At 48.0% G+C, this 72,089-nt stretch overlaps 3 protein-coding genes across 3 annotated transcripts; 2 read left to right on the top strand and 1 right to left on the bottom strand.

Moving 5' to 3' along the window:
• The first annotated feature begins 13,301 nt into the window (after nucleotides 1-13,301).
• Nucleotides 13,302-29,279, top strand: LOC123067576 (aspartate--tRNA ligase 2, cytoplasmic-like). The gene is made up of 4 exons (XM_044490317.1): nucleotides 13,302-13,841; nucleotides 13,909-14,019; nucleotides 14,162-14,275; nucleotides 28,956-29,279. Exons 1-4 carry the CDS (start codon nucleotides 13,302-13,304, stop codon nucleotides 29,277-29,279), a joined length of 1,089 nt encoding a protein of 362 aa, XP_044346252.1.
• Nucleotides 29,280-49,175: 19,896 nt separating this feature from the next.
• Nucleotides 49,176-50,584, top strand: LOC123067574 (transcription factor RAX2-like). The gene is made up of 4 exons (XM_044490316.1): nucleotides 49,176-49,311; nucleotides 49,774-49,903; nucleotides 50,015-50,486; nucleotides 50,558-50,584. Exons 1-4 carry the CDS (start codon nucleotides 49,176-49,178, stop codon nucleotides 50,582-50,584), a joined length of 765 nt encoding a protein of 254 aa, XP_044346251.1.
• Nucleotides 50,585-57,805: 7,221 nt separating this feature from the next.
• On the bottom strand, nucleotides 57,806-62,007 carry LOC123067573 (probable LRR receptor-like serine/threonine-protein kinase At4g29180). The gene is made up of 12 exons (XM_044490315.1): nucleotides 61,905-62,007; nucleotides 60,745-61,800; nucleotides 60,447-60,585; nucleotides 60,277-60,348; nucleotides 60,098-60,169; nucleotides 59,922-60,002; nucleotides 59,509-59,672; nucleotides 59,157-59,404; nucleotides 58,825-58,951; nucleotides 58,692-58,754; nucleotides 58,388-58,580; nucleotides 57,806-58,304 (listed from the first exon to the last, which is right to left on the bottom strand). Exons 1-12 carry the CDS (start codon nucleotides 62,005-62,007, stop codon nucleotides 57,866-57,868), a joined length of 2,757 nt encoding a protein of 918 aa, XP_044346250.1. The 3' UTR covers nucleotides 57,806-57,865.
• Nucleotides 62,008-72,089: the final 10,082 nt, after the last annotated feature.

Below are 72,089 nucleotides of genomic sequence, written 5' to 3'. Positions count from 1 at the left end.
CTAACCGACATGCTAGACTACGACTCCGAAGACATCGACGGTATGGACGAGGATGCCGGAGAAGAGCAAGAACCAGCGCCTAACGGGCACTAGAAAGCCACCCTAGCTCACAACGTATACATGGTGGACACACCAAAAGGAAGCGACAATGAGGAAAATGGGACGTGGCGAAGGACAACTCCCCCAACAAACAAACAAAGCGGCGATGCAAGCGCCGCCCGAAGACCGGCATCGACAAAAACGGCACCCATATGGACCCGACCCTAGAGCAGGGCGAAGCAGTGGATGACGCACACGTCAACAAGCAGCCAGCCGGACATGAACTGGACAAGCAACCCATCCCCGGCGAAGATGATCTCACATCACCAGAGCATATGAATCTTCATAAAAGGCTCGTCGCCACTGCAAGAAGTTTGAAGAAGCAAAAGCGGAAGCTCAAAACAGCGGAGGACGCACTCAGAATGAGATGGAGCAAAGTACTCAACACTGCAGATAAATATGGCACTAGTCACCAGACAAAGAGCTACCCGAAGCGCAAGCTGTTGCCCGAATTTGACGAGGAGGCCATAGAGCCCCCGCAGTCAAAAAAGAAAGAAGCCGCCTGGCCGGATAGACGACCAGATGACAAGCCAAGAGCAACAAGGGGCGCGGCACACTAGCTGGCACACGATCAGCATAAAGATCCTCAGAAAAATGATAACCCGGCCAGGTCTATCTATGGGCCCAAAAAGAAGACTCCAGGAAGTAACACAACCAGCCGAGCATTTGAAGACAACGGCACACCCAAATACAGGGGCACCGCACACCCACTATGTTTTACCGACGAGGTACTGGATCATGGATTTCCAGCGGGATTCAAACCCGTAAACATAGAGGCATACAACGGAACAACAGACCCCGGAGTCTGTATTGAGGATTATATCCTACACATACATATGGCAAGAGGAGACGATCTCCATGCCATAAAATACCTACCCCTCAAGCTCAAAGGGCCGACTCGGCATTGGCTTAAAAGCCTCCCAAAAAATACGATTGGAAGTTGGGAAGAGCTTGAGGATGCGTTTCGAGCAAATTTTTAGGGGACTTATGTCCGGCCTCCAGATGCAGACGATCTAAGTCATGTAACTCAACAGCCCGGAGAATCAGCACGCAAATTCTGGAACAGGTTCCTCACTAAAAAGAACCAAATAGTCGACTGTCCGGACGCTGAAGCCTTAGCAGCCTTTAAACACAACGTCCGAGACGAATGGCTCGCCAGACACCTCGGCCAGGAAAAACCAAGAACAATGGCCGCACTAACAAGCCTCATGACACGCTTTTGCGCAGGGGAAGACAGCTGGCTGGCTAGATGTAGCACCAACGACCCGAGTACATCCGAAAACAGGGATGGAAATGGGAAATCACGACGCAGAAAAGATCAGCGCCGGAATAAGGAAAATGGCCCAAATAGTACAGCGGTCAACGCCGGATTCAAAAGCTCTCGGCCGAACAACAAAACACTGCCCCTCAAGGACAACAGTGACGAGCTATCCAACCTAAACAAGATTCTGGACAGACTGTGCCAAATACATGGTACCTCCGGGAAGCCTGCAAACCATACCCACAGAGATTGTTGGGTCTTCAAGCAGTCCGGCCGACTTAACGCCGAACACAAGGGGCTCGACACACCAAGTGAAAGTGACGAAACCCAAAAGCAGCGCCCCGGAAACCAAAAGACTTTCCCACTAGAAGTCAAAACAGTGAACTCACTTCATGTGATAACACGCAGCGCGGCACCTGCTATACCAGGACACCGTCCGCAGACTGGGGATAGAACCCACCAAAATTTGCTATAGCAGCACTTCCTTCAAAGGAGTGACGCCAGGCCTTTTAAGCCAATTTTACAGGCTCTGTACCACTAGAGGTCGTGTTTGGTTCATCCAACAACCTCCATCGCAAAAAGCTCACTCTCCATCGCCCCATTTAACTGTAGCCCTCAAGCACTACTGGGACGCGAAGCTTTCGCCTGCTTTAATGCAATACAACATTACGCGTCTCTTACGCTTAGAAATGCCCGGTCCACGTGGCATAATCTCATAACTCCGAGTGTCCCTCGACCACAGAGAATGTGCGACTGCTTCGACAACCACACATTAATCAGACCTTGCAGGTCAAAGTCCCCCAAAAACAGGTCATTTAGACCTCGGACATGGTTAGACGAGTCCGGCGTAACTTAACAAGGGGCTTCCCAGCCGCATACCCCTTTTTTTAGGGGGCCGCGCGCATAAATGATGAAAGCCAATAAAGCTCAACTTTCTTCATCTTCCAAATTATACTTTATTTTAATACAATTTTTGCACGATATTTCTTAGAAACTAAGTCCTTCTCTTTTACAGATGAAGCACGTGCTACACCCGTCCAGGATACAGCACAACGGAGACACAGGCGCAGACGTGCAGTAGGGACCCGTTGCAAGGATTCTTTTCAGATTAAGACCCTGCGTAAACCTTTCTTACTGTCTCTTGTTGATACACATCCCTCGGTTTCCTACCAGAGCCGAGGAGGAGGCTGGTGTTTTGGCATCGGCCGCGTCAGAAGTTCCGGCCTGTACCTGGACACTAGGGGCTTAGGGCTTTGTTCTGCCCGATATCATAAAGACCGAACACCTCAGGGAGTGTTCGGCGTCTCGAGTTAGGCCTTATATGCATCAGCTCCGAATCATGTCTTTGGTCAAATGTTCGGTTTGCTCGGCTCCTGTGTTTTGCTGCCTTACGTTCCGTATCATCGGCTAACGCGGCACCAGGAGAACTACTGTGATTGTGCCCCGGTTCGGCCGGGAGAGCACCTCAGTAGAGAAAGCCGAAAACTGACTGTCATGATATAGCGAGAGACTGGTCAACCACTCGATCGACCATTGGAATGTTTAGAATTCCTCCGCTTTGACGAAGGAACGCTTCCCGGTCAGGCACATACGCGCCCCGAGTTCAGAGAAGCGCGGTGCCATCCGGGGCTATATAGTAGCCCCACATTCGAGCTCCTATGGCTAAGTGAAAGTGATAAAGCATTATAGTCTGGTTGCCTAGTTTTCTACGCTATCACGTCCTTTAAAGGACCAAGACGTTGGATTAAGTGTGAAAAAGCGATTATCTTTTTGCAAACACCCACGCACCATGTGCGTGGGGGCTGAAGCCAAAGACTGCCATCTTTCAGATTATACATATATATACGGCCGCACAGGAGATAGTTCAATACTTGAACACACAAGTATAAAAAGTCATTGCATTATAAACATGATCTTAGAAATCATACATGTCATTCAAACATAACATCTTTCGAGCACTGCGACTCTATTATACGAGCGCCCTGCGGGACTTCCTCAAAGTAATGCTCGGTGGGGAATCGGCTTTTGTCCGAACCCCGGGATGCAACAGCGGTGGCATCCATCTCCGCCCAGTATGTTTTACCACGGGCGAGAGCCATCCGTGCACCTTCTATGCATGCCGACCGCTTCATCGCCTTAATATGTGGCACTGCCCCAAAGAATTGCTGCAACAAGCCAAAATAACTCTTTGGCTTGGGCCTTTTCGGCCACAGATGAGCGACCACATCCATCATGGCTAGTCCGGACAATCTATTCAGCTCAGCCTACTCAACCAGCCGATCACTCAACGGAAGTGGACGCTCCAGACTATGGAATTGAGACCAGAAAAGCTCTTCCATTTCATGATCCTCCTGGCTTCGAAAGTGCACGACTGCGTCCGCCGCACTCGCCGCCAAGTCCAGATAAGGATCCTCCGCACCGTACAATCGGCCCAGCTGAGCATACTTCGGATCCGTGAACTTCCTACGCAGCATAAAGGGCTTTCCAGCCACAATGTCTCTGACCTGATGCAGTTCCTCCTTCATAGTCCGCATCGCACTACGGGCATCCTTGGCTTCGGCACCGGCCTTCTTCAGGTCCTCTTGCTCCACTCGGCGTTCTCCTTCAAGAACCTCCAGGAGGTCGGTAGCAACATTTAATTTCATGGCCATTCCGGTCATCTCCTCCCTGCTTCGGCAGTGAGCAGCCTTCTCGGCTTCTAGCTCTTCCGCTGCCTTCAAGGCAGCTGCCTCGCTTTTTCTGGCTCGCTCCTTGGCCCGAGCAAGTTCTGCTCGAAGGTCTTCCACAGCAGCAACACCATCTGCATCAAGCATACAACTTGTAAGGAATGGGCATCAGCTCCCTTACTAAGCGACCGCGGAGCAACCACATACCTTGTAACTCATCAAGTCGTTTATTGACCAGCGAGATGTCCGCATCTGCAGCGTCGAGTTGCTTCTTCAGCTCGGTGAATCCATCAGTCCGGTTGGCCACCGAACGTTCCTCCACCTGCATAGGAAAGGCGACAGTTAATAACTGAGATTATGATCCTACGCACGCTGTCGTTTTCGACAGCATACCAAGTCTCAGGGGCTACTATCTATACAGGGCGCACTTCATGTGCAAAACTGTCAACAATTATTTCATTTTTTGCGTACCTCAAATCCCGTCAGTAAACTTCCGACAGCCTCATACAACCCGCTTTCGGCGGACGAGATCCTCTCAATCACATTACCCATTAATCTGTAGTGATCTTCTGAGATGGACGCCCTCTTAAGCAAATCCTGCAGCTCCACTGGCCGTACTCCAATGGGTGCTGAACTCTCCGGCCCCGCCGGACTCGGGGAGACCCTCCGCGACGACACCTCAGGGTCGTCTGCCCCGCGCGATGGGGCGGCAGATGGAGGCGTTTCGCTCTCCATCATTTCCGGACGAAGGTCTCCCGAAGATGAGCTGTGCTGAGATGGGCTGAGATCCGAACTACAAGGTGAAGACTTCGGTTATCCTTAGAAATTAAACAGGGATGTCCACTATTACAAAATTCCCCCTTTTACTTACGGCTCGCTAGAGGGATGATTCCTCTGAGGAGACAGTTCGGCTGGGGCTCTGCCCGGCCCGGGACCTTCCGATACAGATTTCTTTCCCCGTTTTGGGGCCTTGGCCCCCGGGTCTTTGGAAGCGGTCCTCTTCTCCCCCTGGAAGGAGGAACTCTCGATTCCTCCCTTACTAAAAGCCTTCGTGGTAGAGGTGGTATATCCCCTGTGCCCTTCCTCGCCCTCCTCCGAAGGTGCAACCTCTAACATTTTGATTAACATGGGATCCTGCGTGGTCTCAGGGAGGGGGGCCGGACACCGTATCAGTTTTGCTTGCGCTATCCACTCCTGTCCAAGGGATAGCTGGTTAAAAGGCAAACCCACAGTAAATAAATGGACAACGTGTCCGGACACGGGGCTACTTACTTGAGTATCCGGGCGATTGCAGCTTAGGCCAACATCCTCGGTCAATTCCGGACGCATCTCTTGCGATCCGAAGAATAGTTTGTACATCTCCACGGGTGTTAAACCCATGAAGTGTTGAAGAGCTCGTGGCCCCTCTGGATTAAATTCCCACAGGCGGAGGGGGCGACGTTTGCAGGGCAGTAGGCGCCGGATCAACATAACCTGTACCACTGCGACCAGATCGATCTCCCTTTCTTGGAGGCCTCGAATCCGGTCCTGCAACAGGGGTACGTCTTTGGACGGCCCCCAGTCACGCCCCTTGTTGACCCATGACGTCAGCTGCTGTGGAGGGCCCGAGCGAAAGACGGGCGGTGGCCTCTGCCTGCTGCCCCTGGGAGCGGTGATATAGAACCACTCCTGTTGCGACAAGCCGAACTCCTCCGAAAAAGAGCCCTTGGGCCATGGAGCTTCGGCCCTCTTGCTTATAACCGCCCCGCCGCACTCTGCCTGACGCCCCTCAATCATCTTCGGCTCCATGTTGAAGTGTTGGAAATATGCCCTAGAGGCAATAATAAAAGTATTATTATTATATTTCCTTGTTCATGATAATTGTCTTTTATTCATGCTATAACTGTATTATCCGGAAATCGTAATACACGTGTGAATACATAGACCACAATATGTCCCTAGTGAGCCTCTAGTTGACTAGCTCGTTGTGATCAACAGATAGTCATGGTTTCCTGGCTATGGACATTGGATGTCGTTGATAACGGGATCACATCATTAGGAGAATGATGTGATGGACAAGACCCAATCCTAAGACTAGCACAAAAGATCGTGTAGTTCATTTGCTAGAGCTTTGCCAATGTCAAGTATCTCTTCCTTCGACCATGAGAGCGTGTAACTCCTGGATACCGTAGGAGTGCTTTGGGTGTATCAAACGTCACAACGTAACTGGGTGACTATAAAGGTGCACTACAGGTATCTCCGAAAATATCTATTGTTTTATGCGGATCGAGACTGGGATTTGTCACTCCGTGTAAACGGAGAGGTATCTCTGGGCCCACTCGGTAGGACATCATCATATGCGCGATGTGACCAAGGAGTTGATCACGGGATGATGTGTTACGGAACGAGTAAAGTGACTTGCCGGTAACGAGATTGAACAAGGTATTGGATACCGACGATCGAATCTCGGGCAAGTAACATACCGATAGACAAAGGGAATTGAATACGGATTGATTAAGTCCTTGACATCGTGGTTCATCCGATGAGATCATCGTGGAACATGTGGGAGCCATCATGGGTATCCAGATCCCGCTGTTGGTTATTGACCGGAGAACGTCTCGGTCATGTCTACATGTCTCCCGAACCCGTAGGGTCTACACACTTAAGGTTCGATGACGCTAGGGTTATAAAGGAAGTTTGTATGTGGTTACCGAATGTTGTTCGGAGTCCCGGATGAGATCCCGGACATCACGAGGAGTTCCGGAATGGTCCGGAGGTAAAGATTTATATATGGGAAGTCCTATTTTGGCCACCGGAAAATGTTCGGGATTTTTCGGTATTGTACCGGGAAGGTTCTAGAAGGTTCCGGAGTGGGGCCCACCTGCATGGGGGGACCCACATGAACGTGGGTAGTGGGGGAAAGGCCCCACACCCCTGGTCAAGGCGCACCAAGATCCCCCCTTAGAAGGAGTAAGATCATATCCCGAAGGGATAAGATCAAGATCCCTAAAAAGGGGGGATAACAATCGGTGGGGAAGGAAATGATGGGATTTCTTTCCTCCCACCTTGGCCAACGCCCCAATGGACTTGGAGGGCAAGAAACCAGCCCCTCCACCTCTATATATAGTGGGGAGACGCATGGGAGCTACACACGAAGTTCTGGCGCAGCCCTACCTCTCTCCCTACTCCTCCTCTCCCATGGTGCTTGGCGAAGCCCTGCTGAATTGCCACGCTCCTCCACCACCACCACGCCGTTGTGCTGCTGTTGGATGGAGTCTTCCTCAACCTCTCCCTCTCTCCTTGCTGGATCAAGGCGTGGGAGACGTCATTGGGCTGTACGTGTGTTGAACGCGGAGGTGCCGTGCGTTCGGCACTTGATCATCGGTGATTTGAATCACGACGAGTACGACTCCATCAACCCCGTTCACTTGAACGCTTCCGCTTAGCGATCTACAAGGGTATGTAGATGCACTCTCCTTCTACTCGTAGCTGGTTTCTCCATAGATAGATCTTGGTGACGCGTAGGAAAATTTTGAATTTCTGCTACGTTCCCCAACATGAAGGTTTTGAGCCACAAGCCAAAGTGAGGGGTAGTGCAGAAGAAGGCTTCACAGAAGACAATGAATGATGAGATATGGAGGATGGACTCCGGAGCAAGTCGTGGAATTCCAGCCCATAGTAAAACATGAGCCCCCTCACGAAAGGATCCGTCAGGAAGCCTAAACCCCGACGGAGGTGAGACACGAACATGACGCTCTCGCCAGGCTCGGGAGTTGGGATAACTTGCCCTCGGGCAGGCAGCCTATGTGAAATCTCGTAGGTTAAGTACCTGGCGTCTCTCATTTTTAGCACGTCCTCTTCCGTGACGGAGGAGGGCATCCACCGGCCTCGTAGGTCAGGACCGGACATTGTCGAAGATCGAAGGTACCCGAATTTGGGGCCCTGGGTGTTGGAACTCGAGGAGAGGGGGGCGGATTCGATAGAGGATTGAATAAAAAGAACGGGCCTTGGTCTCATTATAAAGAGGAAGAATACCAAGAGCCGTCCCCGTGACCGTTTGGAACCCGCCTTCGGTGGAGGGGGCGTGGCAACGAGCGCGGTTGGGTTACCCACGTCCGTATTGGGAATCCCGGAATAAGGGGAACACGATCTCTGCTTTGACAAGACGTGCCAAGGAAACCGCTTCGCTAAACGCGCTAAGGTGGAACAATAAAAACAATTTAAGTAAAGGCTTGGAAGTGGTGTGACGTCACGCTGCAGAATACGTCAGCAGATTGATCTTGTGTAATATTATTCTCTCTACGGTGGTACGTGGAATTTATTTTTGCAGAGCCGGACACTATCCCGGTGTTCACGATCTTCTATAAATTATTCGGAGGAGGAACCCGCCTTGCAATGCCGAAGATAATATGTGCGCCGGACTCGTCGTCATTGAAGCCTGGTTCAGGGGCTACTGAGGGAGTTCCGGACTAGGGGGTGTCCGGATAGCCGAACTATCATCATTGGCCGGACTCCAAGACTATGAAGATACAATATTGAAGACTTCGTCCCGTGTCCGGATGGGACTTTCCTTGGCATGGAAGGCAAGCTTGGCGATACGGATATGTAGATTTCCTACCTTTGTAACCAACTCTGTGTAACCCTAGCCCTCTCCGGTGTCTATATAAACCGGATGGCCTTAGTCCATAGGATGAACAACGATCATACCATAGGCTAGCTTCTAGGGTTTAGCCTCCTTGATCTCGTGGTAGATCCACTCTTGTAACACACATCATCAATATTAATCAAGCAGGACGTAGGGTTTTACCTCCATCAAGAGGGCCCGAACCTGGGTAAAACATCGTGTCCCTCGTCTCCTGTTACCATCCGCCTAGACGCACAGTTCGGGACCCCCTACCCGAGATCCGCCGGTTTTGACACCGACAACCCCCTTTTATAGGTGAGGAAAAATCCAACCGTTATCCTCACAGCCCGCACAGAGCGGTACTACCGCTCCAAGGAGCGGTACTACTGCTAGGGCGGTAGTAGCCCTTTGAAAAACAACAACAAGGAGGCAAAAGGCCAGTATAACCGCTAGAGCGGTACTACGCTCACCCTCACAGTACTACCGCTAGGGATAGCGGTACTACCGCAAAGGGTAGCGGTACTACTGCTTGCGAGCGGTACTAAAAAAATACATCCGGTCCTACCACCGCAGGACTTGGGACGAGTTTTTGGTACGGAGCAGTACTACCGCTATAGGAGCCGTGGTAATACCGCTCTGGAGCGATAGTAAAAAATTACATCCGCTGCAATTCGCGGTAGTATCGCTGCAGCCGTTTCAGAACACCAAAACTGCCACAACTTCTGCAAACGAACTTCGAATTCAACGAAACCAAGTTTCTTGGAAAGCTAGCAACAAGGCCTAACACAATATTGATAGAAACAACAATAAGAAGAAAATTAGAAAAGTCCCAAAAGAAAATGGTGAGAACCCTTCCTCGAATAGGACCGGTAAAACCTCTAACACCGAAAACGCAATAGAAGAAGCATGTGAACTCCATTTTCGATGAACTCGAGCTTGTCAAGAAGATGACCACAAGATCTAAAACCTCAAAAGAAAATACAAATAAGAATCAAGAAAGATGATGCAAGGATGCAATGGTTTGAGCTCTCGACGAACGATACGATCAAGCTACTCACTTGAGAGCCCCCCTTGATAGTACGCCTATCGATCCTAAAACCCGATCTCCAAACTATTACCATGAGACCGGTAAAATATAAAACCTATCAAGGGAAAACCTTTGCCTTGCACGAAGTCCACTTGAGCTAGATGATGATGATGATCTTGACTCCCTCAAGTTGGACCACCTTTCTTGATTGTGCTCACTCGACGAAGACTAGTTGATTGCCCCCACATACTCCACTATGGGTGAGCCACTCTTTGGCACATCTTCAAAAGTCGATTGACACAAAAATGGATGACAGGCCAAGCACTTGATCTCTTCGTGATGCTCCACTTGAACTTGCACACGACAATCTTGATGACGATCACCACTTGATGTCATCCTCTCCATGGGTTGAGTGATATCTTCCTCTTGACGCAAGCCCATGAACACGTACCTAACCCCACATAGAACTCTCACATAGACCATGGGTTAGTACACAAATCACAATGGACAATGCTTACCATACCATGGGATCACTTGATCCCTCCCGGTACATCTTATACGCTTTTTGAGTTGATCAACTTGATTCACTCTTGACTTAGTCTTGATCAACCTTGATCTTTCAAACTCTCTTCATTTGGATGATGTCTTGAAGGTAAACATGAATGATCACACAATCTTATTCTTCAAGACATGCTTGCAATAAGCTCAACACTCACATAACCAATCTTTGGATAATTCCTTAAAAGCACCTTAGTCAACTCGTAAACTCCTTGAAACCAACACATGGACTTCAAGAAGAGCCTATGGACAAATCCTTCAAATATAACTCAATGCAACCATTAGTCCATAGAGACTGTCATCAATTACCAAAACCACGCATGGGGGCACCGCATGTCCTTTCACAATCCCCGAAGTTGTGTTCTGGGGTTCGTCAGGTATGTCCCTCGCACTTGGAGACTCAAAAACACCAGTTCAGCACAAAAGACTCCATAGATGGTGATACTCGGCATCTGATCCCGCAGAATAGGGCAATCCCCTGAGTCATGTGTAGACTTAAGACATGTATCACAAAGCTCGGTCACACACTCAGCAATAAAATGACCTCTCTCTCCACAACGGTAACACAACATCTTCTCCTTTTTACGCGCCCACTTGGAGGCTCTATCCACGCCAGTCTTGTCAACAACCCCGACAACCCCCGTCACTAAGGGCTCTGTCAGTGGCATGTCAGCGGAAGCTAGGGCTGTCACCACTTCCATAGCCTGCCCGGATAGCTCCATCTCCTGACCGGAAGCATCGACCTCCGAGGATGCCGTCGGTTCCACCACAGCAGACGGAGGAGGCTGGCGGTAACGGTTCCTACCACCACGACCACCGCGACCCCCCATGAAGATATCGGTAGCCACCTCAAGACGCCCCCTCGACAAAACCTCCCGGAGGGCCGTAGAAAGGTCGTTTAGCTGACCCATCACTCTGCCATGCGTAGCCATGCCCGCCACCGTAGACGATGAGCCACGATGTTGTCCGTCCCCATAAGCATTGTATCCATCATCACCCCACTTTCCTCGAGGTGGACCATTACCGCCGCGATAAGCCGGCGCCCGGGCTGCATCCGCACCTCCCTCGCCCTCCACATGTTGCGCTGACTGCGCTGGCACAACACACTTCTGAGTCGGCCGAGTGATGTAATGCGACAGAGGCGCGACATGTGGCTGCTGACCCGGCACCGAAGCCTGCATGCGAGGTACACCCATGGCAGCAGTAGGCGCCGGCGGTCTTGGCGGAGTAGCACCGTGCCCCACAGCAGCAGGCAACGTAGCAGCCGGCGCCGGTGGCCTAAGTCCCAGACCGCCGCGCCCAGCGGCCGGCACCACCCCCGCAGCCGGCGGAGGTCGCGGCCCTTGGGGAGTGCCACGTCCAGTGGCCAACGCGGGTCTCGGCCCCGGCGGCGCGCCACGACCTGCCGACAGCACAGGCCTCTGCCCCAGTGGTCTTCCGCCACCGCGGCCAGCCGACGCCACCCCGACGCCCACCGGAATCTTCGGACCAGACGCAGCAGCACCACCACGTCCCGTCATCGGAGGAGGGATTCGAAGGGCCCGCCCTGGACCATACTTGGCAAACTCCGAAGCTCCCCCGCGGCGTCGAACCCTAGGATGCAGCGACGGTGGCAGCTCAAGGCAATACACAATACGATCGGTCGATCGCATGCACGGGCCATTGGCATCGGCATACATAGAGGCCGGGTAAGCCTGGGCTTCATACCCAGCTAACCCCGGCCCAGTTTGATTTGCCAGATTATGGGCCTCATACCCATCATCAATCCGGCCCAGAGCCACACCGCTCCATTCGAGCCCACCCGAGCCCAACAGAGAATTCAAACGATGAATCCTAGCGGTAGGATCTCGGCCGATCCACCGGCCATCGGCGCCGCCGCCGCCGCCGCCACCGCTGACTTCAATTTTTTGTTCCTCTGGACTAATTTCCATGCCCCGGCCTCGAAATAATTAGACAAAGAAGGTTTAGGAAGACATACCTTTGGAAGAGGTCCTCGCCATGGCCGGATCGCCGTCGCCGACGTACGATGATGCACAACCCGGCGGATCACCTCAACGGCGTGGTCCTCAAGTCCCTGTCGGGCAGGATCATCCAGGGGAATCACCAAGTCGATGAGCCTCGCCACATCCTGCTCAGAGTAACCCACTCTAAACGCCTCGCAGATTGCATCGGACAGCGTCGGCGAATTCGTCGGTGACTCATCGCTGTCAGAGTCCTCGTCCTCGTCTTCCGCATCGCCGACATCATCGCATAACGCCCAGAAGCGGCCTCCTACCCGCCGATCACCGGTGGAAGAGGTCACCCCCGTCGTCGCCTGCGGTGTCGCCCATGTCGTCCGCGTCACTGGTGGAAAGGAAACAATTGGGCACCTACAATATAATTTCCTTATGCAGAATCCTAACACGAACAAGTGGAATAGCTGAGAGCTCCACCATTTTTAAGCACTGAACCATTAAACCAAACATAGTAAGTATTCTATATATTTACATGGCTGTACCAGTTCAGTGCATGTTGCCTTAATGTTCAACTAAGTAAATACAAGACCACATATTAACAAGTACAGTAGCAAATAGAAGGTAAACAATAGCAAGATATAACGACTTTATCTCATGGCCAAAAGATGCTTAAGTAAAAAATTCTGACATCTATAAACAACTATACTTGCTCATTGATAAATGCAAGTGGATTTGTATGAAACCCAATGGTGATCCATAATGCTCAATAACCATACTTGTTCAGTTCTTAATACAAGTCAGTCTAGTGAAGTGCTTGCTAAGTGCTAAAGTACCCAATGTTGTTTTTGTACACCCGAGATTAGATGCTCTCTATTTCTCAGAATGAAGATTCAAAGAACAAGACTATCTCTCCCTAATAATAAAGCACGGATTGACTCTCCGGGTTCACCGTCATGGCTTTTTTTGCATAAAGGTCCCTGTGGTCTTTACAAATTAAACCCGGCGTCCCTGTTTTATCTGGAAAAACGTTTTGTCTTTAAAAAAACCCTGTTTAGCACGCCTAAGCCTCAGCCCGCCGCTGTCGCCCACGCAAAGTTGCTCCTCCGCTCGCTTCCTCCCCGCCGGCGACGACATGATGTCTTCCGAGCCCGAGAAAGCGCCGCCCGCCCCCGAAGCGGGCGTCCCCGCAGCCACCATCAGCAATAAGCAACGGAAGAGGGACGTCAGGAAGGCCGAGAAGGCGGCCAAGTACGCGCAGGCGCAGCAGAAGCCCGCCGCCAAGGACCCCTCGCCGGAGCATGAGAAGAAGAAGCAGCAGTCCACCGCTGAGGACGATCCCTCGGCAGCCAACTACGGCGACATCCTCCCCGGAGAGATCCTCCCCGCGGCAGTCCTCGATGAACCATGGATGGAGATCGGCCGCCTCGACAAGGCCGCCGTCGGCCGCTCCGTGATGGTCCGCGCGACGGTGCAGGCGGTCTACCGTGGGTCCAAGACCAAGAATGTGGCCTTCCTGGAGCGGCGGCAAGGGAGGAGCACCGTGCAAAGCGTGTTCGCCAGCAGCGCCCAGATGGAACTCTTCGCCTTGTCCCTCCCCAAGGAGTCGATCGTCGTCGTGGAGGGTGCCGTCGCCCTCCTCGGCAAGCCCCTCAGATACACCACAATGCGAGAGGTTTCTTTCTGCCGTAGCTGATCTATGTCTGTCTGTTATTTTCTGATCCCCATTTGATGGCTGGCAGATGGAGATTCGGGTGAGGAAGCTCTACTACATCAACAGGGTCGACCCAAGGCTACCGATCAGCGTGGAGGATGTCGGCTGGAGTGTGGAGGAGTTTGCAAAAGCTGAAGCAGTATGTCAACCGCCTGTACAATCTGCATTTGCTTGCCTCCTCTTTGAATGCATGAAGGAGGAGGACACAGTTTTGTTGTTGCTCCAATTCTCTAATGATGATGATATCTGGGTTCAGCTAATGGGATCTTGTTGTTTTGCAGAAGGGGGTGCCACTTCCCTGCGTTGGTCAGGACACACACTTAGACTATCGAGTTGTTGACCCGGGAACACCGGTAGGTCAAGCAATTTTCCGTATACAACATCAAGTTGAAAACGTCGGTATTTGTTCTTGCTTTTAGGACTCCTGCTATCAGTGATATATTCATGAATTGAGTTTGGAGAACTAAACATACCATGTTATGTAGTAATATGTTGTGTAGCTTAGATAAGATATTCTACTTCGACATTGAATTAAACGCATCTGATCTGGTGACCCCTTTGAGTCGTTGGGCCAAAGCGTGGCATTGGCTGGGCTGCTGTGTGGGGATTTCAGTGATGAGGTCTGCTTCGGTACACCCTCCCTTAACGTATAAGGGCATTCTGGGCATACGGTGCTTAACGTATCCCGCGCCATATGCGGCGTGCCCATACGGGTAGAGCCGAGCGCATGGCTCGAGCCGATACGGCCGGCTCGCATGTACCCTCTCCCCGTCGCGCGAAAAAATAATACCCACGACCTGCATTGATCACGCGGCCCAATCCAACGTCGCCCCGCCCCGCCGATCGCCGCCCTTACCCGCCGATCACCGCATTTTCCCGCCGATCTAGCCGTGATCACGCTGCCAATTCCAACATCTACCCGTCCGGCCGATCGCCGCCTTTCCCCACCGATCGCCGACCATTCTCCCCGTCTTCACCCGGGATCTGGCCGGCGCGGACGTTGTTGGAGTCGCCCGCCGTACGTGATGTCGCCTCCGTGCAGGTCTTCGTGGTGACCTGGCCTACGTGGAAGCCGTCGCCGCCCGCAACTCCGTGATCAGCCTCTCCGGGAACGTCCTCGCCGTCCGCAGCCACGCCAGGCCGGTCGAAGTGCACGAGCATGCCATGTAAGCCGTCTAGTTTGTTAAAAAAATTGTATCTATAAATAAAAATCACTTGTTAAATAAGAAGTTCTCATCTGTATGATCGTAGTATATTTATTTTGATTTAAAATTGATAGATCATTTTTTATTATAATATTGCAGTGTTGGTTGTGAGATCATTCAATGGATAAAGAAACTGGATTTATGGATCTGTTTTTGGACACGAGTGAGTGGGATGGTAGCGATAGTGTTGATCGTACTAATGGTGATGATAGTAAAAATGATGATGACAGCAGCGACAATGAATCCTGGTCGTCGTACGATAATTTACCTGAGGAGGATTTTCAAAAGAATGAGGAGGGTGCTTGTAGTGAGAACGTAAGTAACATGTACATTCTTTTCATCGGATGAAGAACCATATGGTACTTACATGTGTATATGATTTTTTTATGTGCAGGAGGATATTGACGTCCAGAACGAGGCAAATCATGGTGTTGAATCTTTCGCGGATAACATAAGCCAGGTTCGGTCCAAAATTTAAGATGTCATTGAATAATAAAAACTTGTTAATGACAACTTACACTTGCTTATGTGGAATATTATAGGCTAACTTTGATGGTTCGTGGCAGCTTTTATGGATGATCACAACCATTTGTTGGCTAGACCAGATGAGGTGGTATTTCTGCGGTCCCATTGAGTGATGGGAGATCACCAGATAGCTGAGATCTTGGCAATGGAAGGAGCTGGGATCAGAAAGCATATCATCGTCGACAACTTCATTAGAAGGTATGGCTCGTATGATAAGTGTGGGTTTACGAGACGAGACGTGTACAACCTATGTTGCCGAGAAAAAATGAAGTTGATTGCGAAGGGTGATGCTAACACAACAATCGGTATTATGAGGAGCAGAAAGGAGAAGGATCCAGACTTTTTCTTTGAGTATGTGCTCGATAAGGAGGGCCGTCTGAAGAGCATGTTCTGGTGCGATGCACAGTCGCGGCGGGACTATCAGTTGTATGGAGATGTGACTGTGTTCGACAACACGTATAAGATGAAAAGATATGGTATGCCGTTCATCTCCTTTGTTGGTGTAAATAACCACCGTTGCACCACAATTTTTGGTTGTGCCATTATGTCCGACGAGACCGAAGCGACGTATGTGTGGCTGCTCTAGACATTCCTGAAGGCCAATTGTCAGAAAAAGCCAAGGTCAATCATCACAGATGGAGATGCTGCAATGATACGAGCTATTCGGTTGGTTTTGGTTGATGTGTTGCACCGTCTCTGCTCATGGCACGTGGAAAAAACATGTAGAAGCACCTTAATTACAAATCGCTAAATGAGTTCAGGTCACTCTTGTACTACTCCACCTCTCCAGCTAACTTTGAGGCGAGATGGCACGCTTTCGTCCGTAAATGGAAGACTGATAAAACAGAAGAGTGGCTGAATAGGATGTACAAGAAGAGGAGTCTGTGGGCAGCATCATATCTGTCAGATGGTTTTTTTCTGGGTATGCGCAATAATCAGAGGAGTGAAAGCCTTAACTCTTGTCTTAACCTTCACCTGGACGGCAGTATGACTATTGTTGACCTAGTTGTGCATTATGAGAATTGCATAGTTCGACTACGTGAGAACGAGGCGCATGATGACTGTGTTTCAAATCAGTCTTTGCCACCATCAGTCACAGAATATAAGGATATTGAGAAGCATGCTGCCGAAGTATTCACTCATTCCAATTTTTATATTCTTCAACAAGATCTGAAGAAGATGGGAGAGATTGAGATTTTTGAGATGCTAGTGGGAGTTGACTGCCACACCTTCATCGTGACATGGAGAAAAAACCGTAAATTTCAGTTCAACGTGAATTATCGAGCTGAAAACTCTGAGAATACGATAGACTGCAGTTGTGGACGAATGCTTCGGAAAGGATTGCCTTGCAAACACATTCTGTATGTGTTGGTTCATCTGAAAATATCTAAAATACCTAAGTGTTGCATCCTTAAGAGGATGTCGAAAGTTGCAATAGGTGGATTGCCTGCACAGCGGAAGAGTGACATGTTTGGCTGGGGTTGGACAGGGGAAGAGCAACATGCTCGCTATAGTCAACTCAGTATAACAGGAGCTGAAGCTTTTCATGTTGCTTCAAATGAACCATTCGTCTTTGATGAGTTGATGCAGTGTCTGCATAATATAATAGCAAAGAAAAAGGTCCCTGAAAATTATGTTGTTGGTAGTAGAAGAAATGTGCATGAGGAGCCACGTCAGCCGGAACAACATGTTGATGTCATAGGTGATCCCGTGAAAGTTTCCACGAAGGGCGCCCCTAAGTAGAGCATGACAGGGCGGGCAAAGAAAGATCCAAATGTTACAAAAAATGGAAGACCAAAATCATTTTCTGAGAAAAAACCCTGTCCTCTTTGTGGCATTTGTAAGAAAGAGGGGCATAGACGGCAAACGTGCCCTGAGAATGAAAAGTAAGTTTTACATTATTTTAATTATTTTTTGTTTCTCTCTTTACAATTGTCTGATGAGTTGTTTACAATTTATTATGTAGGAACCGGGCATAAAGATTAAGTATTCATAATCAATTGAAGGCACTGGCAATTTTAGTTTATTTGTTTAAGGATAAGAGACATGGCACTTTGAGTTTATTCTTTAAGCCAACTTGTTCGATGGAAGGCACGGGCACTTTCAGTTTATTAGTTTTTTGCATAAGAGACATGGCATTATGAGTTAATCTTTATGCCACCTTGTTCGATGTTATGAGACATGCCTCCGATTTTTATTATTATGTGTGAAACATGAATTTGTCAACTGATTAACATTTGTAAAATTTAATGTAAATGTAAAAACTATTTGAAAAAAGGCCACGCCGTGGACGGGCGGGCACACGGCGTCATGTACTACAACGCCTTCCTGAGAGGCGTTTCGGCCACCGAGCGGGGAGGCCACGGCGTACAACAGGGCGGGTGCACGTTGTCATATATTCCTGTAGTGAGCTTGTGAGAAGGCGACGACGCGGGTATATAAACCGGTCGGCACGTCTCTCCGCGGGCAAGGTGGGACAAAACCTAGTCGGCACAACGCGCCAGCGTCCCCATCCGCACACGAAGAGGATCGGCCCACGCGCCCGACGCACGTCATTTATGACCCGACAGATCGCCATATTCCCCCTCGGGATCGTTGCCCGCTGGGTGGGGCGGGACGAGACGTGTGCCACCGGGCGCGCGGCTGTCGGTCGGTCGGCTGCTAGGCCAGCAGACCCGCGCGTGGCGCCCCGCGAATCGCGTCAGCCCGCACTAGCTGGACTGCGCGGGTCCGCCACTGTCTCGGCTGTCGGCGACCGCACGGGCTGGGCTGGAATATTAGTCGGATCCAGCGCCGCTGCTGCCACCAGAATCGACGTGGGAATTTGTGCAGGTTTTGTCCACATCACGCCAAGTAAGGACGGCGGGGATAGTTTTTATTAAATAAATGACCGCCGCGAGTTGAAACAACAAAAATACATATAGCATCGCAGCCGCAAAGTGATACATTTTAGGACATCAATAATATTACTTGCCCACACGCATTTAAATGTTTAGTCTCACACGAAAGCGATAAATAAAACGTGAAAAAATGTCGAAATCTGTCTGAGTGCCATGTCGCATTACAATCGATCAAAGTATCCAACAAAGGTAGGGAAACCTTCTACGGGACTAAAACCCTACCAATGCTAATACCTATTCCTTCTCCATGATTTTAACAATCTTCATCTTGACCTTCTCTAATTTGTTCACCTCTGAAAAAATGATTTCCGTGACAATACGTGTCCTTGACTCATTAATCTCTTCCTGGTCAAATTCATGTGTCCAGCGATTTCCGTCCCAGTATTTTATGCACCACATCACAAAAAGTCCACAAGACACTCTGCAATAAACATGTGTGATCATCTTACGATATAGCATGCACTTGCTTGTACTCGTTTAACTTACCCATCTTTTTGTCTCAGCATTTTATACTCATTAATTGATCACAATGAGACGTCTGAAATTTTTTTGATTCAAGAGTTGAGTTGGCCTCCGTAATATCCTTAAATATTTCAGCTCCCTGAAACAAAATAACAAAACCAGAATTTAATGTATGCCTCAATATTTTTATGAATACGAGTGTGGAAAATATAGCGTACCAGGGTGGCAATCATATTGCAAATTCTTTGGCTAATTGCACCTTTAGAATTTGAGTCAAGAACTTGAAACTCCTCTTTGACGGTGTGCATCACTATGGTTATCCAATGATTATCATTAACGTGCATAGGAAAATATGCCTACATAGTAACCAAATGTCGTTATTTAAATTAAATAGCAATGACTAATAAAAACAAATAAATGTGAAAGCAATACCTTGTCCCGTCTAAAATACTCATCCATTACTCTTGCGATGACTTTTGTTTTCTTTGTAACATGTTCTGAGTCTAAATCATTTACTGACTTGGTCTTTCCCCTTGCCCTACTCAACATAAATTTGGGGAACCACGTTGTTGATATGTAACGATCAGAAAAATCACGGTGTTGTAGGTGTTTACAATATGCATTGATGATCTGCATACATAAACAAAAAATTTCTATCAAGTTGTGAAGTACAAATGAGAGTTTTGTTAAAACCAAACTCATACTTACAGCGCCATTCAACCATTTAAACGTGAGGACATCGTGAAGCATAGCTGGCGTGCATATGTCCCCATCTGGTGGCGGCACATCGACCACGGTTTGGTGTGCATGCTTCTTTGACAATGCGAGAGTCTCAACAAAAACTCTGGCTGCCTCTATGTGATCCGGAGTCATATTAAGAGAACTTGCTAGAGTTGAATGCGATGACGATGCAAAGAGATCTAAAACAATGCAGCTGCAGTCATTATAAATAATAACAAAATTTACATAACGCGTGAATGAATTATAAAGTAGTACTTGACTTACTTTTTTAACACGTTTCTTGCGGGTAACGAGAATGTCGTAGGGGGATTGGCAATATTTCGACTTTTTTCTTTTGCGCTTACCATCATTTTCCTGACTGCCTTCACCGTTACCTATGTTGCTCTCTGCCGGGTAACTCTCGAACGTGTCTTCAGACTTAGTTGGTGACAAAGCATCCATAGACTCACCAGAAATATCAGCATTCTGCGGGGTTCGGGACATAGAAGGAAAGTCTTTTTGTACGTACAGTTGATGCCGAAGATGGAGAGTTTCCATTATCGTCTATAATGAAAGGATCAGTAGCTTCACCTTTACCCGGTGTCGTCGCCGGAGCACCCGTGTCATCAACGGGCACGGATGTATCATTGATACCCGAGAAAGATGTTTCTATCTTTAAGTCGGTAGGTGAATCAATATCTGGCCAATATTTTGATGACTTGTACTGGCCATTCTCCATCCCAACTCTTTCACCTACATTATCAAATTCGTCATTGTTGTCCCTCTTATTGGGTTTGTACATCACACCATCTGTGTTCAACCTTTCCATTACCATCTGCAAACACAAAAGAAACACGATAAGTAGTTGAACAATTATAACATGTTCAATACAACTTCTAAATTACCTGTGCACATCTTTCGGGTATATTTAGAACCTCCTTGTGAAGCAGCTTTATGTATGTCATCACACGGTCCATACTATAAGTCGTGCTCGAGGAAACCGCGGACGTGTTTGGCTTTCTACTCCTGCCACCACCTTTCCGTTTAGGTTTCTTCGTTTCTTCCTGAGGGACAGTCCCTTCATGTGCTACCTTAGCACGTCTGTACTCTTCGCTAACGCAGTTTTCAATCTGTACAACAAACAAAAAAATAAATTAAATACCAAATATACTTAATTAGTACGTGCAACCAATAAGGACTATACTTATTGACTCACATTGCCGGTGCCACGCCCGTGCATGTTGTCATAGTCGTCTTGCTTTTTCCCTTCCGTTTCTGGCCAGTTAAGCATTAGTGGGTATTCACGAGACAATGGATCAAATGTATCCACACCAATTGGCTCAACTTTTTCCCAGTATATATACTGCATGATAGTAAACACAACTAGTCAGACACATAGATCACATAAAAATTATATGTACAAACAACTTTTACGAAATGACTTGTACCTGAAGAAGAGCCAAGTTCCCGATAGGCCACTTGAATTTTTCAAGATCTTCGACTGATTTTTTAATAGCATCCATGCACACCCCCAATGTGAAATCGTTCCAATTGTATTACTTGATAGCGTTCACGTCCTCCACCATTTTGTAATAACGATAAGGAACAAACTTGGTGGATTGTGGTGCTAAGACTGTACCCAAAAGAACCAGTACGGCCCTTCTCACAAAATCATCATCATATGACTGAGTATCAACAATATTTTTTATCAACTCATCGATGAGGATTAGGCCTGTTCTTTTGTCTAGAAACCGATTCGGAACAATTTTTTTGGCATCTAGTTGTACTGTTGCTATCATGCTACTGACATCATCACCCTCGTTACGTAGCCCAAATATGTCATAAACATCTTTATTAAGAACACTGATGCCGTCAGTATTTGGACGAACAATAAATCGCTTTCTACTACTATCATAAGCTGTAATCATAAATTCCAATAAATTTTTCCTCATTTTCACTGAAGGAATTCTCAACATACAGTCCAAATTTGTGCCACGTAGCATCATGCGCTGTCTAGGTGTGAATTTTCCCACCAATTCGCACCACTTCTCAACCGAGCAGTACACATCTCCCAATTCTTGCATTCTACTCCCTCCGTTCCTAAATACTTATCTTTCTAGGCATTTCAACAAGTGACTACATACGGAGCAAAATGAGTGAATCTACACTCTAAAATATGTCTACATACATCCATTATGTAGTAGTCATTTGAAATGTCTAGAAAGACAAGTATTTAGGAATGGAGGGAGTACATAAGATGACAGTGACCTAACTAGTTATGAGCTTCAAAAAACATTACAGAAGTGATGGTTTAATACCATACCTTCCGGCGTCTCGACGAGCACCGACAACCCACGTTGCCTAACCCCACCCGGTGTGGGTTAGTCCTGGCAGCCGCGCGCCCTCTGCCCACACCAGCGCACTGGCCGACAGCCCGTCCTAGGGTTTTGGGTGCGGGCGACTTTGCCGAGACGGCACGGCCGAGACTGAGATCCAAGTCGCGCGCGCAGATGCCGGACTGTATGGCCGCCGTCAGGCCGGCAGGGACGTGAGTTGGGACGGCCACGACGGTGTCACCGTCAGATTGAGGGGAGGGCGTGCGTGGAGGCGGCGGGGTTAGGCGGTCCTGGGGCGAGGTAATGGCGGCGTGGTTTCCATGCAATGCACGCACGTACAACGTCATATACGTGGTCACGGTCGTAGTGGGCCTCTACGCCCGTCCCGTATAACTACCGCCGGCTGGCCCACGATGTATTTATTAAAAACATGCATTCTACTTTAACATTTCAGAAAATACTTATGCATTTTTTTAATGCAACATTCATTATTTTCCTATGGTTTGAAGTTTTCTCCGTGAAACGCACCGAAACACTGACCGGACGTGACACAACGTGCGTTTGGTGTCCGAATTCGTTCAACTTTTGCGTGGGGCCCTAAGATGGGCATGCCCACTGCATCCCAAATTTGGGTGACATTTCGTGCGTGCCACCTTGTACCTCCCATGCAACCGGCACTGATCGGATATGAACGATGTCAGCCCCGTACTGCGTTCTCTTTTCAGACTTAGCCGGTGGACCCCTAACTTTTTCCACACGCACTCATCGGCAGGGCCATCATGCCTGCAAGTTTTCATAATTTTCCGGCACCGTATAAATTTCCTATGCTTTTCTCCGTGAAACGCACCGAAAACACTGACCGGGCGTGACGCAACGTGCGTTTGGTGTCCGAATTCATTCAACTTTTGCATGGGTCCCTAAGATGGGCATGCCCACTGCATCCCAAATTTGGGTGACGTTTCGTGCGTGCCACCTCGTACCTCCCATGCAACCGGCACTGATCGGATATGAACGATGTCAGCCCCGTACTGCGTTCTCTTTTCGGACTCAGCCGGTGGACCCCTAACTTTTTCCACACACACTCATCAGCAGGGCCATCATGCCTGCAAGTTTTCATAATTTTCCGGCACCGTATGAATTTCCTACGCTTTTCTCCGTGAAACGCACCGAAAACACTGACCGGGCGTGACGCAACGTGCGTTTGGTGTTCGAATTCGTTCAACTTTTGCGTGGGGCCCTAAGATGGGCATGCCCACTGCATCCCAAATTTGGGTGACGTTTCGTGCGTGCCACCTTGTACCTCCCATGCAACCGGCACTGATCGGATATGAACGATGTCAGCCCCGTACCGCGTTCTCTTTTCGGACTCAGCCGGTGGACCCCTAACTTTCTCCACACGCACTCATCGGCAGGGCCATCATGCCTGCAAGTTTTCATAATTTTCCGGCACCGTATGAATTTCCTATGCTTTTCTCCGTGAAACGCACCAAAAACACTGACTGGGCGTGACGCAACGTGCGTTTGGTGTCCGAATTCGTTCAACTTTTGCGTGGGGCCCTAAGATGGGCATGCCCACTGCATCCCAAATTTGGGTGACGTTTCGTGCGTGCCACCTCGTACCTCCCATGCAACCGGCACTGATCGGATATGAACGATGTCACCCCCGTACTGCGTTCTCTTTTCTTACTCAGCCGGTGGACCCCTAACTTTTTCCACACGCACTCATTGGCAGGGCCATCATGCCTGCACGTTTTCATAATTTTTCGGCACCGTATGAATTTCCTATGGTTTTCTCTATGAAACGCACCGAAAACAATGACCGGTCGTGACGCAACGTGCGTTTGGTCTCCGTGAAACGCACCGAAAACACATTACAAAAAACTCATTATTCTTACTTATAAATTAAAAAAACAACGCATTATTATTATGTAAACACATTTAGCCGTCAATGCAACACATTATAGTACTAAACTTTGCATATATTTTAAATATTTTTTAGACATTAATTAACATTACATAAATATTAAAAATGTAATTACTAATCTACACAAATAACTTATTACAAAATTCATTACAAAAAATCTCATTATCAATTAAATATCAGAAAACTCATTATTGTTTTAGCAATTACTTATAAAATACTCATTAGTTTTTCGTATAAATTTAAATAAACAACTCATTATTATTATAATTAATATAGTTAACAATTCTATATTATGTATGGTTTTTTATTAATTATAGAATTTCTGTATACTATAAGCCAGACATAAATAACTAAAAAACTTAATACTATTTTTTTTAAAACAAAACAAAAGTCTTGACTGTACGCGATGACCCAGTGACTGTGCGCGACGGCGCGCCTGGGCCGGCCCATTTAGTGTGCGCGCGGTGCGGGGGCAGGGTCGGCGGGGTGAGGACTAAAGTTTAGTCCCACCTCGCCCGCCAAACGACGCCGCGACCGGCTTATATACCAAGCTCCCACCACCATTTCGAACTCCTCTGATTTCCGCCCCGCCCCGCCTCTGCCCCGTTGGCCTGTGCTGCAGGCCGTAGCTGGGCCGAAAGGCCGGCCCTTTCGCCACCCGGCTTGATCGGGCCGGACCGATTAAGCGCAGTTGCGGCGTGCAAGCACAGGTGGGCTTTTTTTTGCATCAATAATTTTTTTTTCTTCTACGATTCACGGCGCGGGGAGAGGTGGAAGGACGCTTTTTTTGTCCCACCTCGCGCGCCCAGGGACGCCAGGACTGGCTTATATAGCCGCCTTTGAGATATTTATTGAAATAGGTAGTAATAATGTCATGTGACTTTAACTAAAGTCAACTGACATTATTATTATCTTATTTTTTAATATAAGCTTGTTAATTCGCGCAGAAATAACAACACTAAATTTTTCATATGTATATTTTCAACACGAAATAAATTCCGTATTAAGTACTCTTTTTAATATAATTACTTAATAAATTCTGTATTAAGTACTGTTTTTAATTTAACTACTTAATAAATTCTATGTCAAGTACAATTTTTTATGAACGGTCGTTTCCAAATTATTAGTTATATCAATAAACTAATTAATAATTTTTAATAAGCTGCAAAACGTTAGGCATTTACACAAAACTCATAAAGAATTAAAAATATACTGATTATTTTTACCTATAAATTGTAATAAAAAACTCATTATTCTTACTTATAAATTAAAAAAACAACGCATTATTATTATGTAAACACATTTAGCCGTTAATGCAACACATTACAGTACTAAACTTTGCATATATTTTAAATATTTTTTAGACATTAATTAACATTACATAAATATTAAAAATGTAATTACCAATTGACAGAAATAACTGATTAAAATATTCATTACAAAAGAAACTCATTATCAATTAATTATCAAAAAACTCATTATTGTTTTAGCAATTAATTATAAAAAACTCATTAGTTTTTCGTATAAATTTTAATAAACAACTCATTATCATTATAATAAATATAGTTAACAATTATATATTACGTATGGATTTTTATTAATTATAGAATTTCTTTATACTATAAGCCATGCATAAATAACTAAAAAACTTAATACTATTTTTTTAAAAGAACAAAACAAAAGTCTTCAGTGTGCGCGACGGCCCAGTGACTGTGCGCGACGGCGCGCCTGGGCCGGCCCATTAAGTGTGCGCGCGGTGTGGAGGCAGGGTCGGCGGGGGTGAGGACTAACGTTTAATCCCACCTCGCCCACCGAACGACGCCGCCACCGGCTTATATACCAAGCTCCCACCACCGTTTCGAACTCCCCTAATTCCCGCCCCGCCCCGCTACTGTCCCCGTTGGCCTGTGCTGCAGGCCGTAGCTGGGCCGAAAGACCGGCCCTTTCGCCACCCAGCTTGATCGGGCCGGACCGATTAAGCGCAGTTGCTGCGTGCAAGCACAGGTGGATTTTTTTTGCATCACTATTTTTTTGCCTTCTATAAATTTTTTTATAGTGTTCCACCATCATCACTAGGATGCATGCCACATTTTAAATATTTTTATCGCTTTATGAATGTTTTTTGGTGTTCAAATACGTTCAATTCTTTGACTGAATGTCAGGGTGACCATACCAACTAATTTTTTTTCGACATCCTTGAAATTAACTCAATTTTTTCCATACTGTTCCACCATCATCAATACGATGCATGACAAGTTTTCTGGGTTTTTTTACTTTATTAATTTTCTATAATTCTTTCGGGGAAAACACCACAGACCACATCCCCGGACGTGACGCAACATGTTTTTCATGTCCAAATACGTTCAAATCTTGTATTGACTCTGGGGGTGGGCATACCAACTCACTTGCAAAAGTTGAGGTCATTCCGAATATGTCGAAAATTGGCCTCCTACTCGAGAGAACGTTCGGGCAGGACCGAAGGCCCCGTCCGATAGGAGTTTTTTTTCGACAGCCTTCAAATGTACCCACATTTTTTATAGTGTTCCACCATCATCAGTACGATGAATGAAAAGTTTTCTGTCTTTTTTATCGCTTCAAGATTTTTTTATAATTTTTAGGTGACAACACCACATACCACACCCCAGATGTGATGTAATATGTTTTTGCTGTGCATGCATGACAAGTTCTCCGGATACCCTTCGGATATGAGGGAAGGACCCATGCATGCGTTTTGCGACTGATTTTTCTACAATTTGTGTGTCGAGTATTGTCTCATACCGTTGAAATTCATATTTCCGTTTATTTTTTCAAGTTGCATGACTAACATCAAATGAAACATACGGATTTTTTTTCCAGATAAACCATTCCGAGTTCATTCATAATATCTAATATTTTACATAACCCTAAACATAACCGAGCACTGTTCTTACATAACTTAGACCGAAATTTAAATAAAATACCCTAAAACTAGACTACTCGTCGTCGCTGGCGCCGGTGAGGTCGACGACCGGCGCCATACTACCTGCCTCTCCTTCGCTGCCGTCGCCGCCATCGTCGTCGTCGTCGCTAAAATACCACCAGTTGTCTTCCCGCGCCTGCTGCTCCTGCACCGCCGCTATGGCCACCAGCCGCTCTCGTTCCTCACGAGTGGCCGCCGCCGCCTCCTCTGCTGACCGGGCGAGCACCGTAAGTAGCCCCGCCATGTCGTCGGGGTCTCCGTCTTGCGCGAGGGCGGCTTGCGCCGGCGGGATGTCGACCAACGCCGGGGCAGGGGGCGCCTGCTGTGCCGGGGCAGTGGGGCCGGCTGGAGGTGGGCCGTGGCGGCGACCACGTGAAGTGCCGGCCTCGCCGGTAATGTCCCCGACGATGCGGCCGTCCGCCACGTGCCTGAACGCGCCGAGGACGATGTCGAAGTTCTTCCCGCGCCAGAACCTGCGCCGAGCCCTCCGGTTGCACCGTCCGCCAGGGAACTCGCGGAGCTGCTCCCTCGTCGGCGGCGGTCCCATGGTGGGGATGCCGTTCGCCCCGATCCGCCATGGCCCCGGCACCTTGGCTGCCGGCGGCACCAACACGCCGTACCGGGCCATAAGCTCCGTGTCAGCGATGGTGAGGCTCAGCGGCCAGACGCCGGTCGGCCACGCGCCCTCATCGGAGTCTCTGGAAGACATTGCCGGCGAGGAGAGGGAGATGGGAGGGCGAGCAGAGGAAGAGAGATGGGCGGGGCGAGGGAGATGGCACGGCGTGGCGCGCTCTTTTATAGAAGGCGGGGGAGGGAGGTGGGCGGGCGAGCCGTCGGTGGCGCGCGCCCCGAGGGAGAGGCGGCCAGCTGGCGGCACGCGCGACGGCGGTGCCGTGTGAAGGCGCGGCACGATAGGCGAGGCGTCGGTGGCGTCTGGACGCGGCAACGGTGGCGTGGGAAGGAGCGAGGACGGCAGGCGCGGCAGTCAACGCGTCGATGGCGTGGGAAGGCGTGAGGACGGCAGGCGCGACAGTCGACGCGTCGGTGGCGTCTGAAGGCGGGCGGGCGGTCGTCGCAGCGGCGGCAGCCGACCGGTCGCGTCTACTGCCGGCCCGAGGCGGAAGTCTGGCGGCAGGCGCCCGGTCGCCGCACGCGCGACAGTGGAGGGCGCGGACTATGAGGCTACCAGGCGGGCGGCACGAGATCTGCCGCGAGCAGTCGGCGCCTGCATGCACGCCGCCATTACTGCAATGCAGTTATTGCATGACGATAGGGCCGTCCGCGCCACGTCCACACGTACGGCCCACCGGTCAACGCCGACTTTAAAAAAAAACACGCCCTCACGGCTCCCAACTGCTCGGCTCGGCTCGCGCCCTCACGACTGCCAAGCCACTCGGCTCGTCCCGCAGCCGCGTATACACAGGCGCGCGGGGGTATCGCCGCGGACGCGCGGGGGCAATATTTTTTACATAAAACGATCGTGCCCCTGGCAGCGAAGGGGTATGAGTGAATCTCAGCCCTTGATGTGTTTAAGGGGGGTGTACCGAAGCAGAAGTGTTCAGTAATACTTTTGGGTGGTCGTTTAGGTGGAGTGTGCATGAGCAGGCACCATAGCAGCACTTAGTGCTGAACTGTCATTGCATTTGATCGTAATGATGTGGATAGGCTCTTGCCTCTTCTTCTATAATATATGATACACATCCTTGTGTCTGTTCTAGAGAAAAAACTTTAGCCTCAGCCTGTAATTATTTCGCACCAGCAAAAAAAGCCTTTATTCAACACCGTGCTGGTCTTTTAAGTTGTTTCTAGACACTGATCGATCCAGTGATCTTAATGTTATGCCTGCAATCTGATTACACTAATGATTGGATTGAGTTTTAACTTTATCATTCGTTGTTGAATATGTATTTGTCAAGCCAATGCATATGCTTTTACAAAAGCTGTTTTATGAAGGCTGCACGGATTTATTTTTTTGCATTTCTGCAGCATGTGATGCTTTTTTTTGTGCTGCTTAGTAAATATTTACCATTGTTGGATACTACAGAAATTCAGAGAATATTTGTCCTCAAAAGATTTTATTGGGATCCACGCTCCAAAGCTGATTTCAGGGTCAAGTGAAGGTGGAGCGGCAGTATTCAAACTTGAATATAAGAATGGCAAGTGTGCTTGTTTAGCACAATCCCCTCAGCTGCACAAGCAGCTGGCTATCTGTTCGCTCTTGCAGCCGCTCGGCGCCATGGCTGCTCCGGCAACGAGAACGGAGAGAAGGAGGGAGGAGGCGCGGCCGAGGTCCTGCCGGCTGCGGCTCGGCCTGCAGGCGCGCGGGCGTAAGCAGGTGGCTCTGGATCGAGCCCTTGCTTGTTCGTGAGTATTTTTTTTACCCCGACGGCATGACCTGCAGGCGCACAGGCGCAGGTGGCTTGGGATCGAGCCCTTGCTTGCTCAGGAGATTTTTCCCTTTTGACCCCTTTCTCGGTGTTTTGTTTCTGGAGGTTTGAGGCTTTGAGCCCTTGCTCGATCGTGAGCTGGAGCACGCAAAAGCACATATACGTACTGGGCCACCCAAAATTTCTGTTGTGGGAAGGCATGCGAGTGCGTCTCTAGGAACAAGCGAAGCTACCTCACGGAGACGATTCGTTTAGTTATTCAGTAGTCCCATATCGCTTATTTATACTTCATCCGACCAAGTTATATATGCCTATGATTTCAAGTCAATAAGGCACCTTAAGAATCAACAAAAGTCCGAGGTGTTGGATCCGGTTTGCTCCTAGAAAAGAAAGTAAGGAAAGGAGTAAATTCTTGAGCCCAAAAAGAAAACGAGTTAAGAAGGAAAAGAATTCTGCTCTTATCTGAGCGCAAGAAAGGGGGGAAATCTGCACGGTGAACCTCGTGCAATAAAGGTCCTGAGTAAATGAATTACAAGCATGTGCAACGTGGGTCTAAAGTTTTTTTCTTCTCGATTTCCCACCTTCTTAAATTTGACCGCGATAGCTACAACATGGCATGCTAAGAGTGTAATGACCAATCTCACTACCTTGAGAGCGGTCATGTTTATCGTAAAATAGATATATACATGTCACCACCTTCGACATGATACATACATACAAAGATAAAAAATGGCAACACGAATGGCCCACTGGAGATGTGCGAGAGGCTATTTCTCCCGTTGCAACGCACGGACATTTTTGCTCGTAATAAATAAAAAATCCAAAACAAACCTAGCATGTAGATAGCAGTGCGTGAAAAGCATTGTTGATTTGTAGTCTGTATGAAAAAAAAACTAGAATCGGAGCAAGAAAATAAATCATTTCTAGTTTTTTTACACAAAATCATTTTTTGGTTGTGAAAAGGACCTTGGGTTTTTGCACAACAACATAATAAGGCGATTTTTTTCTGAAAATTTGGAACTTAAATACAATAATGAGTCATCTAATGCGATTTTTTTGGAACTGTTTGGAAGAGTGAAATGTATTTCTTTTTCTCTGATAAGGGAGCAACCCCTCCCCAACTCACTTAGGCTTTACCAGTGTCGTATTTCCCCCTCTTCCTACAAGTCCAAATCAACCCATCCAAAACAATTCTTCTGTTTCAACATACCAAGAGTTTGAAACACAGGACGATCATCACAGAATAATTATGTGAATCAACATATAAGGATAAGAAAACCGAATCTAGTAATCTTGGCCATCAAAACCTTGAATCTACCATGTAGTTGCATTTTAACTAAACGGAACATAGTGATGTACATGGAGCCAACGATATCAGATTTGTTTAGATAATGCAAGAGGATATCTCCCTCGTAAGTGTTGATCTAATTTTCAGCACAAACTGCTAAGTGCTAACATTCACCTGTAAGTCTTGAAATACATATTTCAGAGAGAAATTTATCAATTGCCCTTTAAGGCTAGACATTAGTTGCTAAAGGTGCACATGACCTCATGAGTTTCTAACTGGGTGTTTGCTCGTTGACAATGCAATAGTGATTCGCTTTACTTAACCAACTTTGTGTTGAAATATATAGCATAATCTCTCTCTCTCTCTCTCTCTCTCTCTCTCTCACACACACACACACACACACACACACACAGAGCGCTTAAGCATTGTCTGAATGATCGGTGCTCACAGTACAATATGGTATTAGAACCAATATGTGTCGAATTCAAAGCCGTGCAATTAGTTCAACACTACTATTTTTCGGGGAGAATATTTAGCTAGTTGTGATATGATTATTAACTTCTATGAGTTTTTATTATCCATTGGATGTGATTAAGACAGTTGATGTGTTATATATGGGAAGGTAACCTTATAATTCGCTACATGACTAATAGCATTTTGGTCACGACTAATATGAGTAATACAAGTTTGATGGGACTTCAGTAGCATCTTGATTCCTCTATCACAGTCATATGTGCGGAGAGATCAAGAAACAACTTTCACGTACTCTCTGTTTTTATTTACTCAACATATTAACTTTGTCTTTAGTAAAACTTTGTAAACTCTAACATTTTCCTATTAATATCTATAGTATCAAATGAATACCATTAGATTAATCATCGAATATATTTCCACAAATATATATACTTGTTACTGTAAATGTCCATTCTCTGTTCTATAAACTCGGTCAATTTGTAAAGTTTGACTTGGAATAGAGCTAATATGCAGAGTAAAAAATGTTAGAATATGTTGTGTAGAGATAGAAGAGTAGTTGAGCAGTTTAAATCTTTGTAATCTTATCTCCTCTTATCTCTACTCCTGCTAAACCTCCTGTACCGAACCGTGGTCGATCTCCTCTTCTCCTGGTCGATCTGTACCTTGTAAGCCACGGCATGATCTCTATATAATATAATGCGGCCCAGACGAAGGGTTCTACGCTTCCCAATTCTTCTCACATGGTAACAGAGCCTCTCCCTCTATAGATCAGGAACAGATCGCATCTAGCTACCGCATCGACCGAGCAGCATGTCCACCACCACCGCCGCCATGATGGCCAGCACCGTGGGCACGCTCACCACATCATCATCATCCGCTTTTGCCTCCTCCTCCTCCACCTCCACCAACACCTTCCTGCTCGGATCGCCACCTCAAGAGAAACTTACGAGGGGAAATTTCCTTCTCTGGAAAGCCATAGTGCTGCCCCAGATCAAGGGGGCCCAGATGGAACACCACCTCAACCCGGAGAGCCCGCCACCGCCGGCCACGCTCACCATCACCAAGGACGGGATAGACACACAGGTAGTCAACTTCACTCGATCCCTCTGGTATGCACAGCAGTAGCATCTCCAAGGATTCTTGATGGGATCCCTATCCCGCGAGATCCTCGCCCAGGTCGCTACGCTCTCCACGCCGGCCGAAGTATGGACGGCGATCCATGCTATGTTTGCTGCCCAAAGCCAAGCTCAAGCAATCAACACGCGTATTGAGCTCACAAATCTTCAAAAAGGTAACATGTCTATGGAAGAATACCTTGGCAAAATTAGAAGTCTTACCGATGAGGTCGCCTGCACTGCCACCGCGCTCTCTGATCCGGAGATCGTGTCCAAGACTCTTGCCGGCCTCGACATGGACTATAATCCTGTGGTCTCCGCCCTCGCTGCTCGGGTGGAACCGATCACCGTATAGGAGCTGTACAGTCAGCTCCTCAGCTTCGACGCCCACCTCAGCCTTCTTCACGGTGCCAACATCCGCCAGTCGTCTGCCAACTCCGTCTCTTGTGGACGCAGTCGTGGGCGCGGTCACTAGGGGTAACGCAGCGGCGGACGCGGGCGCAGCACCGCCGACTACTCCAACAACGGCAGTGCTGGCTACACCAACACCGGCGGCAACGACGACAGCAACTACAACAACAGGGCCGGGGGTGGTGGCTTCCACAACAACAACAGCCGCCGTCCTCCTCCTTCTTCCCGAGCACGTCCTCGCTGCCAACTCTGCAAGAAGCCGGGCCATGAGGTAATGGACTGCTGGCATCGCTATGACGAGAACTTCGTCCCCGATGCTAAGCATGTTGCTGCGGCCATGCATGAACATGGAGGAGAAGCGGTGTGGTACGTGGATTCTGGTGCCACGGATCACGTCACAAGCGAGTTAGAACAACTTGCTCTTCGTGAACAGTACCACGGCGACGATCAAATTCACACCGCAAGCGGTGGAGGTATGAATATTCAACACATTGGTCAAGCCCTTATTAATTCCCCTACACTTAAACGTGATCTAGTTCTCAAAGATGTCCTTCATGTGCCTCAAGCTGATAAAAATCTTGCATCCATGTCTCGTTTAGCTCATGACAATAATGTCTTCTTTGAAACTCACCCTCGTTACTTTTTTATCAAGGATCGGGCAACGAGGGAACTCCTTCATCATGGTAGATGCATTGGAGGTCTCTACCCCATCACATCCGTAGCACTTAGTCGCAAGCGTCGTCAAGTTTTCTCCGTCATCAAGCTCTCTTTGGCAAGGTGGCATCAAAGATTAGGACATCCATGTTCGATCATTGTTAAACAAGTAGTCAATAAAGGCAACCTCTTGTTGTCACATAGTTCAAATAGCGAGTCTGTCTATGAAGCTTGTCAATATGCCAAGAGTCACCAACTACCTTATCCCAAGTCGAATAGTGTATCTCATGCTCCTTTAGAACTTATTTTCAGTGATGTGTGGGGACATGCAAGAGATTCTTTTGGTAGAAAGAAATACTATGTCAGTTTCATTGATGATTATAGCAAATTTACATGGCTTTATTTGCTTAAGTACAAATCTGAGGTTTTCTCTGTATTCCAAGAGTTTCAAAAATTTGTTGAACGTCACTTTGATTGAAATTTTTTGACAATCCAAAGTGACTGGGGAGGGGAGTATGAAAAACTCAACTCTTTCTTCCGTAGTATAGGCATTGAACATCATGTTTCTTGTCCTCATGCTCACCAATAGAACGGCTGCGCTGAGCGGAAACACCGTCACATTGTTGAAGTTGGTTTATCTCTTCGTGCTCATGCATCTATGCCTCTCAAATATTGGGACGAAGCGTTTATCACTGCCACCTATCTTATAAACCGTCTTCCTAGCAAAGTTATTGGCAATATCACTCCATCAGAGCGTCTCTATCATCAAACACCCGACTACAATTTTCTCAAAATATTTGGGTGTGCCTGCTATCCCAACCTACGTCCATACAATCGTCATAAACTTGAGTTTCGTTCTACTCAATGCGTCTTTATTGGCTATAGTAATCTTCACAAATGTTATAAATGCCTAGAAGTTTCAACTGGACGAATCTATATTTCTAGGGATGTTGTGTTTGATGAGACTCTTTTTCCTTTTGCCAAACTTCGTCCAAACGCCGGAGCCCTACTTCGTGCTGAGATAGAACTTCTTTCTGATCACGGGGTGAATTACATAAGGCTGATCATGTGCAAAATTCCACTCAAAACGGTGGTTCTAATGATATTTGTGCAAAAACAGGCTGTGATTTTATGTGTCCAGAACAGGACGAACTTGGCACAGAGCACGAGGCTGATTTCCCTGGCAGCAGCGACAGCAGCGGCGCGTGATCCCATGCTGATCCGCGCATCAGGACTGCGCCTGGTCCTCGGCCCGAGCTGGATTCGCATGCAGCCAATCAGGTGGCCTCCAACTCTCCCGCGGTGGATGTGGCCGACAGGCTACGCCTGGTGGACCCCGCCAGCCCACGCGCCTGCCCCCGCACGGGGGAAACCGCGTCTCCACGTGGCGCACTGGACGACGGGAGCCCGCGCCTCGATCCAGCCGACGAGAGTGACGCGCCGATGCAGCGTGGATCCTCCTCGGATCTTGCGCCTTCCTCGGATCAGGAGCCTGATCAGGAGCCGGGATCTTCTGCGCCATCTTATGCGCCTCTGTCTGTCACAGGATCTCCTACGCCAATTCCTGAACCGGGATTTTCTGCGCCCGCGCCCGCATCACCAGCACTTCTGCGCCGGCACACCAGATCCCAGGCAGGTATTATCAAGAAAAAGGAATACACCGATGGCACGGTCAGGTATGACAAAGTTAAGCGTGCGTTTCTCAGTCATATTGGAGAACCAACCTGTTTGCATGATGCTCTTACACATAAAGATTGGAAAGACGCTATGGATCATGAATATGATGCACTCATGAAAAATAAAACATGGCATTTAGTACCACCAAGGCAGGGTCATAATGTCATAGATTGTAAGTGGGTATATAAGATAAAGAGAAAATCTGATGGGAGCATAGACAGGTACAAAGCTAGACTAGTTGCCAAAGGTTTCAAACAGAGATTTGATATTGATTATGAAGATACTTTTAGTCCTGTTATTAAGTCAGCTACCATTCAACTTGTACTGTCTATTGTTGTTTCCAGAGGTTGGAGTCTACGTCAGCTAGATGTTCAGAACACATTTCTTCATGGTGTTCTTGAGGAAGAAGTGTTCATGCGGCAACCACCAGGATATGAGGATAAAAGTGCACCACACTATGTCTGTAAGTTGGACAAGGCTATATATGGTTTAAAACAAGCCCCAAGAGCTTGGTATTCCAGGTTAAACATGCAATTACAACAACTTGGATTTACACCATCTAAAGCAGATACTTCGTTGTTCTTTTATCATAAGGATAAGATCACTATTTTTGTGCTTGTTTATGTTGATGATATAATTGTTGCCAGTTCAAGTGCACATGCTACAACCTGTTTGCTTAAGGATTTGAAGTTGGAATTTGCTCTGAAAGACTTAGGTGATCTTCATTATTTTCTTGGCATAGAAGTTAAACAGATAAAGGATGGTATACTTCTTACACAAGAAAAATACACCAATGATATACTCAAGAGAGTAGGGTTGGAACATTGCAAACCTGTGAGTACACCAATTTCAACTTCAGAAAAACTTACAATTAATAGTGGAGAAGCACTTGGATCAGATGATGCAACAAAATATAGAAGTGTTGTTGGTGCTTTACAGTATTTGACACTTACTCGTCCTGATATATCTTACTCTGTCAATAAAGTTTGTCAATATTTGCATGCACCTAGAACAACACACTGGACTGCAGTAAAAAGGATTTTAAGGTATCTCAAATATTCAACAGGTCTTGGACTTCAGATTATCAAGTCCATGTCTTTGCTTGTTACTGCCTATTCTGATGCAGACTGGGCAGGATGTGCTGATGACAGAAGGTCCACAGGTGGTTTTGCTATGTTTCTGGAAACACATCTTATATCATGGAGTGCAAGAAAACAGGCCACTGTTTCTAGATCTAGTACAGAAGCTGAGTATAAAGCTTTGGCTAATGCTACAACTGAGGTGATGTGGATACAGACTTTGTTATATGAGCTTGGGATCAAGACTCCACAAGCTGCGAGGTTATGGTGTGATAATATTGGAGCAACCTATCTCTCAGCTAATCCTGTTTTTCATGCACGAACTAAACATATTGAAGTTGATTTTCACTTTGTCAGAGAAAGAGTAGCTCGCAAGCTACTTGATATTTGATTCATACCAACTGGTGATCAACTTGCTGATGGCTTCACAAAACCTCTTACTACAGGAAGGTTGAATGACTTCAAGAACAATCTTAACCTTGGTAAAGTTCACTCGGTTCAGATTGAGGGGGAATGTTAGAATATGTTGTGTAGAGATAGGAGAGTAGTTGAGCAGTTTAAATCTTTGTAATCTTATCTCCTCTTATCTCTACTCCTGCTAAACCTCCTGTACCGAACCGTGGTCGATCTTCTCTTCTCCTGGTCGATCTGTACCTTGTAAGCCACGGCATGATCTCTATGTAATATAATGCAGCCCAGACGAAGGGTTCTACGCTTCCCAATTCTTCTCACAAAAAAGACAGGGAGTAAACCTAGCTAGCTATAGTGTTATCCTCGACATAGCGGGATAATCCTGACAAACTTATTGGGCTGGACGAAAGTGCACGGTTTACAACATTATACATGAATAGGTTACTTATTCCTTTTTAGGGAAAGTAGGTTATTCGAAGCTCTTCCTTAAGACAATGGTTTTGTGATAATTTTGATTATGTAATTTTGTGTATTTTAATCAAATATAATACAACCTAATTAAGAACGACACAATTTGTGCTGCTATAAATTATGCAACTCTGCAATTGTGCATTGAGGACGTATGTGTGATGCTACATTACATCATGATCATTCAACTAACACGGTGTCGTTTCATTTCCGAGATAGACTTTCACCCAACTTTATATATATATATATATAATCCATGTAGTCGAATAATACCAGATGATGATGAAATCCTCATACAAGCAGGTCAAGAGAAAAATAAAACATCATCCAAACGAGTCGCATAAGTGATACAAACCCCGAAGCATGAAAACACGAGAGCCACATCTAACAAGAGACAACCCTAACCACTCGAACACATCAAGTCATCTCTGGAAAAGGCACACATGCCGTTGAGACTGCCCCTCGCTCTAGGCCATGGAGCGTCGCTCCCGTCGTTTCAAGTATGTTGAGGCGCTTATCTTCTTAAGACCTATCACTCTATCAGCCGTTCATTATATGCGCCATGTACAAGGCTAGCCTATTTTTGAGCCGCCCTGATCTTGGCTAATACATTTCCTGGTAGTGTCTCATACATCCATATCTTAATAAATCTAAGACAAGAATTTTAGGACGGAATGAGTATTATACTTAGTACTCTACAAGGTCGACGGACATAAGCTAAAGAACTGCTAATAGTACAAGACTCCTAGTAGTACCAAAAGTACAAGGTGCACCGTACACACCAGGTTTTAGAGCTTTGACCTGGTACGTGCTTTGATCATGCGTATTTTGACAGAAAATAAAATACTAATCACGACAATTCTACTTCCATAGATTCTCTTATCTATTGGAAACTAACAGATTACTACATCATCTAATGTAGTATGTGTTAGTCCCTTTCTTGAAAAGGACGCGGCAATGGTGTGTTCATGTCAGCTACAACATCTACACATGTAGAGAACTAACTTATGATTGGATTCTTTGGTGTGATCTTGATATTACCCTGCATGCCAAGCCTATCGGACAGTTCTTACATGTCAAGTGCATACAATCAACTGAACCCAGCATACCAAAAAAGCCTCTTGCTGCTCCAACTCTAAAAAACTTTCATGTATCCTCGACATTTGATTCTCTAAAAGTACTCCGGTTCAAACACCTTCATTATGACAGCGACAAATCTCACCATTTGGTCAACGCATGTGCTCTATCCCATCCAGGCATACTCATTAATGGCATTTGCAACTGTACCATACGCAAGCATCCATGAGAGAATAATGGTGCTCCGGTGCAATCCTTTCTCAGTGTGAAGTAAGGATCATATTCCTTTACACCCTCGGTTATACGGAATAACAAATGCTTGCAGTACTTTAACGACGCTGAAAGAAGCCCTCATGATATACCTGGTTGGCTTTGATGTAGTCATGGCAGACATATTAGCTTTTGGGTCTGTCTAGAACTCAGTCGACCAACTTAAATATCCGGGTCCGTCAGAAGGGATAAGCTTCTGACATTATTGCATCATTTGTTAAGGATATGGACTCTTATTATGAATCTTCAATCTTTACCACATAGAAGATTCATAGTCAGAGTCTATCTCTTTCATAGGGAACATTGGTGTCGGTTCTTTTTTGAATCACAATGTGTCTATGCATCAAAATAAAATAAAAATCTACTGTCATTGTAGTAGAGGTATCAACGTATATGATCGAGACAAACTTGACACTCGATGAAAATCATCAGTCAATGCATCAGTCAATGAAATGCAATCTAGTGTCAAATTTATCTCGATCACACATGCGAGAATTGATAGACCTACACAACAACAACAACAACCAAGCTTGCCGCCATCCGCTGGCACAACTATTTAAGCTGGGCGGCGTCCGCCTCGCCCGACGATGTGGGACTAAAATTTGGTTGCACCGACGGGAGAGGGAGGAGCTTCGGTCGCTCCAGGTGGGACTGCTACGACCTGCAACGGGGTCGGCGAACATCCGCCTCATATTTGGGCTGGATATGAGGGGTGCCGGTTAGCCCAGGCGTTTGAGGCCCGTTTGAGACGCCCGTATGGGTCAGATTTTCGCGACCGGGCAGTGACCGGGCGGCCCGCCGGGGCGTATGAGATAGGTTTGAGAGGTCCGACTGTAGATGCTCTAACTGCAGCGGGTTTCTTGATGTTTCCAAATCTTGTTTGTAACCTAGCCATATGTTGCCATTTATGATTTCAGGAGCTGGTCATTTAAGAAAGTGATTGAAAAATTGAGTTGGGCTTACTAAGTTGAATTGTTCTTTTCAAACAGATGGTTGTTGTTAGTGGCAGTGCACAAAAGATTTACTTACATGTAGGATATCTCGTGATAGAGATTTTGGCATATGCAAAGCATCAATTTAACCATGAAAAAAACATTGTGTTTTCCGCCGTTGTCCCTCAATTTTGCATATTCACCATGCTCGCTACTTCAGGTTGCTAAACTTGACAGAAAAATACCTATGATGATATATGCTATTAGGGAAACGTTTGAGACCGGGGCGCCAGCCGAACCACTCAGCCGGTCGCGCGCAACCCGTTGATCCCCTCCCATCGTATGGCCAGCTTTTTCCGCGTGGATGGGACACGAGGCTGACGGGCCCACCAATTGCTCGCCATTAAACACCCCACGCGGCTGCGCTGCTTCCTCTCTCTCTTTCATCTCGCCGGTCCCTACCTCAGTTGGCCGTCCTCCTCGCCGTTCGCCGTCCCCGCCGGCCGTCCTCATCGCCGGTGACCACCCGCACCGGCCGTCCTCGTCGCCGTTCGCCGTCCTCGCTCGCCGGCCTCGGCGGAAGCTGGAACCGCGTCGTTTCCTGCTGCAACCGGTGCCCAGGAGAACTGCCATCATGGATGGCGAGCATGGTGACGGCGAGCTGCGAGGCGGCGCTGTTTCGAGCAACAACCGCAGACGTCGTGTTTTGTGCTACGTGCTACAACCAGTGTCACATTTTGCTACAACCGGCATCCCACTCAGCTACAATCGGCGTCGCATTTTGCTACCACCGATGCAAAAAAAAAGCTTCAACCAGCTACGGCCGGAGGTGGAAGAAGATGACAAAACGCTGCAGCTTTGCTACATGCTTCAACCGGCATAGATTTTGCTACAACCGGCATAGCATTTTGCTATGACCGGCGTCACGTTTTGCTACAACACATAACTTTTCTCTGGTTGCAGTGTTAGGTTGGAGCTTTCTTTCTTAACGATTGAAACTTTTTCATACACAGTTGAAGCTTTTTCTGTCCACGGTTGAAGCTTTTGTGTAAACGATTGAAACTTTTTTTTGTTTTGAGCAGCCCTTGGTTAAAGCTCTCTCTATCATCTGGTTGAAACTTTTTTCATCTAAGGTTGAAGCATTTTGCGTCAGCGGTTGTATCTCCTCGTGAATCGCAGTGCCAGTTGAAGCTTTTCCATCTAGGGCTTGAAGCTTTTCCATCCAGAGGTTGAAGCTTTTTTAACAATGTTTGCAACACAGAGGGTGTGCGACGGTTCAAGCCTTGCCTCGGTTCAGACATGAGCTCGTCTTCGAGGGTGCTCGTCCGGTGATCTTCGCCGCCGCAGCTCCGACCGTCGCAGTGGAGTTGTGACCATCGCCGGGGGAGCTGCAACTGGCGCACATGCTGCTGCATGCGCCGAGCCAGCATGAAACACAGGTGGCCACCGGCGGCGAGGGCGGCAACCGGTGGCGAGGGTGGTGACCGGCGCCGGGGGCGGCCAAGCCCAGTGGTGCTTCAAGTTTGGGTGCCTCGCTCATCCATGGCGGCTAGATGTGTACACCAGCGGGGGGAAAGAGATGAGTTGCGTTGACTTGGTGAGGATTAGATCTGACGGTTAATACAGAGGTAAATCGGGCGGCTGCGGTGCGACCGGCCGAAACTTTCGGCCGGCGCACCGGCGCAGATTACTGCCCATGCTATTAGCACTAATATGAATATTTTTTTCATTTTGTGCAAGCATGGAGGTTGGTTTTACCCTTTTCTCTATTGTGATGTTTTGGTGTACTGCTATTTGGTACTGTAAATTTTAATGTCTTCAAAAGATAAAATACCTAACCAACTACTTTATGAATAAAATCATAACTTATTTGTGTGCTAAAACCTCGACTTGATATTGCAGCACTAGCACGGCAAGAGATGATAGTAGAAGATAGTGATATGAGTCTTATCAAACATTGATGGGGAGAGAAATGATTTTTTTAAAAGTATATACAAGGTGAGATGGAGGAAATAATGAGAGAGACAGCGCACTAATTAATTATAAAATTTTAATATGTAACAAGATAAAAGAATCATCAATGGACCATAACTATTAATAAAACATACACCCACAAATAAAAGCATCTTCATTATCTCAATGAAAAATGATAGTGAAGAACAACTTACGTTCATTTCAGCTACTAACTATTGCAAAACAATAGCATTAGTTCAACTTTGATGGTAAATGATCCCCATAGGACAATAACTTGCCCTTCCAAGCCTTTTCTCAAATCAGTCCTCAATGCCCTTCTATTCTGCCTTGAGTGGCCATGTTATCAAAACAAAAGTGAGGTAGTCTCACAACCAAAAAGTCATTTGTACCAATTCTTGTCTTCTTTGTCCTTACTAAAGCAGAAGATCTCACTCTTGTGAAAATTAATTTTGGGGCTATATAGTTGCTCGAATAGCCAAAGAACTAGCTTCATATTAATTGCGCCCTTTCCATGTCATGCTCCATAAATAGGAAAAAGGGTTTCCCCCCGCTTTAGATTATAAAGCAACAAACATCCACAACCAACTCACCGATACAACCGTACACCAAAAATGCACACCACACACACCCAAGGCGAGATACAAGAATGCCGGGCATCGACACACAACCTCCACGACTACCACGCACCACAGGATGACTGATCGACAGGGAAGAAGTGTGCTGGACCACGCCGGACCGAGGACTCCAAGACGATGCCTCCAAGAAGGGTACGACCACGGAATGTCGCCACCGTCCGATCCGAAGATCAAGCTTTCACCCGGAGCGAGATGGAAGGAGAGGGAGCACCACGACGAAGCCTCCAGGAGGGAACACGACGTCCGCGGACGCCGTCACCGCCGGCCAGTGCACGATCACGGACTGGGCAAGTGACGTACTTCGGTGCTTCAACCCTTCCGTCGTCTCCCCGGTCCGACAACCACCCGCAGCTATGCCGCCCGAGCAGCCATAGCTGCCTGCCCGCATCCGAGCTGCGTAGTCCGCCCATGACAACAATGTCTCCCATCGCCAGGACCGCCACCCTGCCACTAGACCACTGCGAGAGCTCCCAAAGGGCATGACTTTGGCCAGATCCACGCCCCCAACCGCCTCCTCGGATTGCCGACCGGAACTGCCTCAAGACGAGCCACGACCAGATGCCGACTGGGGGAAGGGGGAGGTCGGGGAACGGTCAATGGCCAACGATGAACCCATCCCCCAACCAGCCACCCCCCGAAACCACTTGTTTCGCCCCCGGAGTCGAAGGTCCGAACCCGCCGGAGAGCAGCGACCGTCACCCGATGTCGAGGAAGATGGAAGAGTTGGCAGATCTGCCGCCGCCGCAGCCATGGGAGGCCACCTAGGAGGTCTTCCCGCGCCGAGCTCCGGCGTCCAGCCGCAAGGGCCTGACTGGACGAGGGTGCCCACCACCGTTGTTGCTGCGCCCCCACCAGAGAGCCACGGCGAGAGGAGCCGCCCGCGACCCGGTCACACACGACCCGCAGCAAATACATAAAAACTGTAGTGTCATTGGCATGTTGTAGTACATACACACCACAATCTGCCAAATGTGGTATAAGGGAGTACATACTCGGTATAAGGCCTGACCATCCCATTTGGCTCTTGCAGTCTCGTTATAAGCACTACCACTATATCATCAATGATGTTGAAAATGATTGGCGATAAAGGATCACCCAGTAGCAATCCCTTCATTGCTTGAAATAGTGATCAATGTCATTATGCTCTTAACCTTAACACCAACATTGCCTTTCTGTTTGGATGGTAACATTTGGGCGTAAATGTGAGCAACTCACTGGATCTGGTGGAAATCGATCTAGGGTTTCAATTCAAATCGAGGAAGAAGTAGTTTGCGTAGCTATTCCGCCCAACTATCCACACGGCTACACAAATGGTACAAGCATCGGCCGAAGCCGCCGTCTGGTTCCTTCCTAACTATTACAATGGAGACTACTGGCTATTTAAAGGAGATGACTGTTAACACAGTTAACGGGCCCAAGCTGGATCGGCAAAACGCGTTGGCGTCCTCCTTTGCCTCATGGGCCGGCTCGTCCCAGGCCCATCTCCCGCATTTGACTCTTCCACGCCCTCGTCGTGTGCCGGAACAGCTACAATGCTGCTGCCTATTGTCGGGCCGCTGACATGCCCCCTCCTTGAGAAGCGGCTTGTCCCCAAGCTGTAGCCCTCGGAAATTGCTGTTTGAGAGAGTCCAGATCCTCCCAAGTTGCTTCATTCACAGAACAACCACTCCACAAGATCAATCCCTGGGCCACGAGTTTGTGGCCTACCTGACGAACTCGCTGCTGAAGTATCTGAACTGGTACTTGCAGAGAAGCCGTAAGTGAAGGAAGATGAGCTTGTACTTGTACTGACGGAGGAACAAATTTCTTCAGTTGCGACACGTGAAAGACTGGATGTACCTTACTCCCATCCGGCCATTGGAGCCTGTAAGCCACTTCACCAATCTTCTCAACGATAGGAAAAGGCCCAAAATATTTGAAGGAAAGCTTGTGATTCTCTCGAACCACCACTGACGACTGAACATATGGCTGCAGTTTGAGAAAGACCATTTCTTCTTCAGCAAAGACACGTTATGTGCGGTGTTTGTCAGCCTATTGTTTCATGCGATGTTGCACACGCACTAAGTGCTGTCTGACAGAGTCCAAGACCAGTTTCCTGGAGTCCAGCCACTGTTGCAAATCGATTGGGGCAAGAGTATCAGATTCAGAAATTCCAAAATATCGAGGAGCATGCCCATAGATTACTTCAAAAGGAGACTTATCAAGAGCAGAATGCCAATTACTGTTATACCAAAACTCACAGAGGGAAAGCCACTTGCTCCACTGATTAGGATGTGCACTTATGAAACACCTCAAATAGCACTCCACTTGTTGATTAACGCGTTCCGTTTGCCCATCGGTCTCAGGGTGATATGCTGAACTCATGTTCAATTCTGCGCCAGTTGTAGAAATGAGCAATCTCCAAAAGTTGCTGGTAAATATGGGATCTCGATCAGACACAATAAGTCTAGGCATTCCATGAAGCTTGTAGAAATTATCTATGAAAACCTCTGCCACTTTCTGAGTATTGAAGGGATGCTTGAGAGGGATGAAGTGACCATATTTAGAGAACTTGTCCAGAACAACCAAAACACAGTCATAATGTGAGGAAGGAGGAAGACTAGATATGAAATCCATGGTCACAGTATCCCAAGCCTTGTTAGGAACAGGCAGAGGAGATAAAAGGCCAGGGTAATTCACCCTCTCTGGTTTTGCTTGCTGGCAAATCAAACAAGACTGCACTTGTGTTTTCATAAACTGCTTCATACCATACCACTTGAACAGAGAACGAATTCGTTTATATGTTACAGGGAACCCAGACTGACCCCCCAGAGGACTGTCATGAAAAGCAGAAAATATCCCGAGGTGTAAAACAGGGTTCTGACCTAACCATATGCAGGACTTGTACCTGAGAAGACCATTAATGAGAGTAAAATTTTGTTTAGATGCAGGGGCTACTGCTAACTGTTGCAAGATGGCCTGAGCTTTGGTGTCACCCACATAACTATCAGCAACGTCAGACAACCAAGAAGGTTGAGCTCCAGAGACAAGAAACACTTGAGAAGGATCAGGTGGTCTCCTTGATAAAGCATCAACAGTAGAATTAGTAGAGCCTTACTTATATTGGATTTGGTAATTCAAACCCAGGAGCTTAGTTAAACACTTTTGTTGCCAGGGAGTGTGTAATCTTTGATCCTGCAGATGTGCTAAGCTTTTCTGGTTAGTTTTGATAATGAATTGTTGGACCTGCAGATAAGATCTCCACTAATCAACTACCAGTAAAATAGCCAAATACTCCTTCTCATAAACAGATAACCCTCTCTTTCTAGGGCCCAATGTTTTGCTGACAAATGCTAGAGGATGACCTTGTTGCATCAAAACAGCTCCAACTTCATATTCACATGCATCAGTCTCTATAGTGAAAGGTTTGGAAAAATCAGGCAATGCCAACACTGGAGCAGATACCAGAGCTTGTTTCAACACAGAGAATGCTTCTCCAGTTATAGAAGTCCATACAAAAGGCATGCCCTTCTTCAATAGTTATGTAAGGGGCTTAGCAATAGTGCCATAGTGCTTAATGAATTTCCTGTAGTAACCACTAAGACCAAGGAAACCTCTGACCTCTTTAACATTAACAGGCGTAGGCCAATTTTGCACAGCTACGATCTTACTGGGATCAGTAGCCACTCCCTTTGAGCTAATCACATGGCCTAAATAAGAAATTTCCTGTTGAGCAAAAGCACATTTGGACAGCTTCACTTTCTGCTGCTCCTTTTGCAAAATTTCCAGCACTTGTCTGACATGCTTCAAATGTTCTCGATAAGTTTTACTGAAAACCAGGATATCATCAAAGAAAACCAAGGCACATTTCCTCAATACAGGAGACATATCAAAGTTCATAGATCCTGGAAAAGTAGCAGGTGCCTCACTCAGTCCAAAGGCCATGACAATGAATTCATAATGGCCATTGTGTGTCTGAAATGCGGTTTTGTATTCCTCTCCTGGAGCAAGCCTGATTTGATGATAGCCAGCTTTCAAGTCCAGTTTAGAAAACCAACAAGCCCCAGCTAATTCATCTAAAAGCTCATCAATAACTGGGATATGATGCTTGCCTTTTATAGTAATAGCATTCAAGTGTCTAAAATCCACAACTAACCTCCAAGTACCTTCTTCTTTCCTTTTAACTAGCAGCACAGGAGAAGAAAATGGACTTTTACTGAATCTGATCATGCCCAAGGAAAGCAGTTCCTGAATCTGTTTCTCAAGTTCATCTTTGAGTTGAGGAGCAATTTGATAGGGTCTGACAGAGACAGGTCTAGCTCCTGGAATAAGAGGGATATGATGATCATGAGCTCTTCTGGGAGGAAGGCCAGTGGGTGCTTCAAATACAGATGCAAATTCATGTAATATTACTTGCATATCAGGAGCAACATCCCCTTCTCCAGGACAGATAATAGCACTGACAGAGACCACTGTGACAGCAAATTCAGTTGGCAACAGACCCTGCAATGTAACCACAATGCCTTTCTCATGAAATGAGAGCCACTTTTGTATCCAATCCACTTGCATAGGGCTGTGAAGAGCCAGCCAATCCAACCCCAAAATCCCATCATAAGAGGCCAATGGCAGAAACCTGAAATCAGATACAAAAGCAGTACCATAACAAGTCCAGGTGGACTATTTCATACACTGAGAGGAAGACATAGTATCACCCCCAGCAACAGTCACTGATACTGTAGGAGTAGACTGAACCCCTTGCAATTGATCGATAAACTTGCTGTACACAAAGGAATGAGTACTGCCAGAATCAACTAGGAAAACCAGAGAAAGTCCTTGCAACTGAACTTCAAGTTGTAAGGTAGGAGCATTAGAATCTTTGCCCACTGCAGCAGCTGACAAACGCATAGCATGGACAGATAAGCTATCATCATCAGAATTAGGAGACCCAACTTCCATCGTTTGCACATGATCTATGAGTTCCTGCACGAAATGTAGCTGCACAGTAGATTTACAAACATGATCCTTGGTCCATTTCTCTCCACAGACAAAACACAAGCCCTTAGCGCGCCTATAAGATCTGAGAGCTGACCACTTGTCTTCAGTGTGAACTGTTTTAACAGATTCAGAAACCTTGCGATCGTCAGTCAGACGTCCTTTAGGAGGCAAGGGCAAGGGCAGGGCACCATCCTTGATTAGAGAGGACGAATTAAGGGGAGTGAGGCCCTCACCCAGTTCCTCATGCAGAAGAGCAAAATAATAAGCAGCATCAAGGTCTTTAGGTTTCTGCAGTGCTACAGCAACTCGAACTCCTGGCTTCAGACCATTGAGGAAACGAGTGGTATAATGTAACGAGTTGGGAGCATCTTCATAAGCAGACAGTTGATCATACAAATCAGCAAAGCGATCAACATAATCAACCACTGTTCCTGTTTGAGCAATACAAAACAGTTGCCTGAGCAAGGTCTGGTGCTGATTCCGACCGAAACGGCTCTGTAAACTACTACAAAATTCAGTCCAAGTCGCATTTGGCTGCCTTCGCTGCATTGATTCCAACCAACGGGCTGTTGCTCCTTCAAACTGGGCCGTAGCGAGAGAAATCCAACGATGGGTTGGAGTAGCCAAAGCCTGAACTGATCTTCACAACGATTTTGCCACAGATGTGGATTTGCTCCATCAAACCGAGGAAGTTCAGAACAAACACCCAGCAAAAAATTCTCCCCCATATCTGCTGAAACGGGATCACGCGAACTGTTAGCCCGATGCAACAATTGGGGATCACGAGCACCATGAAACGGGGGAGGAACGTAAGGAAGACCTTTTCCACGGAGATCAGATTCGATGTTACCTCCCTTAGAGAAGTTTTCCCCACGGCCGAAAGAGCGCCCACCCGCCACTGGCGAATCTTCCCTCCGGGGCGGTGGCTCCTTTGACTGCTCAACACGGATCTGCTCGATCTCCAAGTTCAGCTCCGGCCGAACCCCATCAATACTTGCCGAAATCAGACAATCCAGAGCCGAAGTATTGGAGTCGATCAATTTGCCCATGGCCTCAAGGAGGTTCTTACCTTGATCCTTGAGACGCTGACTCAGATCAGCCGCGAAATCGGCGCGGAGAAGCTCGTACACGCCTCGCCCTTCCTCCGACAGCCACTCCATGGCCGCCGCTCGTCGCCGATCCCGCCACCGCGTGTCGTGCTGGTGCCGAGGAAGCTCCAGGACCACTGTATCTGATACCAACTATGAGCAACTCACTGGATCTGGTGGAAATCGATCTAGGGTTTCAATTCAAATCGAGGAAGAAGTAGTTTGCGTAGCTATTCCGCCCAACCACCCACACAGCTACACAAATGGTACAAGCATCAGCCGAAGCCGCCGTCCGACTCCTTCCTAACTATTACAATGGAGACTACTGGCTATTTAAAGGAGATGACCGTTAACACAGTTAACGGGCCCAAGCTGGATCGACGAAACGCGCTGGCGTCCTCCTTTGCCTCATGGGCCGGCTCGTCCCAGGCCCATCTCTCGCATTTGACTCTTCCGCGCCCTCGTCGCGTGCCGGAACAGCTACAGTGCTGCTGCCTGTTGTCGGGCCGCTGACAGTAAAGCCTCTCATGCACATGACCTGCTTAAGAAGGGCCCCTTGTCCTTGTTATAGATTTTAAAACGTGCACCTTTAATATAACTACATCAAGTTTCTTGGTATGTAACTCATAGAAAGTCTCACACAAGAAGACCACTCCTTCTAAGATGTGCCACCCATGCATAAAGGCGGTTTAGGTTTGTCTCACGGCTTTGTGCGGAATTGATGCAATGTGATTAGTGGCTACTTTGGTGGTCGTGGCCTCATCGGAAACAACTAGCAACACCAGCTACATGTATGTACTACCATCCATAGACATCAAGCTAGGTCATGAGATTAGTGGCTATAACGAAATAGATTATCGTCTGGTAGTTGCCAAGTTATCATCAAGCTAGGTTTTCTAGGTATATGGAATACGGGCCAATGCAAGTGCCTATAGACTAGAGGCCGGGGCCGCCTGACCAAAGCATATATGTTGAGCCTCTTTTGAGCATCTTGGCAAGAACTGTCACTACTTATTGAACTTCTATACATACATAATGTTGCAGGGCATCATCATACAAAAAGAGAATAGTGGTTATCTTGGTATTTTGTTTTTGCGAGGATCGGTTATGTATATATGCAAGTTGTAGCTAGTACAGTATGAGTTAAACTGACCGGTAGTGGTTGAACTCTTCTGGATGAGACTATATATGCTGGGTCAACTTGCTCAGTGCAGCATGGCCGTTGCTGCTCTATATAACTCCTTCCTAACCGTCGGGAGGATTACTCGACCGGAATCGGCGATCCCGATCCATCTTCTTCCCAGATCTGCATTCTCCCTCATCGGGCGGCCTGAACTGTTGGACCGATCAATGGGGAGGTCTCCCTGCTGCGACAAGGCGAGCGTGAAGCGAGGGCCGTGGTCGCGGGAGGAGGACGCCATCCTCAGGAACTTCGTCCAGAGGTTCGCCAATGCCGGCAACTGGATCACGCTGCCACAGAAAGCAGGTCCGTATACGTGTTACGTGCTACGGCTGGCCGCCGGCGTATATACTTCATCCGAGACGAAAGGAAGAACGCGCGGGCCGGAGCTAGGAAATCTTTCGCCGGCCGTACGTACTTAGGTTTATTTTTGCTTCCACCGTACTACGTACGTACGTGCCTTGAGGATGGTGGTAACAAAAACAGTGGTCAAAAGAAACTCGTGTGAGCTAGGTTCGTCGGCTAGCAGTGGAATGCATGTGTGAGTTGCGACGTCTCTATCTAGCAAGGCTGGTTGGTTGACAATTGACACAGTTTACGTAGTTAGTTTACGCAAGCTTATCATCGCTGCTTAATTTTAAAAAATAATAATTTTCCGTAATTAATTTACTCACCTAGCCAGGACTTTAGTTCGCGTGTGGCACACGTCAGAGTGTTTCTTTACCTTACTTGTCTAGTTCTGTATCTAATCTGCATATGCATCATCAGGGCTTAACCGATGTGGTAAGAGCTGCCGGCTGCGGTGGCTCAACTACCTCCGCCCCGCGCTCCGGCATGGCGGCTTCACCGAGGAGGAGGACAGCCTCATATTGTCCCTCTACGGCGACATCGGAAGCAGGTACATATACATGGATACATGACTAACTAGTTCTTTGTCGAACATATATACGTTTGACAGCTGAATTCATGTCACCACTGGAAAAAACTCTGTGGTTTGGTTTGTAACCAGGTGGTCGGTCATCGCGGCCAAGCTCCCCGGCCGAACAGACAACGATGTCAAGAACCACTGGAACACCAAGCTCAAGAAGAGGTACTACTCGCTGACCGCGGCGCCATCAACTCCCCCTACAGGCGGCGACGCCATCGCGTCCGCGGACAGCCCTCACGGGGTCGACCAATCGTCCCTCCCCCCTCCTGCTCCTGCCCTGGTAAATCTCGACGCGGCCCTCGCCACGGTCGACGACGGCGGAGAGCTCACGCACGAATCGGAGCAGCTGTACGCCGAGCTCATGGGGCTCATCGAGCCGCAGTCCACGACCCATACGTCCACCGGGGAGGTGATGTCGTCGCCGTCATCGTCATCGCAGCCACCGTTTGGAGCAAGTCCGACCGTCAGTAGTTTTGCAGCGGGGAGCAGCGCTACGTGGCCAGTGGACGTGCATGACACAATACTGTGGCCGGAGTCTAGCGGGAACGGCATGGTTGAATTTGACGATCCATGCGTTGCTCAGGCTTTCGGTCCGCCGTCCATGTCACACCTGCTACGATGTAGCGGTGGACTAGCAAGGAGAAGGAGTAGCACAGGAGAGTTGTGGGCTGAGCCCACTGGGTCTGGCTTGGGCCGCATGTGGCCAAGCCGTCCGTCGTGTGTGTGTGCCTGTACTTATGGAACCGTCCTCTGTTGGACAAGGAGCGAAGGAAAAGTTTGAATTATTCTCATCTCCTTCTCCAACCTCACCTACTCTCTGTTCTTCCTCATCCCCCACTCCGATCCCCTTCCTGTGGCGACGATTTCATCGATCGGTCGTCACAATTGGTAATCAGAGCCAACAGTTTCCCCCAAAAAAAATTTGCGCCGCGGCATCCTCAACTCCTTTGACTGATCGGTAACATCCACCGCTGTCGGTGGGAATTCACTCCGGTGAGATCCCACAAAATCCACAGCGGGGTTCGATCTGTTCGGGGCGGGTACCACGGCGCCGTCCAAGCCTTCCGTCCAGACCCGGCAACTCCTCACTGCCATGGGGGAACAAACAGCAAACCTCACCGCCCTGATGGAGAAGCTCTTGTCCAGATTCGATGAAGAGCAAGCTCTGGCGACCAAACGCGCGGAGGCACGGGCCACGTTCAACACGCACGTCTCCACCGAGCTGCAGAGCCTATCCAAGCAAATCGGGCTCACGCAGGCCGACGTGGATGACGTGCGCAAGGCGACTTCTCCGACGGCTTCCTCCGCCATGGCATTGGCGTCGCAGGTGGACGACCCCTCCGCGGCAGGTTCCCGCACGCCGGCAGCCACCAACGGCATCCATCAGCCTGTGCCCCCTCCAGCTCCACCCGCCCAGCGCACCGCACCTCCTCAGAGTGCCCTGCCTATTCCGCAGGCTTTTGGGAGCACGGCAGCCATCGCCCGGCTCGCCAACGAAGGGCCTCCCCTGCTCACGAGGCCAGATGCGCAGTTCAACTTGCAGCTGCCCAGCACACCGACGCCGCGGGATGAGTACTCAGTCCGGCCACCCAAACACCACTTCCCCCGCTTCAATGGTGATGCGCCCCGCGTCTGGCTGGATCGCTGTCTAGCATACTTCGAGCTGTATAGGGTGCCGCCGCACAACTGGGTCGCGACGGCGGCGCTCTATGTCGAAGGGCACGCAGCACTGTGGCTTAGAGCCTTCCGTCAGACACATTCAGATATTACTTGGGAGATGTTCCGGCGTGCAGTGGTGGAGGAGTTTGGCCCAGAGGAATTCGAGTCAACGATGCACAATCTTCTTCAGCTCCGTCAGACAGGAACAGTGGTTGAATACAGACAACAGTTTGAGGTTCACATGTATAATCTGATTGCCCTCGACTCGACCCTGAGCTCCAAATTTTTCGTCACCCAATTCTTGCTTGGCCTGAAGGATGACCTGCGCGCCGCCGTGCGTATTCAGGCACCCACCAGCATCACCAGGGCGATAGTGTTTGCCGGGATTCAGGAAGAGGAATTGGAACTTCAGCGTTCCAGATTCAGACCGCCATCTGCAGGCAGACCACCACCATTGTCGGGCATAGTACCACCACTAGGACGGCCACCTCCTGCACCATCAGCGCCCTCTCCGGCCGCTCCAGCACCGCGGATCGCCTTAGCACCAAAGCCAGCCGCGGACGACTTCGGGCGTGAGCGGCAGTTGCGGGATTACAGACGCCAACACGGCCTCTGCTTTCGTTGCGGGGACAAATACTCCCGTGATCATCAATGCAAACGCTCTGCTCAGCTACTGACGATTGAAGTGGGAGATTTTGGAGAAGTACTCTCTGATGATGCAGTGCATGCCCTGGAACTATTGGATGAACCTGCAACCACCGATGCTACTTGTTGTCTCCTATCAGCTCACGCCGTGGAGGGCACCGAAGCACCAGAAACTATTCGACTGCGTGCCACAGTGGGTGATCAAACTATGTTGCTGCTCGTCGACTCCGGCAGTACGCACGGTTTTGTGAACTCCACATTTGCTCATCGCATCAAAGCTCCAACAACAGATATTCCAGCAATCAAGGTTCGAGTCGCCAACGGACAGAGCCTGAACTGCACGGCTATGGTGCCTCAGCTAGCCTGGACCTCCCACAGACATACCTTTGCCACAGACATGCGCGTCCTCGATTTAGGAGGCTACGATGCAGTGCTCGGTGTGGATTGGCTAGGACAGCACAGCCCAATGCAGTGTGACTGGAACCTGAAGACCATGCAATTTGATCGTCAGGGAGAAACAATTAAGCTGACAGGTGTGCGCACTGGTGATCAACATCAACTCACAGCCCTAGATGCTGCAACCTTATGGCAAATGCATGACGCTAACGACATATGGGGGGCAGCTTTAGTGGAGATTCAGCTAACATCTGAGACGACATCCGACTCTGACACGCCTACTCCGCCTACCATTCAGCGCATCCTGACGGAGTTCAGTGACATCTTCGAGGAACCAACCCAACTTCCTCCCCATCGACAGTACGATCACGCCATTAATCTGGAGCCAGGTGCAACACCTGTCAACTGTCGACCCTACCGGTACTCTTCGTTACAGAAAGACGAGATTGAACGTCAAGTGGAAGAAATGCTTCGCACGGGCATCATTACACACAGCATGAGCCCCTTCGCAGTCCCGGTGCTCCTGGTCAAGAAGAAGGACGGAACATGGCATTTCTGTGTGGACTATCGACGTCTCAATACCGTCACAATCAAGAACAAGTTTCCTCTTCCTGTCATCGACGAACTCTTGGATGAACTCTCTGGTGCCGCCTTCTTCTCCAAAATTGACTTGCGAGCGGGGTACCATCAGATTCGCATGCGTGCGGGCGATGAGGAAAAGACGGCCTTCAAGACACATCATGGTCATTTTGAGTTCCGCGTCATGCCCTTCGGTGTCACCAACGGCCCGCCCACATTCCAATGTGTGATGAACTCGGCGTTCGCCGGGCCAAATCGTAAGTTTGTGATCACTTTTCTTGATGACATTCTCGTCTTCAGTCACACCTTGCAGGAGCATGAAGCTCATCTACGCACAGTCTTCTCCATCCTCCGTGAGCATCAGCTATATGCCAAGCTTTCCAAGTGTTCGTTCGCGCAACCCCAAGTCGAGTATTTGGGCCATGTAATCTCCAAAGAGGGCGTGGCCACGGATGCGAGCAAGACCAGTGCCATGCGCGCGTGGCCCACACCGACAAATGCCACAGAATTGCGCGGGTTTCTGGGCCTCACCGGCTATTACCGCAAATTCGTGCCGCGTTATGGGATTATCGCCAAGCCCCTCACTCAGCTCCTCACCAAGAAAGGCTTCGCCTGGTCGGCACAAGCACAAGCAGCGTTCGATCTGCTCAAGGATGCCATGGCAAGCACGCCTGTCCTGGCGTTGCCTGATTTCTCACGCCCGTTCTTTATCGAGACGGACGCGTGTGACACAGGGGTGGGCGCAGTCCTGGTGCAAGACGGCCACCCAATCGCCTACCTCAGCAAGGCTCTGGGCATACGCAATCAGCGTCTGTCGATCTATGAGAAGAAGTTCCTCGCGGTGATCATGGTCGTGGACAAGTGGCGCACTTACCTCCAGCGCGCCCCGTTCGTCATTGTCACGGATCATAAAAGCCTCTGCCATCTCGGCGATCAACAATTGGAAACAGAGTTGCAGCGCAAGGCCATGTCTAAGATGGTGGGTCTCCAATTTTCTTTCAAGTACCGCCACGGCACGGACAATGGCGCAGCTGATGCACTATCCTGCGTCGGTCACCTGCTCTCTCTGGATGCCCTCTCCATCTGTCAGCCCCAATGGCTCCAGGAAGTAAGCAACTCCTATGAAACTGACACGGACAGTCAAGATTTGCTGCAACAACTCGCTCTGTGCAGCCCGGATGATCAAGGTTATGAATTACGCCAAGGCACCATTCGCTTCCAGAACAGGATCTGGATTGGCGCCAACACAGCCCTACAGACCAAATTGATCAACGCATTCCATGCAAGTGCAGTTGGGGGACATTCGGGAGTGACAACAACTTATCAATGTGTCAAGAAACTGTTCGCTTGGCAGGGTCTGAAACAAGCAGTGGAAGACTATGTTCGTCAGTGTTCTATCTGTCAGCAGGCCAAGCATGAACATCTGAAAACACCTGGACTACTACAGCCACTCCCAATTCCATCAGAACCGTGGCGGGACCTCACTATGGATTTCGTCGAAGGATTGCCAGTGTCCGAGGGCTACGAGGTGATTATGGTGGTGGTCGACCGCTTCACCAAATATGCCCACTTTGTTCCTCTTCGCCATCCATTCACAGCAACAACAGTGGCTCGAGCATTTTGGGATAACATTATCAAGTTGCATGGAGTACCCCACTCGATCGTATCGGATCGCGACCCGGTTTTCACCAGTGCAATGTGGCGTGCTCTTCTGGAGGCAGCAGGAACAAAACTCAGCTATTCCACAGCATATCACCCGCAGACGGATGGTCAGAGTGAACGAGTCAACCAATGTCTCGAGATGTATCTTCGGTGCGCCGTACACGACCAGCCAAAGAAATGGCGACAATGGTTACCTACTGCAGAGTTCTGGTACAATACCACCCATCACTCCTCGCTGAACACTTCACCCTTCCAAGCGCTATATGGCCAGGAGCCCAACTTGGGAGGACTGCCCACACTGGCCCGCACGATACCACAGGATACTGATGCAGATTTGTTGGCCTCATCTTACGACGAGGTCATAGCGACGCAAGAGTTGCTGTACGTAGGAATGAATTGGTTTGAAGATCTGAATTAGCGTGGTAACTTGCGTAAGCATATATTTAGATCTACTGTTTCTAAGTTGTATAAAACATTTTGATTCCTAACCAGAATGTACATGACATGAAATCTTTTTTTTTTGGGGAAACGGAGGCAAGGCAAAAGATTTGTCTCATCTCATTAATTTAGAAGAAGAAATGACAAGGTTTGGGAGTTTCATGACATAAAGGTCAATAGTCAATACTCAAAGGGATCACACTCCCGGAATTATATTTTCTAAATATTTAGCCCTGGCAATGACCTAAATCTTCGCCTCAACCTTAACTGACTATCAAATGCAGTTCACCGGCTTGGTCAAAACCTTCCATCGAATGTCCACACCTTCCACACCATCCTAGGCATGTCCGACTTGACCAAGCCGGTGAACTGCATTTGATAAACAGAGGTAGCGGAGTAGCACCCGTCAGCGGTTAATTTCCATCGAATGTCGTCTTTGGTGCTCGGATTGAGTTGCACCTGCTGGATCTTGTACTATGGATTGAAGAAGCTTCGGCTAGGCGATCCACATATACTCCCTTCGTTTTTATTTACTCTGCATATTAGAGTTGATTGAAGTCAAACTTAGTAAAGTTTGACCAAGTTTATAGACAACAATATAGACATTTATCACAATAAATCTATACGATGTGAAAGTATATTCAATAATAAATATAATATTGTTGATTTGTTATTGTATACATATTTTTGTTTATAAGCTTGGTCAAAGTTTGTAAAGCTTGACTTTGACCAAACCTAATATGCGAACTAAATAAAAACGGAGGGAGTACACTTCAACACCCTCACGGGCATGGCTCAAAAGGCCTATACGTGGACAGAGAGGGGGTAACAATAATTTTTAGATAAATTGCGACAGGCACGACTTGAACTCAATACTTTAGGCCTTGATACCATGTTAAGTTTCATGCACTAGCCAACACAACCAAAAGTCTAAAGGGTTAGGCAATCCACGTTCACACTTCAACACATGACGAGTGGGCCAATGGAGCGCTCGAGGCCAACTTTCTGTAGTGTTTTTCTTTGCTCCTACGTGCGTCGTCTTGTGCATTGGTCCGCCTGTGCCGGATGAGTCCGGGTCGTCATGTCAGCGCCATTCTGTTCCTGCCACGCTGGTTGGTTCATGCGAGCCGGGTTCGCGACCTGTTTGCTGGATGTTGCATTGTCGGCCTTGCCATGTAGGTTGTGAGGCGCTTGCCTGGCCGGCCTTTTTTTTGCATATGCTCGGGAGGTGGATGTTGGTCGGTTGGTACCGTTTTGCCCTGCAGATAGTTGTGCGCATGGGGTTATGAGGGGGTTTGCCTGACCGGCCTTGTTTGCGTGTGCTCGGAAGATGGATGTTGTCGGGGTTGCCGCACCTAGTGGTATCGTTTCATCTGCTTGCATGCATTGGCGGTTTTGTGAAGTGTCGTCTTGCCCGGTCTATTTGTGTCTCTTTGATCCTTTGGTAGTACGGCGTTGTTGGGTCTACCATGTCGTGTACCCAGTCGATGTTGTTCGCCGTCATTCGCAACGTCGTGTCGATGCATTTGCGGTGATTGGGACGTTTGTGTGTCATATATTGGGTCAATACCGTGTTTGTTTGCGTCTCCTGTGTAGTTTGGTGCCATATGTATTGGGTCAATACCGTGTTTGTTTGCGTCTCGTGTGTAGTTCGGTGCCATGTAGCGTCGCAGCGCATTGCTGTATTTGTTATGAAATAGGTCTGTCATGTGTTGTATCAGTGCAACACTTGTTTGTGTTTGGTGTATTGTATGCCTTCAACGTCGCATGTTGCATTTGTGGTGCGTGAGAACTGAGAAGTGGTTGTGTCGTGTGCTGGGTCGGTCAACACTTGCTTGGGCCCACCACACATGCATCATAGCCCACCAATCAGGTCCGATCGGAGGACAACAGAAACTTATACTCCCTTGGTCCAGAAATACTTGTCGAAGGAATGGATGTATCTAGACGTATTTTAGTTCTCGATACATCTATTTTTATGCATTTCTTCGACAAGTATTTTCGGATGGAGGGAGTACCCAGGTTTGGGCCCTTACCTCTTAAAATACTAGCCTGATTGGAGGAGGCATCCTCATCCTTGTAGGTTGTGTTCTATCTTCACCTGCAATTGATAGGAGGCCAAGGGTATAATCTATTCGACTCCAACACTACATGTATTCTACTCACTCTACAAATCAAGTTGAATGTAACCTGAACTTGTAGGAGTACATAATACTCCCTACGTTCCTAAATATAGGTCTTTCTAGATATCTCAACAAGTGACTACATACAAAGCAAAATAGATGAATCTATATTCTAAAATATGTCTATATACATTCATATATGGTTGTCCATTTGAAATCACTAAAAGGACTTATATTTAGGAACAAAGGGAGTATTTGACACAAACTCGATAGTGTCGCGAAAGACACGGTAGCGACAAACGATCAAAGAAGGGGGAGCTCAAAGAGGACGAGGGAATTGATACCGTTGTTATCATTGTGGGGACATGTTATGAGTTTGAAGCTCATAGCTAAACAGAAACTCGGATAAATCACAACGACATTCCCAGACTTATCTAGCTGCGGGGCCACTCACCAGATCTTGCACCCTCCCACTCTGCGTACTCTGGCTTGCGGCGTCACTGCTTTCTGCATACTCGTCGCCGCTTCCGGCGTAGAAACCGTGCACCCTCTCGCACCCTTCTTCCAGCTCCAAGCTCTCCTTGAGCTGGACGACGACGTCGGCCATGGTGGGCCTCTGGCTGGCCGCCTGCTCCGTGCACCTCAGGGCCAGGTCGGCGACCTTCCAGACGGAGTTGAGGTCGTACCGCCCTTGCATGTTGTCGTCCACGACGCTCTCGATGTCGCCCTTGGCGAGCCTCTGCCGCGCCCACTGCACGATGTGCACGCTCTCCGGGAGGATCGGGGGCTGGCCGGTGACCACCTCCAGCAGCACGATCCCGAAGCTGTACACGTCGCTCTTCTCGCTGAGCTGGAACGAGGTGTAGTACCTGCAGAGTGCGTGTTGTCAGAGAGCACTTCTTACCACTTCACGTTGTTTCTCTGTGGTTTGGCTTATGGCAAAAGAGCATACTCGGGGTCGAGATATCCTGGGGTTCCCACTACTCGTGTGGAGACATGGGACTGGAGGTCGTTGTTGAAGGCCTTGGACAGCCCAAAGTCGGCGATCTTGGCCTCGAGGTTGCTCCCGTTGAGGAGTATGTTGGCCGTCTTCACATCCCTGTGGATCAGCGGCGGCGTGCACGCCTTGTGCAGATACTCAAGGCCTGTACGTTGCATCGTTGGAAAATGAAAATTCAGTTAGGTTGTTTTCTGACAGAGAAGAGAAGAGAAGCTGGTGTGTCCAAAGAAGTTATGCCCAGCAGTAGCTAGCAAACCTTGAGCAGAGTCGAGCGAAATCCTTAGTCTTTGGCGCCATGTTAGGGATTCAGAGGATTTTTCTGAAGGACACATACAAGTAATAAGTAGGAGTTTCAGGGGTGAGAGTGCACGCTACTCGTCGGTTGGTACCTCTTAGCTTCTCTTGTAAAGTTCCTTCAGACATGTACTCGTACACAAGAGCTGAGTGTTGCCCATCCTTGCAGTGGCCAACCAGATTCACCAAGTTCCTGTGATGAACTCTAATCAAATGTAGAGCCTGAAATGCAATTCAGAGTAGTTCTGTCAACGAGTGACCAAGTGCATTCTTTTTTTCCAGTATATGGTTTGGCAAAACTGACAAATTCTTGTTACTAAAGTAGTTGGGTAAAATTGATTTGATTAATTTATGCACACAATGGAAGAAAAAAAAAGCAGGCATATGAAATTAGGAATGAGAGGAAAAGAGCTGGAAGAAGTCTAACCTCTGCCAAGAACTCATTAACCCCTTGAGATGACGATTCTGAGCGCGTTTTGACTGCAACCGGGGTTCCATCTTCCAAGTAGCCAAGATAGACTACTCCGAACCCACCTTTGCCAATGGACTTCTCGAAGCTATTTGTGATAGTCTTTAGCTCTTTGTAACTGAACTGACGGTTATCAAATTGCATTGAGACAGCGTCTCCATTGTCTTCTTTTGATATACGTCCATTCAGCGGTCTGACAGAAAGATCTGCATAGGTACTAGTGCTTTATTACCAACCAAGAACACAACACACTATATTTTCCCTCGGCAATAATTAGACAAGTACTTGGTTTACAGTCAATAGAAATCACCATTTTCAGTTCTTCTCCTGCGAAGGCACAGTGTAAGAGTTACCACCACAACCACCATTACAGAAAGTACAACCGCAGCCACAGCGACTTTTACGGCAGCAATCCTGTTAGATTTTTTCCCTTGTGGCTGGTCATTGCTGATGCTGCTTATGTTCGCTTCAATTCTAACATTCACCAAAAAAGTAGGGTCACAAACCATAGTGAATATAGAACAGTGTTAAAGGATATGTTGGATAAAGGAGCATTCTACTTTTCTCTGATCTTCACAGGCTATTGCTAAAACCCTATTAAAAATGGTCAGATTTTGATCCTTTGTTTGCCAATGCACAATAGGATTGTGAATGGTGACAATGAGTAGGTCCATGATTTTATTTGTTTTCTTCTGAACTATATATATAGAAGGATAATACTACCTTAATGAAAATGCGCCTTCTCGCGACCTTTTTAGAAGACTTTCTGGAACTGATCCATTAAACTTGTTGCCGGTCAAATCTCTGAGGAAAAACAGGGGATGGGATTAATGTTGGGCGAGCGTAACAATGACAATGTTTCATCAAAGTATTAGAAATCTCATAGTCATTTTTCTTACAGGACAGCAAGCGATGGTAGTTGTGCGAGAAATTCAGGAATGTTCCCTGACAAATTGTTGTGAGATAAATCCCTGAAAAATCAAAAAAATAATCCAGCTATTAGCATTGCACAAGAATATACAGCGCCAAAATATTGATGGGGGACTAGAGAGTAGTAAAATAGGTGGCGCATATTTACAGGTTCTGAAGAGCAGTGAGATTGCTTAACAGAGTGGTTATGTCTCCAACCAATCCATTGGAGGACAAGTTTCTGCAAGAAGCGGCACCCCAAATGTTAAACATTTCTCAGTTACGGAGTATCTCACATACTAGTATTTAGGATTGAATTTGCATCTTGCAGGAACTCACAGTGAGGTGATCCTTGGTGCGCTAGAGATTGCATAGTTGCAACCTACACCGTCCCATAAATATATCTTGGGGCCACACGGATCACCCATCCAGTTCCTCTTGATCTCATACTTGGCCTTGATGGCCATAACGGCACTCACTAGATTCCCCAAATAATTAAATGAAACAACAAAATGTCAGCTTCCTTTCACCGATCATCACTGTGCATGGCGAAATTCAGAGTTCGGACTACTGTAAGTGTAAACTACAGAGTAGGTGCAGAGAGTCCAATTTGTATGTATGAGGTCAGACACCATACCATCTCCTCCATGAGTTGCACGCTCTGTAGTAGGCACCATGACGTAGATCTCGAGCGCATTGAGCAATGGCGGCAGCGTCGAGTTGGCGGTCGGTTCGATCCTGAAGCTGTACTCCACGCTCCCTGTCACCATCCCGAACATTGAGCTGGAGTAACGGAACTCCGGGGAGAAGGGCTTGCTGTACCACAGGCCGTTGTTGAGGTAGACCTCGCAGATCCTCGCCTCGCTGCTGTTGAGCCGCCGGAGCTCGGCCATGTGAAGCACGGCGAAGTAGTCCAGCTCCTTGTTCGACTCGTACGCGTCCCAATAGAACCGCAGGCTGAAGCCGTCGTCCACCGTGGCGGCCGTCTGCATCACCGCCGACGGCACCTCGAACTGGTCCCCGGCGACGTAGCGCACGGTGCCCGTCGTGTTGGTCGGGTTCCATGACCGCAGGTTCGCCAGCACCTTCCAGACGCGGTCGTGGGGGTCCGACGGGTACCTTACGATCAGGTTCTCGTCGTCGGGGCCGAGGTTGTACCTGCCGTGGACGGCCATGGACATCGAGGCATTCGCCACGACGGTGTAGAGGGTGTCCGGGAGCGGGCGCAGCTCCAGGCCGGAGATGAAGGGCGTGCCGAGCCCCTTCTTGCCGACGAGGCAGACCTGGACGTAGTCGTCGGGCACGACAGTGATGATCTCCGCCTGGAAGGTGTCGGAGACGCTGGAGACGTTCACCGTCTGCCAGAAGTTGACGCCGAGGTGGAGGTCGAACACGGCGAGGCCGCCGGGGCCCAGCCCGTCGTAGTTCCCGTGCAGGAAGGTGGCGCGGACCAGGTACTTGGTGCCCGGCGTCAGGGGGCGCACGGTGTAGCAGTTCCGGGCGCCGGTGGGGAAGCTCCGGAGGTCGTTGTAGAGCCTCGGCAGCTTCAGGTCGATCATGTCGGCGTGCTCGGCGGAGATATTGTGGCTGACGCCCGCGTCCACGAACTGCGCGTCGGAGACGTACGGCAGCCAGGTGACGACGTCGACGTAGCCGGCGCTCGGAGGGCTGCCGCAGTCGATGCTGATGAAACCTGGAACCAAACCGATCGACGTTGGCACGAGTGGGGAATAAGGCTTACTAGTTCGTCCACAATCGAACTCCGGGGAGAAATGTGTGTGATTGCAGGCAGCTTACCGCGAGTGTTAGCTTGAGCGCGAGCATGCAGCACGACATTGGCGACGCAGATGGAGATGAGCGAGAAGACGGCGGCCGTCCGCATGGAGCCCTGGCGCGACATGGCTAGCTGATGATGATGATCTTGGAAAGAGAACATCAACGGATGATGGAGCTAATGCACTGATTTATTTTGGGTTAATGCACGTCTTTGTGAATGTATTTTATTCTGGCCTATTTCGATCAATCGCGACGAACAGGGTGCCACGTTGTGGGCATTCAAATCAGTGCCTATTGGTCCGAACTTGGATACAAAATTCGCCCTCGTGTCAACACGCGATGGTCTTTTCTAGATTTGTTGTGCGTAAAACATGCGTCATAGCTGTCTACTACTCCCCACAGTGAGCCGAACACTGCTTTTCTTTAGAATCAGCCGAACACTCTGCTGGCAGGGAGTTCCTAAGGGCATCTCTAGGAGCAACTCTAGCAGATGCCGTAAATCAGTCCGTCGTGCAAAATAACCGTCGGTACACGAGACTGAGAGAAAAAATCATCTCGATCAGATCCGACTTAAAAAAATATATTGCGGACACCTACATAATTCGCCCCGTAGCCGTCAAATCTAACAGCCCCCCCCCCCCCCCCCCCCCCCCGCCCTTTGCCGCTCCCTTTATTCCGTAGCGTGACTTGGCGAGAGGGAATCTTCCTCCCCTTCCGCGCTGCCCGTCTGCATCGCCGCTGTCGCAAATCCCTCCGAGCCCAAGCCGCTTCACCTCCTTGTGCCCCCAATCGCCACGATGGGGCCGCCACAATCCCCGGCCGGCGGTTCCATCCGCTGGCGGCTCCATCGGCGCCACCTCGCCCACCCCCTCCCGTAGCCGCTCACGTGGTTGTGTTCCTCGCCGCCACGCCTACTCCTTTCGCTGCCAGTGTGAAGCGGAAGCGGCGGGGCAACCCCGTCATCCATGGAGCTGTGCCCGTCGCGGTCGCTGCCTCGTAGACGTCCGCCTCCTCCATCCCCTCCGGTGGACGACCAAAGACCCAAGGAAGGGGCCGAAGAAGAAGGTTGTGGCGGCCCGAGGGCAGGCTCCACCTCCACCCCCTTCGGTGAGCAATATGTCACGCAATCCTGCCGACTCCACCAGCGCCAACGTGCTCGATGAAACACCGGAGATGTAAAAAAAAAGATCTTTGCTCCAGTGAACTTTGATTGAAATTTGCTTTGGTTTCTTAGTGTTTCAGCCGTCAGATTTTGCAGCTAGCCCGTTGATACATCATATACCGAGTTGTTGGAGAACGAGGTGGACTTGAGTGCTCCACCTAATGATTAAGAACCAGGTACCAATCCGGAGGTTCAAGCCGAGGTTGAGGAGGCGGATGACAATAATGATGAAGTGGAAGAGCTTGAGGTGGAGGAGTTTGATAGCCAAGCCATGTTTGAAAAAAGAACCGGCAATTACATGAAGTTGGAGGACGTTTGCTTGATCGATAATCCTACACCTACGTAGCTTTACGAAACGTTCTACGTAACCTTCCCAATAACTCTCCCCCCCCCTGATTTTTAGGTGGGCAGGGGCCCCTTCCTCCCCCTTCTCCAATCACAATTGTCCATGTGGCAGGTTACGTAAAACACGTAAAATTCTTTACGTGGATGTAGCATTACTCTTGCTTGATTCAAGCATGGGAGAGTTGTCACTCACCAGAACGAGCAACATGGCAGGCTCTTGTACGACCCCACGGGCGCCTCGGGAAGCCCATCCAGGGGTACTTTTAGCGTAATCGCTATATGTCGCATGTACTTATTCTTATTACGGGGGGTTGCGACAAGTGAACCCGAGATATCTCGCATGACCGCTCCTACGATTCACCTCGCGCCTGCCCCCACCTCCACCATCGCCGCCATCGTAGATCTCGCCGCCGCTCCCGCCACTTTCGCCCCCCGCGCAAGCCGCATCCTAGCGACGGGCGCATCCCCCTCCCCTCTCTCCAAGATCTCGCGGGCTCCCCATGGAGCCTCCTTCTAGATCTACGGGAGAGTGGATGGAAGACAAGCAGAGGTACAAAATGCCTCTCCCGCATGTCTACCAAGCATTCCCGCGGATGCTGCGGCCGCTCAGCTCCATCTCATCGGCCGTTCAGAGGGAGATGTGGGGGAGGCGGTGGAGGGAGAGGGCGATGCAGATCCATGACGATGTTGGGGAACACGATAATTTCAAAAATTATCCTACGATCACAGAAGATCTATCTCTAGGTGATGCATAGCAACGAGAGGGGAGAGTGTTGTCTACGTACCCTCGTCGACCGAAAGCAGAAGCGTTATGACAACGCGGTTGATGTAGTCGTACGTCTTCACGATCCGACCGATTCTAGCACCGAAGGTATGTCACCTCCGAGATCTGCACACGTTCAGCTCGGTGATGTCCCACGAACTCTAGATCCAGCTGAGGTCGAGGGGTAGTTTCGTCAGCACGACGGCGTGGTGACGATGATGATGAAGTTACCGGCGCAGGGCTTCGCCTAAGCACTACAGCGATATGACCAAGGTGGAAATCTGTGGAGGGGGGCATCGCACACGGCTAAAACAATTGTCAACTTGTTTGTTCTAGGGTGCCCCCTGCCCCCGTATATAAAGGAGCAAGGGGGAGGTCGGCCGTCCCTCTAAGGGCGTGCCCCAATAGGGGAATCCTACTAGGACTTCAAGTCCTAATAGGTTTCCACCTAAAGGGAGAAAGGGGGAACGAAGGAAAGGGAGGGGAAGGCAAGGGGGGCGCTTCTCCCCCTTCCTTGTCCTATTCGGACTCAAGGGGAGGGGGCGTGCAGCATGCCCTTGCCGGTCCCTCTCTCTTTCCACTAGGGCCCATCGAGGCCCATTAGTTCCCCGGGGGTTCCGGTAACCCTCCGGCACTCCGGTTTTATCCGAAACTTCTCCGGAACACTTCCGGTGTCCAAATATAGTCATACAATATATTAATCTTTATGTCTTGGCCATTTTGAGAGTCCTCATCATGTCCGTGATCACATCCGGGACTCTGAACTATCTTCAATACATCATATCACATAAATTCATAATACCAATCGTCATGAATGTTAAGCATGCGGGCCCTATGTGTTCGAGAACTATGTAGACATGACTGAGACACGTCTCCGGTCAATAACCAATAGCGCAACCTAGATGCTCATATTGGTTCCTACATATTCTATGAAGATCTTTATCAGTCAAACTACATAACAACATACGTTGTACCCTTTGTCATCGGTATGTTCCTTGCCCGAGATTCGATCGTCCGTATCTCAATACCTAGTTCAATCTCGTTACCGGCAAGTCTCTTTACTCATTCCGTAATACTTCATCCTGCAACTAACTCATTAGTCACAATGCTTGCAAGTCTTATAGTGATGAGTATTACCGAGAGGGCCCAGAGATACCTCTCCGAAACACGGAGTGACAAATCCTAATCTCGATCTATGCCAACCCAACAAACACCTCCGGAGACAACTTTAGAGCACCTTTATAATCACCCATTTACGTTGTGACGTTTGGTAGCACACAAAGTGTTCCTCCGGTATTCGGGAGTTGCATAATCTCATAGTCTGAGGAACTTGTATAAGTCATGAAGAAAGCAGTAGCAATGAAACTGACACGATCATAATGCAAAGCTAACAGATGGGTCATGTCCATCACATCATTCTCCTAATGATGTGATCCCATTTATCAAATGACAACACATGTCGATGGTTAGGAAACATAACCATCTTTGATTAACGAGCTAGTCAAGTAGAGGCATACTAGGGACTATATGTTTTGTCTATGTATTCACAGATGTAATAAGTTTCCAGTTAATACAATTCTAGCATGAATAATAAACATTTATCATGAATTAAGGAAAGAAATAATAACTTTATTATTGCCTCTAGGGCATATTTCCTTCAGTCTCCCACTTGCACTAGAGTCAATAATCTAGATTACATAGTAATGATTCTAACACCCATGGAACTTTGCTGCTGATCATGTTTTGCTCGTGGAAGAGGCCTAGTCAATGGGTCTGCAAAATTCAGATCCGTGTGTATCTTGCAAATATCAATGTCCCCCTCTGACACTTGATGACGGATGGAATTGAAGCGTCTCTTGATGTGCTTGGTTCTCTTGAGAAATCTGGATTCCTTTGCCAAGGCAATTGCACCAGTATTGTCACAAAAGATTTTAATTGGACCCGATGCACTAGGTATGACACCTAGATCGGATATGAAATCCTTCATCCAAACTCCTTCATTTGCTGCTTCCGAAGTAGCAATGTACTCCACTTCAGATGTAGATCCCGCCACGACTCTCTGCTTGGAACTGCACCAACTGACAACTCCTCCATTCAATAAAAATACGTATCCGGTTTGTGACTTAGAGTCATCCGGATCAGTGCCAAAGCTTGCATCGACGTAACCACTTACGACGAGCTCTTTTTCACCTCCATAAACGAGAAACATATCCTTAGTCCTTTTTCAGGTATTTCAGGATGTTATTGCCCGTTGTCCAGTGCTCCACTCCGGGATTACTTTGGTACCTCCCTGCTATGCTTATAGCAAGACATACATCAGGTCTGGTACACATCATTGCATACGTGATAGAACCTATGGCTGAAGCATAGGGAATGACTTTCATTTTCTCTCTATCTTCTGTAGTGGTCGGGCATTGAGTCTGACTCAACTTCACACCTTGTAACACAGGCAAGAACCCTTTCTTTGACTGATCCATTTTGAACTTCTTCAAAACTTTATCAAGGTATGTGCTTTGTGAAAGTCCAATTAAGCGTCTTGATCTATCTCTGTAGATCTTGATGCCCAATATTTAAGCAGCTTCTCCGAGATCTTTCATAGAAAACTCTTATTCAGGTATCCCTTTATGCTATCCAGAAATTCTATATCTTTTCCAATCAACAATATGTCATCTACATATAAGATTAGAAATGCTACAGAGCTCCCACTCACTTTCTTGTAAATATAGGCTTCTCCAAAAGTCTCTATAAAACCATATGCTTTGATCACACTATCAAAGAGTTTATTCCAACTCCGAGAGGCTTGCACCAGTCCATAAATGGATTGCTGGAGCTTGCGCACTTTGTTAGCACCCTTTGGATCGACAAAACCTTCCGGTTGCATCATATACAACTCTTCTTCCAGAAATCCATTCAGGAATGCAGTTTTGACATCCATTTGCCAAATTTCATAATCATAAAATGTAGCAATTGCTAACATGATTCGGACAGACTTAAGCATCGCTACGGGTGAGAAAGTCTCATCATAGTCAACTCTTTGAACTTGTCAAAAACCTTTCGCAACAAGTCGAGCTTTGTAAACAGTAATATTACTGTCTGCGTCGATCTTCTTCTTAAAGATCCATTTATTTTCTATGGCTTTCCAATCATTGGACAAGTCCACCAAAGTCCACACTTTGTTCTCATACATGGATCCCATCTCAGATTTAATGGCCTCTAGCCATTTCGCGGAATCTGGGCTCATCATCGCTTCATCATAGTTCGTAGGTTCATCATGGTCTAGTAACATGACTTCCAGAACAGGATTACCGTACCACTCTGGTGCGGATCTTACTTTGGAAGACCTACGAGGTTCGGTAATAACTAGATCTGAAGCTTCATGATCATCATCATTAGCTTCCTCTCTAATTGGTCTAGAAATCACGGGAACTTATATCTGTGATGAACTATTTTCCAATAAGGGAGAAGGTACAACTACCTAATCAAGTTCTACTTTCCTCCCACTCACTTCTCTCGAGAGAAACTCCTTCTCTAGAAAGGATCCATTCTTAGCAACAAATATTTTGCCTTCGGATCTGTGATAGAAGGTGTACCCAACAGTTTCCTTTGGGTATCCTATGAAGAGCACTTCTTCGATTTGGGTTCGAGCTTATCAAGTTGAAGATTTTTCACATAAGCATCGCAGCCCCAAACTTTATGAAATGACAACTTTGGTTTCTTGCCAAACCATAGTTCATAAGGCGTCATCTCAACGGATTTTGATGGTGCCCTATTTAAAGTGAATGCAGCCATCTCTAAAGCATAACCCCAAAACGATAGCGGTAAATCAGTAAGAGACATCATATATCGCAACATATCTAATAAAGTATGGTTACGACGTTCGGACACACCATTTCGCTGTGGTGTTCCAGGTGGCGTTAATCGTGAAACTATTCATGTTGTTTCAAATGAAGACCAAACCCGTAACTCAAATATTCTCCTCCATGATCAGATCATAGAAACTTTTCAAATGTTTCAGACTTATGCTTCATTAAGTAGATATAACCATATCTTCTCAAATCATCTGTGAAGGTAAGAAAATAACGGTACCCACCACGAGCCTCAATACTCATTAGACCGCATACATCAGTATGTATTATTTCCAACAAGTCAGTAGCTCGTTCCATTATTCCGGAGAACGGAGTTTTAGTCATCTTGCCCATAAGGCATGATTCACAAGCACCAAGTGATTCATAATCAAGTGATTCCAAAAGTCCATCAGCATGGAGATTCTTCATGCGCTTTACACTAATATGACCCAAACGACAGTGCCACAAAAAGTTGCACTATCATTATTAAACTTCAGTCTTTTGGCTTCAACAATATGAATATGTGTATCACTACTATCGAGATTCAACAAAAATAGACCACTCAGCAGGGGTGCATGACCATAAAAGATATTACTCATATAAATAGAATAACCATTATCATATGATTTAAATGAATAACCGTCTTGCATTAAACAAGATCCGGATATAATGTTCATGCTCAAGGCTGGCACCAAATAACAATTATTCAGGTCTAAAACTAATCCCGATGGTAGATGTAGAGGTAGCGTGCCGACTGCGATCACATCGACTTTGGAACCATTTCCCACGCGTATCGTCACCTCATCCTTAGCCAATCTGCGCTTAATCCGTAGTCCCTGTTTCGAGTTGCAAATATGAGCAACAGAACCAGTATCAAACACCCAGGCGCTACTGCGAGCATTAGTTAAGTACACATCAATAACATGCATATCAGATATACCTTTCACTTTGCCATCCTTCTTATCCGCCAAATACTTGGGGTAGTTCCGCTTCCAGTGACCAGTCCCTTTGTAGTAGAAGCACTCAGTTTCAGGCTTAGGTCCAGACTTGGGTTTCTTCTCTTGAGCAGCAACCTTTTTGCTGTTCTTCTTGAAGTTCCCTTTTTTCCCTTTGCCCTTGTTCTTGAAACCAGTGGTCTTATTGACCATCAACACTTGATGCTCCTTTTTGATTTCTACCTCCACGGCCTTTAGCATCGCGAAGAGCTCAGGAATAGTCTTGTTCATCCCTTGCATATTATAGTTCATAACGAAGCCTTTATAGCTTGGTGGCAGTGATTGAAGAACTCTGTCAATGACACAATCAATTGGAATCAAAGTATGACATGCTGGTAAGCAGTATGACTATTATCGCCCACAACTCTTTGTGTTCTACTCGTGCATATAACATCTACGCATAGACCTGGCTCGGATGCCACTATTGGGGAACGTGGTAATTTAAAAATTATCCTACGATCACGCAAGATCTATCTCTAGGTGATTCAGAGCAACAGGAGGGGAGAGTGTTGTCTACATACCCTCGTAGACCGAAAGCGGAAGCATTATGACAATGCGGTTGATGTAGTCGTATGTCTTCACGATCCTAGCACCGAAGGTACGACACCTCCGTGATCTGCACACGTTCAGCTAGGTGACGTCCCACGAACTCTAGATCCAGCTGAGGTCGAGGGAGAGTTTCGTCAGCACGACGGCATGGTGACAGTGATGATGAAGTTACCGGCGTAGGGCTTCGCCTAAGCACTACGGTGATATGACCGAGATGCAAATCTGTGGAGGGGGGCACCGCACACAGCTAAAACAATTGTCAACTTGTTTGTTCTAGGGTGCCCCTGCCCCCGTATATAAAGGAGCAAGGGGGAGGCTGGTCGGGCCTCCAAAGGCGCGCCCCCAATAGGGGAATCCTACTAGGACTCCAAGTCCTAGTAAGTTTCCACCTAAAGGGAGACAGAGGGAAGGAAGGAGAGGGAGAGGGGGAAGGCAAGGCGGGGTGCCACACTCCTTCCTTGTCCTATTCAGACTCAAGGGGATGGGGCGCATGGCCTGCCCTGGCCGGCCCCTCTCTCTTTCCGCTAGGGCCCATCGAGGCCCATTAGTTCCTCGGGGGGTTCTGGTAACCCTCCGGCACTCCGGTTTTATCCGAAACTTCTCCGGAACACTTCCAGTGTCCAAATATAGTCATCCAATATATCAATCTATATGTCTCGACCATTTCGAGACTCCTCGTCATGTTCGTGATCACATCTGGGACTCCGAACAATCTTCGGTACATCATATCACATAAACTCATAATACCAATCGTCATTGAACGTTAAGCGTGCGGACCCTACGGGTTCAAGAACTATGTAGACATGACCAAGACACGTCTCCGGTCAATAACCAATAGCGGAACCTGGATGCTCATATTGGTTCCTACATATTCTATGAAGATCTTTATGGTCAATCCGCATAACAACATACGTTGTTTCCTTTGTCATCGGTATATATGTTACTTGCCCGAGATTCGATCGTCGGTATCTCAACACCTAGTTCAATCTCGTTACCGGCAAGTCTCTTTACTCGTTCCGTAATACTTCATCCCGCAACTAAATCATTAGTCACAATGCTTGCAAGGCTTATGGTGATGAGTATTACCGAGAGGGCCCAGAGATACCTCTCCGAAACACAGAGTGACAAATCCTAATCTCGATCTATGCCAACCCAACAAACACCTTCGGAGACACCTGTAGAGCACCTTTATAATCACCCATTTATGTTGTGACATTTGGTAGAAAACAAAGTGTTCCTACGGTATTTGGGAGTTGCATAATCTCATAGTCTGAGGAACTTGTATAAGTCATGAAGAAAGGAGTAGCAATGAAACTAACATGATCATAATGCTAAGCTAACGGATGGGTCATGTCCATCACATCATTCTCCTAATGATGTGATCCCGTTTACCAAATTACAACACATGTCTATGGTTAGAAAACATAACCATCTTTGATTAACGAGCTAGTCAAGTAGAGGCATACTAGGGACTATATGTTTTGTCTATGTATTCACACATGTACTAAGTTTCCGGTTAATACAATTCTAGCAGGAATAATAAACATTTATCATGAATTAAGGAAATAAATAATAACTTTATTATTGCCTCTAGGGCATATTTCCTTCAGGCGACACCCTTTCCTGGTCCCTGTGCTCCCGTGAGTGGAGAGAAGCGGAGGAGGAAGCAGACCTGGATTCAGATCCTCACTCCACAGGTATGCTCAGATGTGCAAGGCTCATGTCGATCGGGAATTGCTGAATCTAGCTTTGTGAATCTACTTCGAGGGTGATTTCTTGGAGAAACGCAAAATGCCACACCCTTCGGAGCCGCCGATTGCATTTTTCCATTGGGAGAAATGAGAAGCGAAATCGGGCGATCCCCGCCGCGCCGCGAGATGGGAATGGTTGACTGGCCTCATGCCCACCAGCGTGCCGCTGAAACCGGAGCAGGTGGATCCTCTGCCTTATCTGTCACCCAAACCTGCAGAAGATTGACTCTTGTTCAGCAATCCGCTTCCGCCGAGATCTCGGGTGGTTACTTCTGCTTCCTGAGGGATAACATTTGGTTGCTCGATGAGGAGATGCCCCAATTCAACGAGGAAATCTGCTTATCCTCATGTTTTTGGCTGTGCACCTCGGACATTCTTCAGTTCCGTTGAGCCTGGCGGGATGCAAACCCAAGTTCCTCCTCTAGGTATTTCGATGCCGTTTGATCCAGGTGATTGCCCTAGGAGCTCTAGCTACAGATTCCCTTGTCCTGTGTCTGAATTCACGTCGAGAAGCATACCTGATCCGGCTGAGGTTGTTGATTCTACCTCCAACCCTGCTCTATTGGTGCTGCAGCAGGAGGGATTCAAATTTCTTCAGAGAGAATGAAGGGCTGAGAAAAAGTTGGGAAAAGGTGCTGACAGAGCAGCCACTGAAGCAATCTCGCTGCCATGCTGCCATGGTGACTCGGCGGAGGATTTCTATAGCTAGCTCTGGGCCCCTACAAGTACCTCACCCTCTGGAAACCCTAAGAACTCCTCCACCCTCCCTCCTCCCTCCACCACCGCTACCCAAGAG

This window comes from Triticum aestivum, chromosome 3B, assembly GCF_018294505.1.
Source record: "Triticum aestivum cultivar Chinese Spring chromosome 3B, IWGSC CS RefSeq v2.1, whole genome shotgun sequence".
NCBI classification, from domain to species: domain Eukaryota; kingdom Viridiplantae; phylum Streptophyta; class Magnoliopsida; order Poales; family Poaceae; genus Triticum; species Triticum aestivum.
This window is presented reverse-complemented; position numbering and strand designations above follow the sequence as displayed.

What these genes read in the sequence shown, in the direction of transcription:
- LOC123067573 (XM_044490315.1), bottom strand. Translation starts at nt 62,007, where the DNA reads ATGTCGCGCCAGGGCTCCATGCGGACGGCCGCCGTCTTCTCGCTCATC. An exon ending in TTTACAAGAGAAGCTAAGAG is followed by an intron (nt 58,755 to 58,824) that starts GTACCAACCGAC and finishes TGTGTCCTTCAG; the next exon opens with AAAAATCCTCTGAATCCCTA. An exon ending in CCAGGATATCTCGACCCCGA is followed by an intron (nt 58,305 to 58,387) that starts GTATGCTCTTTT and finishes CGCACTCTGCAG; the next exon opens with GTACTACACCTCGTTCCAGC.
- LOC123067574 (XM_044490316.1), top strand. Translation starts at nt 49,176, where the DNA reads ATGGGGAGGTCTCCCTGCTGCGACAAGGCGAGCGTGAAGCGAGGGCCG. An exon ending in CACGCTGCCACAGAAAGCAG is followed by an intron (nt 49,312 to 49,773) that starts GTCCGTATACGT and finishes ATGCATCATCAG; the next exon opens with GGCTTAACCGATGTGGTAAG. An exon ending in AGTCTAGCGGGAACGGCATG is followed by an intron (nt 50,487 to 50,557) that starts GTTGAATTTGAC and finishes GCTACGATGTAG; the next exon opens with CGGTGGACTAGCAAGGAGAA.
- LOC123067576 (XM_044490317.1), top strand. Translation starts at nt 13,302, where the DNA reads ATGATGTCTTCCGAGCCCGAGAAAGCGCCGCCCGCCCCCGAAGCGGGC. An exon ending in GATACACCACAATGCGAGAG is followed by an intron (nt 13,842 to 13,908) that starts GTTTCTTTCTGC and finishes GATGGCTGGCAG; the next exon opens with ATGGAGATTCGGGTGAGGAA. An exon ending in TACAACATCAAGTTGAAAAC is followed by an intron (nt 14,276 to 28,955) that starts GTCGGTATTTGT and finishes TGGATACTACAG; the next exon opens with AAATTCAGAGAATATTTGTC.